At 54.8% G+C, this 64,174-nt stretch overlaps 3 protein-coding genes and 1 long non-coding RNA gene across 13 annotated transcripts; 1 reads left to right on the top strand and 3 right to left on the bottom strand.

The window, feature by feature from the left end:
* Positions 1-7,112: 7,112 nt before the first annotated feature.
* Positions 7,113-10,891, bottom strand: SMIM41 (small integral membrane protein 41). The gene is made up of 2 exons (XM_047741969.1): positions 10,347-10,891; positions 7,113-7,821 (listed from the first exon to the last, which is right to left on the bottom strand). Exon 1 carries the CDS (start codon positions 10,733-10,735, stop codon positions 10,460-10,462), a length of 276 nt encoding a protein of 91 aa, XP_047597925.1. The 5' UTR covers positions 10,736-10,891; the 3' UTR covers positions 7,113-7,821; positions 10,347-10,459.
* A 1,666-nt stretch (positions 10,892-12,557) lies between these two features.
* On the bottom strand, positions 12,558-19,160 carry ATG101 (autophagy related 101). 5 transcript variants are annotated; one of them, XM_047742663.1, is made up of 4 exons: positions 19,053-19,160; positions 18,425-18,530; positions 15,132-15,466; positions 12,558-13,266 (listed from the first exon to the last, which is right to left on the bottom strand). In XM_047742663.1, the coding sequence occupies exons 3-4, from the start codon at positions 15,381-15,383 to the stop codon at positions 12,862-12,864; spliced, it is 657 nt and encodes a 218-aa protein (XP_047598619.1). In that variant the 5' UTR covers positions 15,384-15,466; positions 18,425-18,530; positions 19,053-19,160; the 3' UTR covers positions 12,558-12,861. The 5 variants fall into 5 exon arrangements, with proteins under 5 accessions (XP_047598619.1, XP_047598618.1, XP_047598622.1 ...); XM_047742662.1 differs by lacking the exon at positions 19,053-19,160 and adding an exon at positions 18,801-18,959 and having other exon boundaries at positions 15,132-15,384; XM_047742666.1 differs by lacking the exon at positions 19,053-19,160 and adding an exon at positions 18,847-18,916 and having other exon boundaries at positions 15,132-15,384.
* A 64-nt stretch (positions 19,161-19,224) lies between these two features.
* LOC125107509 (uncharacterized) lies at positions 19,225-22,078 on the top strand. Its single transcript, XR_007129577.1, has 3 exons — positions 19,225-19,437; positions 20,857-21,255; positions 21,604-22,078. It is a non-coding gene; the product is annotated as an uncharacterized LOC125107509 (long non-coding RNA).
* Positions 22,079-28,140: 6,062 nt separating this feature from the next.
* On the bottom strand, positions 28,141-49,373 carry NR4A1 (nuclear receptor subfamily 4 group A member 1). Of its 6 annotated transcripts, none has more exons than XM_047742224.1 (9): positions 49,215-49,373; positions 45,002-45,123; positions 42,961-43,067; positions 32,184-33,061; positions 31,267-31,396; positions 30,807-30,958; positions 30,255-30,457; positions 29,982-30,160; positions 28,141-28,986 (listed from the first exon to the last, which is right to left on the bottom strand). In XM_047742224.1, the coding sequence occupies exons 4-9, from the start codon at positions 33,057-33,059 to the stop codon at positions 28,730-28,732; spliced, it is 1,797 nt and encodes a 598-aa protein (XP_047598180.1). In that variant the 5' UTR covers positions 33,060-33,061; positions 42,961-43,067; positions 45,002-45,123; positions 49,215-49,373; the 3' UTR covers positions 28,141-28,729. The 6 variants fall into 6 exon arrangements, with proteins under 6 accessions (XP_047598180.1, XP_047598179.1, XP_047598183.1 ...); XM_047742223.1 differs by lacking the exon at positions 49,215-49,373 and adding an exon at positions 45,742-46,781; XM_047742227.1 differs by lacking the exon at positions 42,961-43,067.
* Positions 49,374-64,174: the final 14,801 nt, after the last annotated feature.

Here is a 64,174-nt window from a genome sequence, read left to right on the forward strand (position 1 = left end):
CTCTCTCTCTCTCAAATAAATAAATAAAATCTTAAAAAAAGAAAGAAAGAAAGAAAGAAACACTGCCTTAACCATAGCAGGAGAGGGGCAGCATATCACCCCCGCATTCTGCCAAATGGTTTTGAAATATTCATCAATTAATTCATTTCGCCTACAATTCCTGTAACATTTGGTATCTGATAAAGAAATTTTAAACTAGAAGATACATTCAAAATTGGGAACCAACAGGCAGCAAACGGTCCCATTCGGCAGCCGCCTATGCGTCTGAAGCAACTGGTTCTGCTCCCACTGTTTCCGTAACTTCTGGAATGCCCCCCCTTGCCTGCCCCCCATACACACCCCCACCGCATACCAAAGCGTGCTGCTCCAATCTTCATCCAGTCACCCAGCTCTGCCCCTCTCCACCCTGTTTGCACGCTGGGGAAAAGGTGCTGATCTTTTTTGCAAACCCATGAAGAGTTTTGCAGCTGACAGTGTTGAAAGCATTTTGGAGTTAGATTTCCTCCCAAAACTTCATTGTTCGGGGCGCCTGGGTGGCTCAGTCCGTTAGGCATTTGCCTTCGACTTGGGTCCTGGGATGGAGACCCCTGTTGGGCCCCCAGCTCAGCAGGGAGTCTGCCTCTCTTTCTCCCTCTGGCCCTCCCCCCACTCATGGCATGTTCTCTCTCTTAAATGAATAAATAAAATCTTTTAAAAAGACTATTATTGTTCACTGGTTTACTATGGCTAAATCCAAAAGGTGAACATGATGATATCTGGAAATCTACCAACTGTCCCCCTTAAATTTTGCTGTCCTTTCTCCAAAACTTCCATTCATACCAGCAGCCTATCATCTGATCACTTCCGGGGCCCCTCACTTAGGTTCTAGCATATCTCTGGGACTTAACACGTTTTTTGCTTGAGAAAACTAAGGGGCTTTGCTGTATTTAAGGTTTCTCCCTCCTCCCCACCCTGTGATTAAAGAAGGAATTTAAGAGACGATGCCACTTATTCAAAAGTAAGTTTCCTAATGGCCCTCTACGTGTAGTGAGTAAGATAGCAAAAATCCCTCTCCTGACAGAGCTGACATTTGAGCAGATGGCTGGGGCAGAGAAGTTTCCGGCTAATATGGTGGCTCTTATCATGAAAAGCTGTCTGAGAAGGAGGCAAATCTTTGCCTTTAGCCAGGTTGTTGTTTTGCAAGGAAGGGGTTCGAAGTTGTGAAAATAGGAAGGTAGGAAGGTTCACAGAGGCTCTCCACGGCTGGTGAAGGGCTGCTCTCACCAGGGCAGAGGAGTCCAGGTTGCCCAGGAGGAGGAAGAGCCCAGCTGAGAAACGGAGCTAGGGTTGCAGGCTCCCCGGTGGAAACAGCAGAGGCCCAGGCTGAGGACACCCCTGGGGACACCCCACCCCCACACCCCCCCACACACCCCCCCACCGAGAGTGCAGTGAGTGAGGGAGTTACGTTGAGTCCCTGGCACAGTTTTGGAATCCCCACCTGATTCTTCACAAAAATCCATCTGGGGCCTTTAGACAAGTTCAGTGTGTTCTGGGTCAGGGGAGAGTGGCAGCCAACGACAGGGACAGGATTCAGGAGGAAGCTGTCCCACTCGCTGGCCATAGGGTGGCCGTTGGCTGAGGAGAGCGCAGGTTCCTGGGCCTGAGAGCTCGGGAGATGGCACGGGCTTCCCAGTCTCCCAGAGTGTGGCATGGCCGAGGGGCCAACAGTCCCGGCTTAATCTTTAGTTTGGGTACGGCACATTCTTCAGTGCTTCCTAAGAAAACATATAAGCGAGGTGCATTTTTCTGGCTCTCTGTGGAAGAGAGCCACACTGGCTCTCACTCCTTCTCCCTGTGCAGGGTAGGGAGGTGGGGGGCCTCCACAGTCTTCATGCACCCCAGCTCCCTGGGCCTCTGTGCCCTGTGTTAACCACACAGGTGTGCTCCTTTCCAGGGGGGTGGGGGGCAGCACTATCTCTACTGATTCTCTCCCTCAGGTCTTTGGTCAAAAGTCACCTTCTAGGTGATATGTCCCCTGATGACCACAACTTAAAATTTCAACCTTCCCCCTATGCTGTGCCTGTACTCCCCCTATTTTTTTTCTCTCCGTAGCACTCAGTACCAGCAGGTATGGGTTGAATTGGGTTCCCCTATCAAAAAAGATAGGTTGAGGCACCTGGGTGGCTCGACTGGTTGAGCGTCTGAGTCTTGACTTCAGCTCAGGTCATATCTCAAGGTCGTGGGATAGAACCTTGTACTGGGCTGCAAGTTCAGCATGGAGTCTCCTTCTCCCTTCCCCTCCCCCCTCCCCCTGCTCCTCCCCCTGCTAGCACTCTCTCTCCAAGAAATAAATAAAATCTTTAAAATATATACATAGACATTTGAAAAAATGTTGCAGTCCTAACCCCCCAGTGCCAGAATGTGAACTTATTAGGAAACAGGGTCATTGCAGATATAGTTAGTTAAATTAAAATGAGGTCATACTGGAATAGGGTGGGCCCCTGATCCAACATGACCAGTGTCTTTATAAGAAGAAGGATATTTGGAACGGGGGGACGCACAGGAGAACGCCACGCCCTATGGCAACAAAGCCAGCTGACATTTCAGAGTCATGGCAAAGAGGTGGCAATTTAAGCTCCAGAAGGTGGGGGGAGCACCCCAGGCAAGAGGGCAGGGTAAGAGGAAGGCCAAGGACAGAGTCCTGAGGAACCCAGCAGGCATGGCTGGGAGGGGAAAGAGAAGGGGCCGGCACAGGACTCTTGGAGAGTGGTGAGATAGAACAGGGGTAAAGCAGCACTCTCCCAGGGGCAGGCAGCTGGGAGCTGGGGGGCCTGGACTCAATCCAGGCCAGTGCTCCCACATGCTGGGCCACATAATCTCGGAGCTTCCCCAAGTGGGTATTAGCATTATCCAATTTTACTCATGAGACAGAGGATTTCCATTACCGAGTAAGTGGCGGACCCAGGGGGAGCTCACAGTTATAGCCTCCTGTCTCCAATGCTTCTCGCTGAAACTGGGATGGGAGGTGGGGGCAGGGGAGGGGGTGGCAGCCAGTGGGGAGGGGGTGGCAGCCTCAAGAGCGGCCAGGAGGGCATTGAGATAAGAACCCAGGGGTTGGTAATCTCCGGGGCCACCAGCTTGGACCGAGCCCAGGCTGGAGAAGAGTGGGGGGCGCACAGGAGGCCAGGACATGGGTGCAAGTGTGGGCAACCTCTTTGGAGAAGTTTGGCTACAAAGACGAAGTGACACGCGGGGTAGTAACTGAAGGAGCAGTGGTTGCGGAGGAGGGCTATTTTAAGCTGGAGGAAATCTGAGTGTGTCTCAGAGCCAGAGCCAGCACAGAAGGGGCCATGGAAGGGGCATTAAAGAAAGCAGCCGAGGAGTGCCTGGGTGGCTCAGTGGGTTAAAGCCTCTGCCTTCAGCTCGGGTCATGATCTCAGGGTCCTGGGATAGAGCCCCACATCGGGCTCTCTGCTCAGCGGGGAGCCTGCTTCCCTCTCTCTCTCTCTCTCTGCCTGCCTCTCTGCCTACTTGTGATCTCTCTCTCTGTCAAATAAATAAAATCTTAAAAAAAAAAAAAGAAAGAAAGCAGCCGAGGAGGACCATCGGCAGCACCTGGCGGCGGGGTGGGAGGGGCGCAGGGGCACCCTCAGCGTGGGCTCGGGCCCCAGAAAGCCCCTGGCAGGTGTGCTGCAGATCTGGGGACAGAAGCAGAGGCCGCGTCTGCTGGCACCTCTGTTCTGTGAGAAGCAGGAGGCAAGGACATCCGAGCAGAGTGTGGGGGAGGAGAGAGGGCAGGGGCTGAGAGAGGGGAAGTTTTGCCATAACTCAGGGGGAGACAGAGCTGGCTGGAGCGAGGGCCAGGTATGGCAGGGTCCACTGCATGGCCATTCTTGGCGCCATCAGTCTGCCCGGGGCTGTGGCGTTCCTTGGAGGCACTCTGCAGTCAGGTGTGAGCTCAGAGAACAGAGAGCGGCATCACTCCAGGGCTGCGGTTCTACCAGGAGGGCCCCGTGCGCAGAATGAAGTCAGGAAATGGGCAAGAGTGGGATTGAGATGATGCTCAAGGACTGGAAACTGGAGGGGCAGGCAGTGGGGGGCAGGTGGGACTGAAGAAGAAGGAGAAAGTCGAGAGGGCAAGGTCAGGGACCATCTTGAAGACATCTGAATGTGCAGGTTGAAGACACAAAGCACAAGAGCACCTGAAGTCCGGGTCTCAGAGACAGAGGTTCTGAACCACGTCCGGGCAGACAGAGGACTCACAGGTGCGGGGCGTGAGGCTGAAGCCTCAGCTCTCCTGGCAGGTGTGAGACTCACATTAGTGTGTCCACTGCACCTTGGAAGGGAAGCCCGGTGGCCATGGAGGCAGAGGACGTTCCTTTGCACATGTTTGTTTGGTATTTTTATTTTGCCTAGGCAGGACATCCGTGTGGCGCAAGCATTCGCATAGTACAAGGAAGGGTGCTATAAAAAAATAAAATAAACCAATCCCCTCCCGACAGTGGGTTCCCTGGCCCAGAGGGAACCATGTTCCCACTTTCTTCTGAATGGGGGCTCCTTTCTTCTGAGGCAGAGGGTAGTGGCGGGGTAGCTCAAGTTGGCTGTGTGGCCTAGGGAGAAGCCTTCCCCACTTGTTCCTGGCAAGGGCTCCTCCCAGCACATCATGACTGCTGGGGCACGGGCAATCCTGGCCACTCGGTTCCCAAATTTTTTCTTCTCTGGCTGCCAAGATAGCCCATTTCCCAGCTCCCCACCCACCCCCCTGGATTCTTGTCCTCTGTTTCCTCGCCAGCCCCTCTTCTGCCTTGCCTTTAAGTGGTGTCCTGCAGGTGGCAAGCTCAGGCTCCTCCCATCTTGCCCCGACCACCCCACCAAACCTAACCATTTCCCACAGCTCTGTGTTCTGGTTCTAGCAACATCAGGATCCAGAATGCTCTCTGCAGACCCCCAGCCTCATACACCAATTGTCCACCCGACAGTGCCCCTTCAAATTCCACACACCAGACCTGGACTCGCTGGCCATCCTCGCTGCCTGTGGCCCCTACCTGAAGCAGCCTTGAGCTGGTTTATGGCCACCCCGGTTCTGTTTGGCCCAGGACTGAACCAGGCCTAGATTTGGTGAAGAGACATCCCCTTTCTTTGGATCCTGTAGTTTGGGATGTCTTGACAATCCCCCCCTCAACACACACACTGTGAGTCAAGCATGTGACTGAGGCCTAGAACATTCTATCCTCGAGAGCATGGTACTCCAGGGTGAGTACAGAGTCAAAGAGGCCAAGTCTTTCAGCTGCTGCAGGGGTTTGGGCTAACTGACCTGAGGGATGACCCCTCTCTTTCCTGACAGATTTGAACCTGAGAGGCCATGAGGCCAGCATCCGGCCTCACACGGAGGCTGAGACTAATAATGAGCACACTTACTGCGCATTTGCTCTGTGCTGGGCCCCCTCATGTGTGAATCTCAGCCATTCTAACAAAACAAGGCAAAGCTAGGCCCTGCCTTCACCACTCTAAAGAGGAGGGACTCAAGCCACTGAGGGATGAAGCATGTTACAGAGCTCACACTGCTAGCGAATGTGGGGCCGGAGTACATATCCAGCCAAGTCCCTGCTCTGACCATTGGACCCCCGGCCAGAGGCTGACAGCAGTGAGCAGACCAAGCCCCAGAGGAAAGAGACACTAAGGCCGCTGCTCTTATCGTCTGAGACCAGAGTCACAGCAGGCCTGAGGCCAGAGCTACCCCTAGGCTTTCCAGTTACATGGGCCAATCAATTCCTTCTGCCCAAGTCAAATATCCTTTGGGTTTCCGGTAAATTCTGACCCAAAAAGTCCTAACTGATAACACATCCCCTCAGTAGGTGGCAGGCATCTCCACCCCCTCAGTAATCCAAAGCAGGAGCAGGAGCTAGATCCTCCCCTCCTCCTTCTCCCTCATCCCTCACATCCAACTCGTGACCAAAGTCTGAACCCTGTATATCACTCGGATCTGTCCCCTAACTTTCCACCCTCGTCCAGGCCACTGTGAGTTTGCTGGCTTGGGGGCTCCGGGGTTTTTTTGTTTTTTAGATTTCATTTCTTTATTGACAAAGAGTATAAGCAGGGGAAGCAGCAGAGGAAGAGGAAGAAGGAGACACCCCGTGAACAGGGAGCCTGACACAGGGCTTGCTCTCAGGACCCTAGGATCATGACCCAAGCTGAAGGCAGACCCTTAACCTACTGAGTCACTCAGGTGCCCTGACTTTGCCGGGTTTTGATCACAGCCTCCCTGCTGTCCAGCCTGCTCCCACCTACCAACTTCCCTCCCAGTCCCCTAAGATCTAGATCTTACCATGTCACTTTATAGCTTGAAACCTTCTAGATACCTCCCTACCCCAGGGTAAATGCCACTCCTCTCCAACTGCCACCCCTCTGGTCTCATCTCCCTCCATACCCTGCTTGTAGGCACCCCCAGCCTCACACCCCTCGCACCTTTGTCCAGAATGTCCTTCTTCCCACCCCCACCGCCAGCCCTGTGAGTGCCCTTTCAGTACACCACCTTCTCTACGACACTCTCTGCTCTTAGCTCTGCTGATGCTGGGCATGACTGATGGTCTATGTTAACCTCAGTTCTGTGAGCAGCGCTCTTTCCTGGACTGTGAGCTCCTCAAGGGCAAGAGCTCTGTGGCGTTCACCTCCTCCCCACCAGGCCCCAGCACCTGCCTGGCACAGAGCAGTTACTTGGTCAATACCCATGGAGAAGATGAATAAGTGAAGGGTTCCCAGGAACAGGGTGGGTGGTTCTAACCTCTCCTTGGGATGGTCGGGTTCAGGGGGAGAAAAATAGCATCACATGGCAATTACAGTGTAGAAAATCTTTTTATCTATGGACAAGCATATGACCTGTTTGATCCTCATAAGGACACTGCTGCCCCCATTTTATAGATGAAGAGACGGAGGCTCGGGATGGTTTACCATCTAGAATTCAGGGCACACACTCACAAAATCCGCTCTCATTTCAAAGCACCTCTGGTTAAGGCTAGGCTAGGATTAAACCCCAGAACACCAGTTGAAGGAAGTGGTGCTCTGGCTCACACTGGCCACTGGGGGGCAGCCAAGTGCCGACATGAGCGTTACTGTGGGCCTCCACTTCCCTACCCTCCCTAGGAAGGATTTGGCTCTGGGTGTCGAAGGGGAGTAGCCACCACTGAAGAGAGGCTAGGGCAGAGGGGCCATGGCTGGTGATGCTCTTTCAGGATCAGCTAGAAACAGTTCAAACTGGAGGGAGGGTGGGAGCAGGATACCACCAATGTCAAGAGTCTAGAGCTGAAACATAGACTGTAAATAGGACACTTGCATTACCAGTGTATTTAATAACAAGCCACGCAAAGTGATAGGGCATTGCTGGGGCACCAAGATCTCCAAGTGGACGATACTGACCCACGGCCCTCAGCAGGGACAGGTCACTGGCCTGTTGGACCACAGCAGCCCGGTATCAGTTATGGGAAAGGGGCGGCACACGTGTTGTCGGAGGCCGGCCAGTCAGGGGCGTAGCCAGCATCTGCTGCACTGAGCATCCAAGGGCATTTGTCCACTCCGGCGCCCCGGACACGCAGTGGCGGCTCAGGGCGCTCGCTCATCCCTAGAGTGCTGAACCCCCAGCCCCATGTGCGGGTGCGGGTGCGGCAGGAGGTGAACGGAGCAAAGGAGAGGCGGGGCTGAGCGCAAGGATCTTGGGTAGATGCCTCACCACAAGCCAGCTTTCTCCTGGTCTTGTCTGCACCGCTCAAGGATCAAAGGCAGCAGGTCCCCTGGTGCTGTAGGAGGGCGGCAGAGCTCTGGGAGATACACCACATGAGGCTCAAGAACCTGCAACAGAGATACCCCCCCATCTTTGCTGAGGAATGAACTGGATTAGCCCCCCCACAGCCCTTTCCAGCTCACGGTGAAACTTATGAGCCACAGGAAAGTTAAGGCAAAATCACCCATTTGTGGCCCCAGCCTCTCCCTCAGCGATAGTGCAAGATAATGGAGCCAGCCTGCTGGGGGTCCAGACGCCCTAGCCTTACTCCACGCCGCTCAGACCACACCCACTGCCCCACCTGTCGCTCCAAGCCACAGTCTGAGAGTCGGGAAGACAGCAGCACTCATTCCCCAACTTTCTAAATTTTCTTCCTCCCCACTCAATCTGACAGCCTTGGCCAGGGTCAGAGTTCCATAGTAAAGATCCCAGTATCTTCCCCCAAGAACATCGAGGTCCCCGGCACAGGCCAGAGCCTGGCTCTCCAAGCACTGAGCTGAAGGGACAGCAAAGGCAGGAAGTTGAATAAAGAAAGCCTTTGCCCACCCCCTCGGTCCCCCCACTCCAGCAGACACAGGACGCTAGGGGCGTTGCCCTTCCCTCTACCAGATCTCTCTACACCCCTCCACCAACCAGACTTGAATCCAAATGCCAGTCCGGAAGTCATCACCCTCACCTCTGCTCCATCTGCCCCCTCCCCTTGGAGTGTCTTCCGCAGAGGCACACTCCCGCTGACCCTCTGAGCTCACGCCCACCCTCAGGCTCAGGCCAGAAAGCTGAGCCCAGCTGGCTGGGGGACAGCTGCCAGCAGCTGGAAGGCTGTGCCCAGCAACAGAAGGCTATCTAACAAGGCCGCTGGGGAAGAAGGGTCAGGAGGGAGGCAGTAACCTGGGGGTTTGGAGTTCTGGTCCCAGATACCATAGGCCAAATAAGGGAGTGTGTGTGAAGGTTCATTCTTTCAGAGAGAGGTCATGTTTTGCATCAGCTTCTCCAAGAGTGGTGGGAAATCAGGGACAGAGCAAGAGGAATAACTGGAGGAGGAACCTCCTCGCACAGGGACGCCCCCACCCTGAGCTCAGAATCAGGAGCCTCAGGCTTCAGTTCCCGCTCTGTCATTCACTGGACCCTGTCACTTTCTTGTCTCTGAGTGTCCCCATTTGCAAAATGAAGTGTTCAGAGTGGATATGGAAATTCCTCTATCCCGGGCCGCAGAAGAGCACAGGGTGAGGAAGGGTCGAAAAACAGCAGAATGTTATCAGGCAAGGGGGCAAAGGGACCTGGATACAACAAAAAGAGAGCATTCTCACCCCTCATCTGGCATGCTGCAAAGGGAGGTGGCCCGGGTCCCCCAGCTCCAGCCCGCTGCCCTGATGCCAGGGCTAGTCACACGCACACAGCCCTCACTGCCCTGGCCAGCCCTCTCTCCCAGGGGTGGCAGCGGCGTCCCTGAAATGAGGAGTCCACAGCTCAGCAAGGCCAGTGTGGCACAACTACCCGGGATTAGAGCTAAATCCTGGGCTGCTCCATGCAGTGATCACACGTTGTCAGCTTCTTAAATGCTCAGCCGCGGCCCGCCCACGCCCCTCACCAGCCTCCCTTGACGTGCCCCAACTTCCTTCTCAGGCAGAAGCTAGGACTCTGCCTCTGCACTTGGCAAGCAACAGGTCAGAGGAACCGCCAAAGAAGAGCCCCACAGAAACCTCCCAGGAGCCCAGAGGTGCATCACCGAGCAGAGGAGAGAGACAGGGAAGGCTTCCCCGCCCATGGCTCCACCCAAGATGGCCTTGGCCTGGAGTTACCTTGTCTTGAGGCCACCCAGGCCCTTCCCTCCAGATGGTTCTTGTCCTTGGAGAGACAGAGACAGGAGAGCCAGAGCCCCCACAGCTGGGAATCCTCAGCCCCAGCTTCCTCCAGCAGTGCGCTCATGAGGCCCCCGGCTGTCAGGAACCTCACCACCTTCCCCACTCACGAGGCAAAGCTCTGGGCCACACCTGCCCCCCCACACACACACCAGAACAGGGTCTGGGGGAGGGGAGACCCCACCTCACCTCCCCATCCCCTAGAGTCATCCAGGCCCCTGGTTCTGCCATAAAACAGGACCCAAACTCCCATCTCTGCCTCCAAAGGGAGGCCACAGAGAAGAATCTTACTCAGATCCCCTTCTAGTGACAAGACTTCAGGAAGGAGAGGAGGCAGAAGCAGGAGCCAAAGGTCTGGATCGTCACTGTTTCTGGGGCAGTGTGTCTCCTTTAGCCCCCCAGTGGCGGGGGCTGGAGCTGGGCCTTAGCTCCAAGTAGTGCTGGGGCAAAGCGGAGGCTGGATACATGCAGGGAGGGGCTCCAAAGCACACTGCGGCCCCTCCAGAGCCCTTCTCCCATCCGCCCTGCCTCACCCTCACACCTGGTGACCCTCACACTTGGTGACCATCGTTCTAAAAAAAAGGACACGGATGGGGCACTGCTGCGGGAGAGACACAGAGGGTGGCAGCCTCTTCCCTCAGGTCCCAGCACACCCAGGGTAGCCGCAGGGCCCACCCAGTGGACATGCAGAGCCCAACCCGAGTCGCTGAAGAGCTGTCCCCCACCGCTCTCACCTGAGCAGGCGCCAGCCTCGAGGGAAGGACGTGGTGCCCCCCGCTCCGCAGCCGCCATAGGGTGCCCAGTCCTGGGCCGCCTGGAGGCCCGCGACCCTGGAGTGCACGGGCGCCTAGGAGTCGTCCTCGCCTCCGCTGGCACTGCTGGGCTCGGCCTCGCGGGACGCGCGCCGCTCGCGGACCAGCATCGCCATCAGGCCCTGGGCGCGGAGGAGGAGGCCACCGCCCAGGAACAGGACCCCGCAGAGCACGAGCAGCGACAGCACTCCCAGCACCGCCGCCTGCACGACACGCGGCCCCTCGGGGGGCTCCAGCGGCTCCCCGGACTGGTTGCAGCAAGAGCTCAGCCAGGTGGCGGGGGGCGAAGCGCCCGCTTGGGAGCCTTTCATGCTGTGGCGCCGCCAGCTGCCCAGAGGTGCGGGAGCCCGAGCGGGAGAACAGGCGGGCGGGCCTGGGCTGCATGGGGGAGGTGCCCGAGGGGCGGATCCCAAGCTCCGTTTGCTCCCACCCTGCGAGCAGAGCTCCTCCAGCCCCCTGGGGTATTTCTTCCTGTCTCACAGCCCATACACCCATCCAGTCAAATCCAGAGTCGGGTCCCCAAGGCTTTCCTTCTCCCATGGCAAAGGAACTCAAGAGATAGCACCTCCCTTCGAACTGAAAAAATCTTCCAGACCCCACCCCAGGTGCTGATGGTGGGGTGCTGCACCACTAAACAGGGTACAAGACTAGCAAGCGTTCCTGGGCTGTCCCTGAGCCAAAGCTCAATACTGCAGGTGGCCCAGGTGCCCATTAGAACAGGAGGCAAATGAACGCCTCCAAGACCTGAGGGGCACATATGCTTACTCCTCCATCATCCCTTCTGGGAACCTCTTGGAGTTGGACAAGCAGGCCAGTGCCTCTTTGGGCCCATAGCAAGGAGAGATGCAGGGTAGAACTTCAAGTCCTACCCTCATTCCTTTGCTCAGGCCCCAGAGGTCAAGTTACCTACCGATGAGCAAGCGAAGTTGAGTCACCAGGGCTCCTCTTCTGACCCCTGAGTACATCAGTCCCCTACCTCTGGGAAATCATAATGCCAGAAAAGAATGGAAAGGTTACTGTCCTATCCCCCCAAGGGGAGCTCAGTGCCAGCGGGGTGTCCCATGGCCAACCTGGGCTTGGGCATGGAGCAGAGACCAGCTGAGTAAAGGAGAAAGTCTCAAAAAGCTGGGATGGAGGGAAGACCCTACTGCTCAGATCTCCCGAAAGACAGCAACCTTGAGCTCTCTTTTTAAAAAAACTAAGTCACGGCCAGCAAACAACTCTGTCAGGCAACCAGCCACTCAGAAAGGATTAGCTGATGGCCGGCTAGGAAGAAAAGACCCCCAGACTCCAGCAGGCCAGGTAGGGATTAGACACCATTAAGGACCTGCTAGGAAATGGCCTTCCCCATCTCCCAAGCCTTGAGAACCTCCTGAGTTCTCCCAATGCCCCAAAGATCAAGGGCAACACTTCACTACCACAGGGCCAAGGTGCCTGGAATGGGAGAAACGTGCCAACACTTCCTGGCCACGCTGGCCACCTACCTGCTCCAGGACCTCGCACAAGACCCCACCACCCTGCACTCCATTTAGCCTGGTACAACTGCCCACATATAACCCAGAAGTATTACAAAAGAGGGAATAAATCCATAAGAAGTATACAAGGAGTTCACAGTTTGAGCATCCTGTTGTAGAAATGAGTGTGTTACCAAAGCAGTGTCCTAACAACCGGCAAGGCCCAGCCCAGTCTGGAAGAAGTGTCATCAGACACCTATCTCAAGTTGGCCAATCTCTCTCCAGAGAAGGAAACCCCCAACTAAATGAGCTTTCTGGTACACGTGGGGACCTGTATGTGCACTGTGAAGACACAGAGGATACTCTTTGAGAATCATCGTGAAGCCAGTCCAGATAACATAAAAGCCAGGATATCACAGCTTCCTCAGGGAGAAGAAACAGCAGTCATATCCGAAAGCAACAGCTCCTCCTCTGTGTCATCATTCACAGGACTGACCACAGTGACAACCGGGTGGTAAACACCTGCTTATGTGAACCCACAACAAAGTACCAACTGGTCAGTTTTAATCTATCCCCCGCCCCGTTCCCTTTGTATGGGAATAATGGCCTCAACGCACACCTGCATCTGCACAGGTCAGAGAGTGGTGACATTTCAAGGCAGGACACAGGCCCAGGGAGAGATGGCTCAACCCAAACACATTCTCAATTTTATTCACCATCCCAGAGATGGCTCTTCCATACATTTGAGGAAGGGGGACCCCCACAGGGGTGCAGAGAGACAGTGAAGGACAGACTTGACCATGAGCAAAGGTTAAAGGGGATGACCAAGGACTGGCAACCACAAAACAAGGAAGCCAGGGGTGGCCATTCCAAGTCTCACCAAGGAGCCTGAGCAGGCTCCAGAGCCCCAAAGGCCCCACTGTATGATCCCTGGAAGCCAAGGTCTGCAAGCCATCCAGGAGAGCCCATGGCTCCAGTAAGGCCTAGAGGGCAAGGGTGTCTTTGATGAGCCTACGCATGGTGGTGGTGACCGAGGTGCCCAGGGCATCGGTGATCTGGAAGGAGATCTTGTATAGGTAAGGCTGCACATCCCGCAAGCCCGTGTCAAACACGTTGTCCACCTCCGACTGCGTGGGCATCTTGGGCAGGTACTCATGCCGGTTCATGACCTCCACAATGTTGATGACCTTCTCGCAGAGCTTCTCGCCCACCTTCTCCCGGCAGATCTGCCGCTCCTGCTCTGTGGCCAGAGCGACCACGTGCACCTTCACTGTCCACACTTCCCAGGGGATGCACTCATCGGAGAAAGGCCAGCGTGACTTCTTCTTCTGGTAGAACTCCAGGGACATCTGCCCCAGCCCATCACCTCCAGAGTTGCGCAGCGCGTCCTGGGGAAGGAAGAGGGGTAACAGGTGAGAAGGCCGAGTCACCCTGTGAGTGCCTGCTTCCTACGCCCCGGGGAACTAGGCTCTCCTAGCTTTACTAGTCCTTCAGGGAAGGTAGGGAATGAGACGCACAGGGGGCAAAGGATTCGTGTGAAGTGACACAGCAAAGTGCCACCTAAACACAAGTGTTCCTAGCAAACCAACAAGATCTGTCTCTAAAGAAAAGCAGAAGAGGGGACTGAAGTCCAATGATCCTTAACTAGAAAAAAGGACATCAAGAGGGACACCTGGGTGGCTCAGTAGGGTAAGCATCTGCCTTTGAGATTGAGTTCAGGGGGAGGGGGTTTGCCAGGGGGTTGGGGGGGGTGGTCCCTGCTCAGTGGGGAGTCAGTGTCTCCCTCTGCCCCTCCCCCCGCTTCTCTAATAAATAAATAAAATCTTTAAAAAAAAGAAAAAGGAAACCAAGAAACAGAAGGGGGAAGGACAGACCAGAGCTGGCTTCTCCGCCTTTTCTGAGAAGCAAATGAGACCATCTCCTCCAAGAATTCTGCCTAGCCCCTACCTCCAGGGGGTGTGGTGGCCCCACACTGGTCCTCCTAGAGCAGCTGGGAGCCTGAAGCACCCTTCCCTCTGAGTTAACACCAACTCGGAGAGTAAGGGTGCTTCCCTCAAGTCCTGAACTGTCCTTCAAGGGATAATTCTCTCCTTTATGGACAGAGCAAGGTCACGGGTCATGATGGCTAACACCTCTACAAAGCTCACAGTAAAGCCAGGCTGGTTCAGGCACTTGACATATTTGACTCATTTAATCCTCATAGTGCATATGCCTCTGAGGCAAGTACGATTATCCTTCCAGTTTTACATACAGGGAAGCCGAAGGCCGGGGAAGTGGCATCACCTGCCCAAGGTCACACACCTGCTGGGTGGTACAGCCTGGCCCCTGAATCCATGCTCTTAACCATTATATGCTACGTGCTTCTCACAGGCGTCTATAGCCAGACTTAGGATGGACGGCTGACTACCACAGCCTCCCTTGAAGACGGACTGGGAAACTCTAAAGAACTTACCCTGTCTGCTCTCAGAGGGATAAGAGAGTGCAGTGAGGGGGAACACTGTGGCCTGGGGGAGGGTCCACGTCCTGCCATGAGCACCTGGCGCCCAGCACCATGTAGGGGCTCTCCAAATGTTTGTGGAATGGAAGTCAGAGAGATGGACGGCCCTCCTCCTCTCACCTCAGAGATGGCACCTTAAAAAAAATTCCCCCTTACTTGAAAATTCAAAATAGCCACACACTGAAACAGTGAAACACTACCGCCCTGAATGAATACAAATTCCCACTGCCCGAGGTGACCAATGTCAGCAGCCTGGTGTGTCCCTGCCACCTTCCTCCAGGCCCACACAGGCACGTACAAACCTCGGCCACACTGCCCAAAGGGATGCTCCGTGGGATGGTGAGCGCCCGAGCCCAGCGAGCCTCCCTCTCGGGGAATTCCCCAAGGGAAAGGAATTTCATGAAAGGGCAGGTGGAAGCCGAGAGGAGTCCATAGGAAGGGAGAGCTGAAGAGTCAGAGAAGAGGTCCAGCCTAGGGTAGGAGGGGTGGGCAATGGGCACCCGAGGGAACCCAATGTCCACAACGTAAGGGCTGTCTGCTCTCCCTCCCCGGGGGGTTCTCACCAGCCCCTTCCCCTGCCCTGTCCAGAGCCCTCCACCCCGCAAGGAGCACTGAACACACATCTGTGTCTCAGAACATGGAAGAACCCAACAGGAACACTTGTGAAGGGAAGGCCCGTCCAAGAGCAAGCCGGGGTGGGGCGGGGGGGGGGAGACATTCGTGGTGCGCCTGCCACCCGCCGTGCCACACCCCTACCTTGAATTCCCCAACAACCTTGCGCAGGGCACGGTCCAGCTCCTCTGAGGAGACCCGAACGTAAGTGAAGTCGATGAAATCACAGTCCACATCCTGGGTGCCCACAGTGCCGATGGAGTAGGTGCCCTCCTTCTTGTAGTGGAACTTGCCGGTGCTTCGATGCAGGAGCACCGTGTGCAGCACGGCCAGCATGGCCTCCTCCACCTGCCGCCCCTCCACCGACACCTCCAGCACCTCCGAGCGACAGTTCATCCTGCAGCCAGGAGCCCGCACCCGCGGGCAGGACAAGAACGAAAACAGGAGCCGGGGGGGCTTCACCCCAGCCAGGGGCCACCCTGCAAGAGCAGCCAGGTCAGAGCACGGACACGTGACCCGTCTGCTGCCTTCCTGGCCCCACCAGCCTCTGCCTCCGTGGCCCTTCTTGGCATTCTGACGGCACATACTGCCAAGGAAGGCTCTCAGGATCAGAAAGGGAGAGAGCTTCCAAGTTACCAGTCCAAATACCGGCCAGGACTTGACCTCAGGACCGCATCGCGCGCCATGTCCCGCAAAGGCTCACCGCCCCTGTCCACCACCAGCCACTGAAGGCGCGCACGGCCCCTGCCCCCGAGAGGCCACAGGACTGGAGGAGAGAGACGCAGGTGAAGGCTATCTGACTGGCCAGGATACGAGGTGGAAGTAAAAAGCAAAGGAAGGTAGGAGTCCGACTGCCTAGGACCTTGAATGGCCAGGTTAAGGCACTTGGACCCTGTGCTGAGGGCAGGGAAGAGCCAATGCATCATGGTGCCAAGATCAGATCTGTGCAGCAGAAAGTGAACCAGATGAAAGGTGAAGGATGGCTCTTAACTACCTTGTGGCCAAAAACTGCTCTGAGAAGTCATTAAAAACTATGAAGGCTGGAGGGTGCCTGAGGGGCTCAGTGGGTTAGACCTCCACCTTCGGCTCAGGTCATGATCTCAGAGTCCTGGGATCGAGTCCTACATCGGGCTCTCTGCTCAGGGGGGAGCCTGATTCTCCCTCTCCCTCTGTTCGTCCCCACCGCTTGTGCACTGCCGTTCTCTCAAATAAATAAATAAATCTTTTTTGAAAAAAATGAAGACTGAGCTCTGACACCTGACTAACAGACACACACACCTCATATCTCCCCTCATACCAGGGCCATCAACAAACTCTGGGGTAAAACCTTTCAGATTTAAAGCAAAAAGGCTGGACAAGAAGTCCAATTAGAGGCCACAACAACAGGGACAGTTACAGAGGCAGCACAATGGGATATGGAGGAGTAAAGTGCAAAGTGTGGGGATTTTCACATCCAACAGTCCTAGGTCGAACCCCAGCTCTCCTACATCTTGTTCTGTGATTGCAAGCAAATCACTTAACCTCTCTGAGTGTGTTTTATCTGTAAATTTGGATTCTTGTGAAGATCAAATAAGATGATCAAATAAAATAAATTTAAAAATCAAATAAAAAAATTTTAAAAATCAAATAAATCAAAAAAATTTTTAATTAAAAAATCAAATAAAACGATCAAATAAAATTTACAGTCACTGGTTTTATCCACTCTTCTACAGTAGAAGAGTGGATAAAACCAGTGACTCTAAAGCCAGACAGCCTGGTCTGCAACCCCAGCTCTACCACTTGCTCACTGGGTGACCCTGGGAAAGCTACTTAACTCCTATGTGCCTCAGTTTCCTGAATCTATATAAAGGGGATCTATAAAAGCTACCTTGAAAGGACTGTCCCAGGGGCGCCTGGGTGGCTCAGTGGGTTGAGCCGCTGCCTTTGGCTCGGGTCATGATCTCGGAGTCCTGGGATCGAGTCCCGCATCGGGCTCTCTGCTCAGCAGGGAGCCTGCTTCCTCCTGTCTCTCTGCCTGCCTCTCTGCCTGCTTGTGATCTCTCTCTGTCAAATAAATAAATAAAATCTTTAAAAAAAAAAGAAAGAAAGAAAGGACTGTCCCAGGGAGTGGATGAGTTAGCATCTGTAAAGCACTTAAAGCAGTATCTGGCGAGTAGTAAACAGTAAGGACCAGCCACTATCATTCACAAGGGTATCATTGTTGCTGAGAGGGGACACAGGCTATGATACAGCACTGGTGGACCGAGTGCGAAAGAAAGAACATACCTGAGGACCAAACCTTGTAAGTAACTGAATATGAGCCCCAAAGGAGAAGAACAGTCCCATTTCCTGCTGAGCATTCAGCTTATAAACCTGCCCTGACGGAGAACTTACCACATCTCACAGCAAACCATTCTGTCTTTGGACAGCTCTACTCAGATATTCCTTCTCCAGAAGGAATCCGCCCCTTAGCGCTTCAAACCCCTGGTCACAGTTTGGATATCAGAAGCCACACAGAATAAGTCTCCCTTTTCCACTTATGTGCCTTTCTGATATCTGGAGACAACTCTTCCATCACCCCTCACCCCTACCACAGGTTAAAGGTCCCCAGTCCCCATACACATCACATCTTCTGGACATCACATCTTCTCTGGCAGCTCTCCTCTAAGCGTATTTCAGTCTGTCTCATTCCCCATTAAAGAGCAGTGCTCAGCAGTGAACACAGGGCAGTCTGTGGACAGCTCAGAGATCAAGCTGGCTCTGCCTCTCACTTGGCTACCAGCGAGGGTCTACCTGACCTAGCAGTCATCCCTTCACAGGTATTATCCTGTCTTGGCTCTCCCCCAGACTGACAGTTCCTTGACGGCAGGGACTAGATCCTACTGGAAACTCCATGCCTGGAACCTAGTACAAAGTAACTGCTCAAAGCACCCTGATCAGAAGCCTCCAGGTCCTTCCACAGGTTGCTGGATCAGTTTCTCCTACATCAGGAGTCAAGCTCTGCCGCTCATTTCTGCTCTCTATAGTATAATTCCCTTCAACAGCTTCCCATCTAGAGGCTCCCAGCTCTGGCCCAGCTCCCCCTTCTTCCACCACTTCCCCCACAGGGGTCCCCCACAAACGTTCACCCAGGCCACTTCTTTCTTTGGCCCCACGCCCAGGCTCTTCCTAGGAAAAAGCTGTTCTTGGTAGCACTCCTTCAGGAAGTCGGTACTGACCAACGCCAGCCTCCTTCCCAGAGCAAGCCACATCTGGTCTGTGATGAACCTTTCTGTCCCCTTCCCCTCACCCCTGCCTCCTATGGGCGGGGAGTCTTCTCGAGCAGAGCCTGGGAAATCTCATGATTTCTCTGAAATCATGAAATCTCTGATTCCGCCCCCCCCCCCCAACGCCCCAAGGCCCAGGTCTGCAGAGCACAGCGCCAGCTTGGAGCCCAGGGCATCCCCATGCCCACTTACGCGTACAGGTTTGAGCGCAGGTCCTTCAGGTTCGGACCATGCCCTTGCTCCTCCTCGCGCGCAAATGCGCCTCGACGTCCGCGCCGGCGACTGAGCCCCAAAGAGACTAAAAGCCAAAACAGAAAGCTCAGCGTCAAGACACTCTGGCGGGCCCCAGGAAGAACCTTCCACCCGGATCCCGTGTCTCCCACCGCCACCACTCGCAACCCGCCGAAGTCCGGAGTCCAGGGAAGGATCTGCCTCCTGAGGTCCTGGGAGGTGCGCGGGGGGCGGGGGGGGGGGGGGGGGGCGGACCCTCCCCGCGCCCAGCCTGGCCGCACTCGGGAGTTCCAGGCGCGCCGTCCTTCCCGCCGGCCCGGGGAATGCCCGCGCTTACACAGGGGAAGGGGACAGACGGTTAGTCGAAACGGTCCCCCACAAACCCAAGCCTGCGTCCCACACCCGACGGACAAGGAAACCGCGCTCCCGGGGCCGCCTGACCACCGAAGCAGGAGGCGGTGCCGGCGGCGGAAGTCCGGGCCTCCGCCCCCCGCCAGCCGGGCAGGTTCCACCGGCTCCATGGGTCTCCGGCGGGGGTGCGAACACGCCCGGCCGGGCCCGACATCAGCGCAGCCGCCCCCCCCCCAACCTTACAGCCACGCCAGTGGACACAGAGGGCCACAGACTGCTCCGTGAAAACGTGCTTCTTTTTGTTTTGATCACCTCTCGGATATTTTTGATTCGATAGTAAAAAGTATCTCCCTCGTTTGGACGAGTCCATTCAGCCCACCACCGAGAGTGTTGTTGTGTTTCGGCTGGAATCACGCACTTCCGCCATAGAGATGGGATGGAAGGAGAGGCCAATGGGCTCTGTGCTGCCTCCTTAGACGGAGAGGAGTCATCGGCGATGACTCAGCCTCTGGAACGCAGGTCTGCTCCCCAACTCCGGGCGCAGACACCTGGATGGGACACCGATTCCCCCAAGATGAAGGGAACGCCATCCGGAGACGTGGCCTGGAGATGAACCCGGGCTGGTGCGCTGCGTGATGCTGCATGGATGGCTGAATTAGCTTGTCCAGCGTGCGTAGTAGAATCCCTGGCCCCACGATGCTGGAGAAAGGAGCTTAACCTTACCGTATTATCTTCATACAGGAGCGCTACTTGGTGCTTGACCATGACCGATCTGGTGACAGCTCTTGTAAAGCTCTTAATTCTGCCATTGCCCCCTGTGTGAGCCTCTTGACGTCACTCCTTCTTTCTGATTTTCTCCTCTATAAATGGGGTGCTGTTGTGAGGATCACAAGAGATAATTCATATGAAAGATCTTTGTGGAATGTAAAGTGTTATACGAATGAGTGCATTTTTAGTGCTCTGTAACTTCCAGGAGAATGTTTGGTTTTCCGTGTAGATCGTGAGTCTAGAATAGGCAGAGGTCTGTACGTTTTTTGTTCATGCCCACAGAGCCTGGGATGCACCAACTGAGACTCACTGGCCTGAGTTGTTTACTTGAGGATTAAGATGCTCATTTTCCTAACACACTCTCCCAAAATAATAATATTTATTGAGTGAAATGTAGAGAGCATGATTCTAAGTGCTTTATGTATGTTAATTTAAGCTTCATCATGATCAATACTAGAAGGCAGATAAAGACACTGTGGCTGGGAGAGGTTAAGTAACTTGCCCAAGGTTACCCAGTAAGTAGCAAGCCTGGGGTTCAAATGCAGGATTCCATACCTCTACAGAAGATCTCTTTCTGGTTTCTCCATGCACTACCATTCTCCAATACACCCCACTCAAAGCCTTCTCTCTAGTGGGAAGATGCTCTGATGAGTAGCGTCTGCTAGTTTTCTACAATGGCTGATTTGAAGCTATGGGACATCCCTGAATGCAGAGTCCAAAATGAATGAAGGATTACATTTTGATCATCAGTAGTACAATGGGCTCACCAGCACTGGTACCAGCAGGCTCCAGCACACCCTTTAGGACTGCCCTCTCCCACCAGCTTTTCTTTCTTTCTTGTTTGTTTTTAAGATTTTATTTGTTTAGTTATTTACTAATGAGTTATTTATTAATTTGTGATTGATTGATTGATTGATTAATAAACTAAATTCATTTATTTATTAAAAATTTTAGAGAAATGGGTGGGAGAGAGACTGTGAAGAGAGGGTGGGGGAGGGATAGGGGAGAAGAAGAGGGAATCTCAAGCCAACTTGGCACTGAGCATGGGGCTCAGTCACGTGATGCTGTGATCCCCACCTGAGCCGAAATCAAGAGTCTGGATGCTTTAACTAATTGAGCCACCCAGGCGCCGTCCCGCCAGTTTTTCTCAACCCCGACACAACTCCTTTTCTAGCTGACATTCCCCCTCCTCATCAGTTCCTTAGTCCCTCACCCTCCTCTCCATAGCTGGGCCCTGGTGCAGCCTTGGTCCCTCTGGTTTGTCTTTGTCCCAGGTGCAGCCACCTGTCCCCTGGCAGCATCAGAGTACCCCCAGGGCCTCAGGAAGGAGAAAACCACCTGCCTTATAGACCAACATCTTCTGGAGCCTGGACTTAACCAGGAGGAATCAGCATAAAATATTGAAAGAGTGTCTGAGGAGCCAGAAGAGGGAGACCGAAGGAAGTAGAACCAGCCCTGGATGGGTGGGGGGATCAGAACCTAACTCCCAGAGACTGCCAGTCAGGGAAGGGAGTGGCTGATCTCTCCTCTACCCCTGACACCCTTCATCTCAGGGACCTTCGAGGCCACAAGACTGACATCATCATCACTACTACCCATCACTGAACCTTATTAGGCACAATGCCAGCACTTCGAATGCACTATTGTGTTGATTTCTCCAACTACCTTTGAAGGTAAATGCAATCTCCCCCCCAGTTTACAGATAATGAAACTGAGGCTCAGTGATATGTAATAATTACTTTGATAGCTAATTTTATGTGTCAACTTGCCTGTGCCTCAGAGTACCCAGACATTTGATCAAACATTATTCTGGGTGTGTCTGGGAGAGTGTTTTTCTGAAGGAGATTAACATTTGAATTGGGTAGACTTGAGTAAAGGGGATTACTTCCTCCCCTAATGAGGGTGGGCCCTGTCCAATCAGTTGAAGACCCAAATAGAATAAAAGCTCTGACCCTGCCGTGAAAAAGGAGAACTCCTGACTGCTTTCAAGCTGGAACATTGGGTTCTTTTCCTGCTTTCAGACTTGAACTGAAACACCTACTCTTCCTGGGTCTCCCGCTCGCTGGCATTTGGAACTATACCCCAGCTTTTCTGAGTCTCCCACTTGCTGACTACAGATCTTGGGACTTATCAGACCTCCATAACCACATGAGCCAATTCCTCATAACAAATTTCTTTCTATAGATACACATCCTATTAGTTCCGTTTCCCTGGAGAACCCTGACTAATACACTTGCCAAGGCCACACGCTCCTCTGTCCTCATTCCACCCACTGTTGTCCCTCCTCCAAAACTCACCTTGTCCCTGGAGCCCTTCCCGCCTGAGGCTGAAGCTGAGCCCCCTCACCTTACTTATCTCTGGCCAGATGCTGGCCAATCCTTGCCTCCTCTTACCTCCCCAAATCCTTACAGGGCTGTTCCCACTGCACCTCAGACCTTGGGTCCTATGGCCACATGGGTGGTCCTGTCAGGGAGGGAGGGTTCAAAAAGCAAGACTGTGTGGGGGCGTGTGGGTGGCTCAGTGGGTTAAAGCCTCTGCCTTCGGCTCAGGTCATGATCTCAGGGCCCTGGGATGGAGCCCCACATCAGGCTCTCTGCTCAGCGGGGAGCCTGATTCCCCCCACCCCTGCCTGCCTCTCTGTCTACTTAGGATCTCTCTCTCTCTGTGTCAAATAAATAAATAAAATCTTTTTTTTTTAAAAAGTGAGACTGTGTGGAATGAATTACCCCACCCTATGACCCTCTCTTGATGATCAAGATATAATCTTTTTTGTTGTTTTTAGAGATTTTATTTATTTTTTTTTAAAGATTTTATTTATTTGTCAGAGAGAGAGGGAGAGAGAGCGAGTGCAGGCAGACAGAATGGCAGGCAGAGGCAGAGGGAGAAGCAGGCTCCCCGCCGAGCAAGGAGCCGGACGCAGGACTCGATCCCAGGACCTGGGACTATGACCCGAGCCAAAGGCAGCTGCTCAACCAACTGAGCCACCCAGGCATCCCAAGAGATTTTATTTTTAAGTGAGCTCTACACCCAACACGGGGCTTGGACTCATGACCCTGAGTTCAAGAGTCTCACACTCTACAAACTGAGCTAGCCAGGCACCCCTTCAATCATTTATTCATCTACTTATTCATTCATTCATGCCAGACATATGTAACTGTCCACATGCCACGCCCATGTCATATCAAGGGGGACAGTGTGGCCCTCTGGAAGCTCAAAAGTCTTGCAAAGGAAATGGACCAGGGGCTCCTCCTGAACTGGAGAACGTAAGAGCTGGTATGAAAGAAAAGGCAGCAGGCTTTCCAGGGCTGGGGATGGAGGCTACTGCTGTCAGTCTTGACTGGGGCCTGTGGGAGAGGAAGTGATACATTGAAGGTGGGCAGTGAGGGGACACTGGGAGAAAAGTGGGACAGCTGCAGAAAGCACAGGACAGCGAGGTGAGGGATGGGTCAGAAGAGGTGAGTGGTTCCAGAAAGAAGTGGAATTACCGGGAATTATTCGGGGAGGGGGGTTCCTGGAGAAGGGGAAAGAAAAAGGCTTGGGGGAGAGGTCTCCTCGAGAGCCGAGGGTGGAAACTGAGGCTTGTGGCGTGGGAGAGGCAAAGACGGAGAGAGCAGGCTTCTCAGTCAGAGCCCGACGCCACAGCCAGCCAGGCAGCCCGGCGGCTAGCTGAGGCCCTCTGAGCCAGGCCGGCAGCTGAGGCCCATGGAGGGACCTTGAAGGCCAACCCAAGACCTTGGGAGTAGGCAGCTGGCTTTGTATGGTGACTGTGGCCTTGGATGGCCCCACCCCATCCTAGTGTGTGCCCTGGGGAGAGCTGAGCCCTGAAGCTGGGCCTGCAGGCCACCCCCCCAGTCGCTCCAGAGCTGACCCCAGTGGCGTCACGGGGAGTGACTCAAGCCCCATCAACAACAATGAGTGGGACTGACGTCAGGCCAGGGGCTCCTGACGGTGTCTAGCCTGGCCGGGTGGCCAGCACCCTGTCTCCTGACCCTCTCACCCTGGTCAGGCTGCAAGGCCACCAAGGATCAGCTGTCCCCTTATAACATCTGCACCCCTGGGATCCGGGGCAGGGACTCCTCCATCGCCCACCCCCACACCCCCTCCTCCGAGGCAGAGGAAATGGCTGGGCTTCCGACAGTGTGGCAGAGAGCGTGAGAAAGAGGCACCTCCCAGCCCCAACCTCGTCAGGCGGACTCTAGACCTGGCCTGGGCTGGGAGGTAGCATGTCTGCTGCCTGTCCGGGGGGACGTGGGAATCTGTGCTTCGCTGTTGGGGAGCGGGGGTGGGTATCTTTCTCTGGGAAGGTCTATGTGTTTGTCTCTCTGGCCAAGTTGGGGTGGGGATGGGGCTTAATTACTGTGTCTATCCTCAGGGGTAAGGGCTCTGTCATCTCTCTGTCCTGCAAGGTGTACGCATCTGTTCCTTTGGGAGGCATGTGTGTCTCTGTCCTCTGGCCCAGAGGAGTCTGTGTGACTGTCTTTGCAAAAGGAGAGGGTATTTACCACCCTAACTCTGGTTTCTCTTGTGACTCTGGTGTCTTGTCAGGCCAGAGACATCTGTCTATCCTCACAGTACCCCAGTTATCCAGGTTGGGGTTCAGATCTCCAAGGGCTGGGGTGGGTTAGGGCCTCATCCCTCTGATGGGCCAGACTAGGAGGGCAGGAACAGTCGGCACCCTGCCTGGCTGGCTTGCACTGGGCACTGCTCCCTGCTAACACAGCACGTACCACACCCCCGCCTGGGCACTCCCCTCCCAGCCCAGCTGCCACCCCCAGCCCCCATGGCGGTGCCTGAGTAGGGGCCGGACAATGCCTGGTGCCTGGGTCAGATCTTGAGGAGACCTCAAGGGCCCCCTCCCAAGCCTGGCAGGGTCAGGGCCCAGCAGGAGGAGGAAGGAACCAGGGTGGTAGGGAGAAGAATAACCGGGCACGGGCCTAGGGGTGCGGGAAAAGGGGCAGAAGCCAAGGCCAAAGCCTCCAGGGCCTTATGGTCCTCAGGCCAGCTCAGAGTCTAGCTGGGGGCCCTGGAATGGGTCTCCTGCCCTCAGAATGTCCCTGGCTATGTAGGGAAGGAGATACTGGGGGAGTGGAGGGTGCTTTGGCTCAGCCTTGCACTAACTCCTTCCTGCCCTCACAGCTAGAGGCTGGAGGTTTCCAAATCCCACTAGCCAGCCTAAACCTTACCCCAGCAGCCCCCAACCTGGGGCCAAGGCAGGGCAGGGCAGCAGCCTGAGCCTGGAGCAGGGCTGAAGGCGGAGGTTTGGCGCTGGGCTCTGGCTGCTCCAAGAAGGACACAGCAGCTGGCAGCTGCAAGGCCAGGCCTGGTAGGGCTGGACAGTGGATGGCCAGAAGCTCACCCCCTCAACCTCATATTCTGAGGAGGCCAGGTGGTTCTCGGGTCTCCGATGCAGTCAGGGCCTTTGGTGGGGGCTGAGGCTAGTTCAGATTTAAGCTAAAACTCCCTGGGATTCCCTAGACCTGGCTGTCCCATAAAGGGGACCCAGCACTCCCCTCAGCCGAGACATGCCTGACACAGCTGCCTCAGGGCTTCGGAAGGACATCCCTAACCACCTGCTAACTGTCCAGCCACTACAAGCGGCCTCCCACCTCTGACAGCCTCTCACTGGCTTCCCTCTACAGCCCTACAGCAGGCTACACATAGCCCAGCACCCTGGACACCCAGAGCGGATCATGTGGCACAATACAGCTCAAGTACAGGGTGGCTGCCCGTGACCTTCAGAAGCTCCTCAGCCTCCTTGAGGCCAGCCTTTGCCACCTCCCTCCATAACCAAGTGCCAGTGGCCAGAGCCCAGGTAAGAGGCAGTTTCCTCCATTCCAGGCCCCTGAGGAGGGTTATCAAGCACAAACTCTGGGATATACAGAGCCACCCCAACCCCAGTCACAATGGCACCTCAGGGCTGGGGAGGGGGCCAGGGCCCCTGGGCACAGGGCCCAGCGTGGGTGGGGTAGGGGGGAGACAGGGAGGCAGGCTTCCTGGGTCTCCATGTGAGGACAAACAGCAGGCTTTGAGGCCTTGGAAAATCCCGCCTGGGATTCCAGGCCCTGCCGGCGTCACTGCCTTTTGACTATTGTCCCCGTCGGAAACGGGCCCTGCCCCCGGCTAGCCGGGACAGAGCAGCCATTGTGAGGCCCCACCAGGCTCAATGCCCCCTTGTTCGCCCTCCCAGCCCCTAGCAAGACTGGGAGGCCAGTTCTTCCAGTTGCTCAGTGGAAAAGAAAGAGCCTGCCTGCAGGCTCCAGCCCTTGGGCGGGTCAGGGCGGGGCGGGGCGGGGCTGGAGAACTCGGCCTCCCACCCAGTACCCCAATCACCAGAGTACTGGAAAGGGGCCACCGTCCAGGCCCCGATGGAGCTTCTTTCATTTACAAAGCCCCTGGGCAGGGAGACCTAGGGGTTAGGTATCTAGACACACCCTGCGCTGCCACTTAGAAGCCTAGTGACCTTGGGAAAGTCATTTCCTTTCTCTGCCTTTGTAAAAGCTATAGCTATGATTTATTGTTTGTTGCACACCAGGCACTGTTTGAAATACTTTGTATACATGCATTCATGTAATCATTGTAGTCACTTTATGAAATAGATACAATTATTTCCCTATTCACAGATGAAGACGCTAAGGCACGGAAGTATCTTAGTGGAAATTCTCCAGCTAGAAACAGCTGGAGCCAAGATTTAAAGCCAGGCAGCGGGTTTCCAGGGTCCTGGCTCTCTACTGCTCTGCTGGGCTCCCGGCCCGTGAGGTGGGGATAACCACACTTTCTTCGTTGGGTGGTAGTGAGGGTTGGAAAGGACAAATATCACGTGAAAAGAACTTGGTGGGTGATGGAACCTTGTACATGGTAGCTCTTATCATCGCTACGGGGCTTAGATATCTACACAGACCAAGAGTCTCCAGGGCTCCCCCCATACCCAACCCCTGCCTCTAACTCAAGCCCCTAAGTGGCCCTTTTGCCTTCCCCAAGGGACTGCCCTGTACTCCACATCTGTATCCATGCTAGAGTCGGGGGTATGGAAGAGAGTGACCCAAAGGGAGAGGCCTCAATCCAATCCCACAACTGGTGGGAGATTTCCCAGCAAGCTCTCTGTTCCTAAACAGAGTACCACTCCCGGACCCACCTCTTCACTGAGTGGATGGGGAAACTGAGGCTCAGGGAGGAGAAGGAGCTTCTCAGAGAGCAGCATGGAGTTGGGAGGCAGGGCTGAGAATAGAAGCAAATCTCCGAACTGCTCCCCACTCCCACCCCCCCCACCTCCGGTCTGCCCCACACCTTGCCGAGTGTGTGCTTTGACAAAGGCTCATTCAGGTGCTTGGGCGGGGGGGTACCAGGGACACATGCTGGAGGTTGTAGTCACCATGAGCGTGGCCCAGGGCTCCCCACCCCAACCACATGTGGACCCTGCAGAAGGCCTGGGGCTGGACTGTCTTCCTCAAACCCCAGCAAGGGCATGTGGTTGATAGCTCCTTGGGGAACCTGCAGGCTGTGGCTGGAGCACTGGGAAAGACCCTTGATTCCATCCTCGGGAGCAAAGCCCTATATAGTACGGCTTCCATCCAGTCAGGGGCCATGAAGGTGGAGCCTCAGAGTCCCGGGCCAAGGGTTGTGAGGAACAGGTGTAAGGGGCAGTGCTTTCGGGTCGCCTACAAGGTCCTTGGGAAGGACTCCACGCAGCCAGCCAGACACTGAGCTCAGTGAAGGGGGCTGGACCCTGCTAGGCTGGCAGCTATCTGGACCTCAGGCTAGGGTCCATCTAGGTTCCTGTTTCTCAAAAAAGTGGCCCTGAGACTCACACTGGCATCACAAGCACTTGGCAAAAGTGTTTGGTAAAAGCGTGGACTCCTGGGCCCTCCCCCTCAGCAAATCGGAGTTTCTGACATCAGATCCTAGGAATCTGCCTTTCAAGCCAGCTAAGCAACTGATGAGCTGGGGAGTTGGAGGACCTACGTAGGGGCATCTGAATACAGATAGGAACCCCAGAACAATCTTCTTCCCGAGAGGACAAGGGCCACCAGCAACCTGGATGTTATTGCTGGGGCGCTAGGCAGGTGGGGATTGTAGAAAATGCAGATGGAAAAAAACTTGTACTAAAGCTAATGCCATCCCAGGCTGCCCTGTACCCAGCCCCAGGCACCTCCACCGACGTTCCCGGACTCCCACAGGCAATGCGAGGTGGGCTCTGCCCCTCACCTGTCTTACAGATGTGGAAGTCCAATCAGAGACCATGGCCCCAAAGGAACAGTGACAGCTGGAGTGACCCTCTCACCCCTCAGCTCACTGGCCTCCACCACGGCCTCTGTCCATGAGGCGTGGGCTTATCAGAGCCTTTCCACGTATCCAAAACTAGTCTGAGTGCTTTGCGTAACCACCCAAGAAGCAGGGGTCATGATTATCTACACATTTTAGAAAAGTATAAACTGAGGCCTGTGAGCTCAGGTCAGTAACCTGAATGATTCAGCCAGAGTTGCTTCTGTCGCTTCAGTAATGATGGGGATGGGGGTGGGGGATGTGTGTGGGGAGGAGGAGGGCATAAGAGACAGTCAGGCTCCTGGTTTCAGCTACAGGCCTATTTTTTATTCAATATATTAAATATATTAATCAGAAAAGTCACATACTATAAATCCAGGAAAATACACAAATATAAATGTCAGAATCTGTCATTTGTCTTCCTCCTAGAGTAAGGTTATGTACATGTGGAAAGAGGGCGGGAAGAGAGAGCAGGTGCAAGGAGGGGGGAAGGCTTGCCCAGCTGGTGGGGGCTGTCCCTCCCTCCCAGCCCCCACTCCCATCTCGGCCTCTTCCTTCCTGTATTTACAGCAGCATTTGGCTTATTTACAGCACGGCGGTGTGTGTTAAAAACGGTTTATCTTACAAAAACATGAAGGCCAGGGCCGGGCATGGGGGCGGTTAAGACAAATAGTAGGGGTCCCCCTGTGAGTGCATCCCCCTCCCCCGGGGTGCGAGCTACCTGCCAAACCACCCAGCCCAAGTGGGGAGGCTGGCCAGTCTGCAGCTCGAGCCCAGGCCGGGCTTTGGGGGCGGGGGTGCTCCAAGGGGCCATGGGCCGTGGGTTAAAGGCACGTGGGGTGGCGTCTGAGCGTGCACACGCGTTGCACGCGTGTTCCTGGGCAGGGGTCAGAAGGGCAGCGTGTCCATAAAGATCTTGTCGACGATGGGCGGAGGGGGCACCAGGTCCTCCAGCTTGAGGTAGAAGATGCGCTGCAGGCCCTGGGTGCCCAGGGTCCGCAGCTCGGGCAGTTTGCCCAGCAGGCGCGACAGGCAGCTGGCCGGCTGGGGCTCTCCTGCTGCGGTCGAGACGTGCTCCTTCAGGCAGCTGGCGATGCGATTCTGTAGCTCCTCCACCCGCCGAGGCTCCTGCAGCCCATGCCGGTCTGGAGGGGTGCGAGGAACGTGTGAGGTCAGCCACCTGGCTGAGGAGCAGGCCTCCACCTCACCCCCAGTCCCCATTTCCTCGCCCACCTCACTCCCTGCTGGAGAACTGCCCCCCACTGGCCATCCTCCCCCAGTCCCCGGGCACTTGGCAAAAGTTCACACACAAACCCCCACTGAAGTCTAGTGGCCGTGGCAGTCACACTCATTGTCCTCATCTTCCAAATGAGAAACCGAGGCCCAGAGAGGTTAAAGGAGTTGCCCAAAGTCACAAAAAAACCCTATTCCTAACCAGATTTTCTGCCTAAGGCCCAAGGTTTTCTCCCAGGCACTTCCTGAGAAACCCTGGAGAGGAGCCATGGTTTTAGGGATTCCAAAACCCACCGTTTCCCTTGGCCCAAAATGCCTTGGATTTTGTCCTCTATGGCTGGGTCCCCTGTGAAATTTAAGTGAAAAGGGAAACAGGGGCAGATTCTGGTGCTTGAAACTTTTTAAATAAAAGAGATCTGAAAACCTCTGCATTTAACACAGAAAAATCCACCCTGAATAACTATACCTACGTAAAGGACACACCAGGTGTGTGTTAAAAAGCCTAGTGTTGAAGGTTGGGGCCACAGTTGCCCTTAGGGGAGCTGAGGGCTGTAAGAGGACAGGAGGCAGGGTTCTGTTTCCTGATCCAGGTGTGAAATTTTCTCATTTGTACACTTTCCTGCATGCCACGTAATTCAAGTAGGTTTTTAAAAACAACCCCAAATCCCAGGCCACACGCAAAAACCACATGGTGTGCCTCCTGGATAGTATGGGATAATTCCAACTGCCTCAGGCTTTGCGATCAGATATGCCTAGGCCCGGACCCAGACCCCAGCTCTGTTGTCTACTAGCTGTGTCACTCGGAGCACAGGCTGGCCCCTCTCTGCCTCAGTGCACCCCCGCTTCACCATGTGGGGGCCAAGGGCCAGGCCCTCAAGCCCTCCCCAACTCCCTGGCGGCCACTCACCCGTGATGAGGACAAGCGCAGAGAGGCAGGCGAAGGCAGGGACGTCGACGACCAAGCCATGCAGGGACCGAGAGAAGGCCAGGATGCTGTCAATCCAATCACCGAAGCCACGGGCGCACTGCAGCCGGTGCAGGACCAGGCCGGAGCAGAAGACGAGCTTCCCTTCGGCAGGCTTCGACCTGGCGCAGAGGGACGCAGAGGCCGGTCAGGGTGGGGAGCTTGAGAATAGGGCACAGGGGAGGAGCCCTGAGCAAGCGGACGGCAGCGACTCACCGGTACGCCAGGCGAAGGATGAAGAGCTCCAGGAAGGCCGACTCCAGCAGCAGGTCCTGGTCACTGGGGGACAGCTCCGCGAAGCCTGGGATCTTCTCGGCCCACTTGCGGATCACCTCTAGGGAACCCGAGAGCAGGTCGTAGAACTGCTGCACGTCCCCAGCATCCTCCTTCCCGAAGTGGGGCAGCACCAGCTCCTGGAACTGAGGGCAGGCAGGGGGTTGGAGGTCAGCAGCCCGCTAGGGGCCCCATACCGCGGCCATCACCTGAGGCCATGTGACACAGTCGGAGGACCCCCGGGTCCCAGGGGCGAGAGAGAGAGCCTGAGAGTCTGCCCATGCTCTTGCTTACCAATTCTCAAGCATTAACCCAGGGCCAAGGACGCTGGGAGGAGCACATTTTTCTAATTGGCCACCCACCCAGGGGGGTACACTGTCCACCTGGTCACCCCAAAGGGGGCTCCTCTTTTCTCCAGTGTGTTGTGCCCGCAAGGGCCGCATCTTTTCTCTAAGATGCCCAAAGGCACTGAGTGTGGGGCAGGCGGGGCCTCACCTTGGAGTAGTCCAGTTTGGCAGTGCTGGGCCCAGAGTCCAGGTGTGCCCTGACCAGGGAGGTGAGGAGGTTGGCAGGGGAGGCATCCGGGGGCTGCTTGGGCTTTGAAGGGAGCCGCCCCCGCCGGCCCTTCAGGCTGTCTGTCCGGACAACTGCAGAGAAACAGGCAGGGCTAAGGAAGGGAGGCAGGGGTCCAGGGAAGGGACTCTCAGCCCAAGCTGTGTGCATCAATGCTGGGAAGGACCTCGGAGTCTAAGGACCTAGAGCCCGAGACCCTACAGAGAGCACACCCCGCCCCCCGCCGGCCCATGCGCCAGACAGTTGGACCAGAGTGCAAGTGCCCATAAGGCCTGCTCGTGCCAGCCACTGTGGCCCACCAGGACAGAGGTCTGGGGGGCCTCTGTCTGCCCCACCCCACTCAGGCCTGCCTCTGTCCCGCCAGCCCATCCCGGCCGCCCACCTTCCTTCACCATGCCAACGGCCAGGCACTTCTGGAAGCGGCAGAACTGGCAGCGGTTTCGCCGCCTCTTGTCCACAGGGCAGTCCTTGTTAGCCAGACAGATGTACTTGGCGTTTTTCTGCACTGTACGCTGGATGGGGGGGGGGCACACGGAACAGGCTGTCAGAGTTGGGCGGGGGGGGGGGGACAGGGGAGGGGACCGTCCAGATCCTGCTGCCATCACAGACAAAAGCACTCTCTGTTCACAGCTATTTTTCTAACATTTGGATGGCAGGGGAGGGAGAGATGGTGAGGGGGTGGGGTGGGGGGAGGAAGAAGAAAGTCTTGGGGACATTGGGGGAGGTTTATGCCCAAGAAGGGAGACCCCCAGGACACAAGATTAGGGCCCAGGGGTTCGGGGCTCCATAGCAGCCCAGACACCTGGACTTCTCAATGTGCCTTCTCTGGGGCTGGCGAGGGAGGGCAGAGGAGGGCTGGGGGGTGGGGACGGGAAGCTGAGCAGGCACCCAGAGCTGGGACAAACATACAGCCTGTTCCCCAGTCCGCCCCCAGCCCTCGAGCACCAAGCCCTCTTCTCAGATCCTTTTATCTCATGCCAGGAACATGAGTGCCTGGGGCCCCCTTCCCACCAGGACCTTGAATTGGGGGAGGACAGGCAGAAGAAAACCAGAGGCTGGCCATTAGCATGTGCCCTCTGGGGGACATGCCTGCCGTCCCCACCCTTGCCTGTACCTCACTATCACTCTGTGGGCAGCCCCCTGCCATCTATGGGTCCCCAGAGGGGCGGCCCGCCTGCAGTTGTGACCCCTCCCAGAAGGGCAGGACAAGGTGGGAAGAGAATCCCAGGGAGGCTAGCTACCACAGAGACCAGACTTGCCCACTTCCCATAAAGAGCTGCACCCAGGGCAGCCCAGTACCTTGAAGAAGCCCTTACAGCCCTCGCAGGTGCGGACTCCATAATGCTGGCATGAGGCGTTGTCCCCACACACAGCACAGCGGCCCTCGCTTCCACCTGGAGTCCCACTCCGGGCCTTGGCTGACGGCACGGGTGTGTCCAGCATCCCTGGGCCGTCCAGGTGTGGAGAAGTGGGCGCCAGGCCTGGGAAAGCCGTTGATATGGAATAACTCTCTCTCTCCCCTAGCTGGCAGGTGGCCTGTGAAGGGAACAGCTTCAAGGGGCTTTGGGCAAGGCTGGGGCTGGGGCCAGTAGGGGGGCTGAAGGAAAAGAAGGCTGGCGGCTGGGTGTGCCCGGAAGCCTTGGGCAGTTGCTCTGTCCATGCCCGCAGGCCTTCGTACGTCTGGCTGGGTGAGAAGGGGCCGAATGAGCCATCCCAGGGAGAGAGCTGGGATGGCTGGAAGCTGGGCGTGGATGGTGATGGCGCTGAGCAGGGGCTGCCATAGTAGTCGGAGCCGCTGGAGGACAGGGTCTCATCCAGGGGGGCGCTCAGGGGGCCAGGGTAGCATCCGTACACCTGGAAGTCCTCAAACTTGAAGGAGGCAGAGGCGGGGGAGGTGGCCGAGGATGAGGATGTGGAGGAGGCCGAAGAGGAGGCCGAGGAGCACGGCTGGGCTGTTCCTGGCAGCTGGTAGAGGAAGGTGTCAAACTCCCCTGTGTAGCCATCCATGAAGGTGCTGAAGCTGGGCAGGGCGGTGGGGGCCGTGGGGGCTGCCTCAGGGCTGGCCAGGTCCATGGTGGGCTTGCTGAGCTCAGGGGTCAGGGGGTCGCTTGCCAGGTGGTCGCGGGGTCCTGGGCTCGGTGCTGGTGTCCCATATTGGGCTTGGATACAGGGCATCTCTGAAGGGGTAGGAGACCAAGATTGGGGGAGTGAGAGTCAAGGTGAGAGAAGCCTGAAGCCTGGCCTTGAAGTCTAGGACCCTGAGCAGCCAGGTGGCAAGAATCCCAGCCAGACACAGGCCACTGAGGCCTGAGCACCATGGCCCACCACAGAACCCAGAAAGCTCGGTCCCCAGCTGGAACACCATCTCCACGCCCATGTCACAAAGCCCCTGGGCAGTGGCCCAGCAAGAGTGGGCTCAGTTGGAAGGCCAGCCACACCCCAGTCAGCTTGGGAACCCTAGGGAAGGCATCTAGCCAGCATTTCTCTTCTGGAACAGGGGGAAGCTGTGTTCCCCCAACCCCCTGCCCTACCACACTGGGTGAGGCGTGGGTGGGGGCTGGAAGAAGGGTGGGTGGGAGATGCAACCAGGCAAAGTCCTACTCAGCCCACTCGCTGGGTGCAGATACGTTGTTTCTCCAACTTGGCCCTTCTGGGAATATTCCCAGGCATGGCCCAGCCTTTGCAAAACCCCCTCTCCTCCTCCTCCTCCCCAGTGCCTGGGACAATGCAAGAGGAGCCAGAGCGAAGGGCCCAGCTGCCTAAATCAGAAGCCTAAGCAGCCATGAGCCTGCCCCCCCTCCCTGCCCCCACCCTACACACTGAACAAAGGCTGCAGCTCCCACGCGCACCCCAGTCCTGCCATCTGGGGACCGGCACCCACTCGGCGCTGCCTGACTTGCTCCCAAAAGCAAAAAGGAAGGGAGCCCGGGCCTCTTCAGCAGTCCCCAGCTCCCCAGGGGATCAAGTAACTGGGCTCCAGACCTTTAAAGGCTGTATGCTAGAGGGAGGCTGAACAGGGGCCAGAAGAAGGAGAGAACAGCCCCCCCGATGTCCAGGAGAATGGACAGTCCCTAAGAAGAATTTCTCTGCTACCCCCAAAGCACTGCTCCTTGCTATTTGTACAAGAGAACTCTCAGAGCCCAGCAGACTTGAGGTGCCTACATGGGGAGGAGAAGGTGTCCTTGCCTGGGTTCCTCCACTAAGGGGTATCTATGTCCTGAAGAGCCCAGGAGCTCAGGCAAGGAGGGCTGGTTACACCCTCAATCACGAGAAGGAGCAAGACAGCACCATTCGAGGGGAATCCTTAAGTTTGCAGACTTGTCAAAAACTAACACAGAGGAGGCTCTGGGAAAGCAAGCTGGAACAGAGAGTGCCATAATCCAGGGAACAGAGAGAGGGGGCAAAGGCTGGCACCACCTCCTGGCCAAAAGCCCAGGGAGTCCTCTGGTTCTAGCCTTTCTCCCACCTCCATGGGCCCTGGACAGGGCAGCTCCACCCCTGGCCTGACACTCCCACAACCAACCCAGGCGATGGAGCCCCTTGAAGCGCTGGCACCGCCCACCCAGGAGTGCCTGTGCACAGGCAGAGAGCACACCTTCGAGAGATAAGACTGGCCACGTCTCCCTGCCCTAAGACAGCCTAGGCGGGGATGGGTTTGGGGTGGAGAAGAGATGGCAGCCACCTGGAATAAGGCTGGGTGTTCCAGCCTTATTCAAATCCTGTTTCTCCACTTGGACGTCCCACATCCGGATCAACCCCCACCAGCCTACCCCCCCCCCCTTTGCCCAGGTACTTAACTACACCAGATACGGACCTACATCTAGCGTTAAGAGGGGTGGGGGAGAAGCAATCCTACAGGGAGGAGGAAGAGGAGGCGGGGTTGAAGGAGGGAGCAGGGAGAATCCGGCTTCAGGCAGGTCCTGGCAACAATGTGGTTTGCACCTGTTATGCCCAACAAGCTTCAGGCTGCACCCTACCTGTATGAGCCAACAGGGACTGGGGGAGGGGGGCACAGATGCGATCAGCAGGTGGGGCTGGAACGGGGCGGGAGCGGGTGATGGGGGGGGCGGGTATCCTTCAGGTACCACACGGAGACTCCAACATTAGCAACTCCGACCTCGGTTCCCCAAGGACCAAGATTTCCACACCTCTCTCTTCCTCTCTCTCTCACACACACACACACACACACACACACACACACACACACAGGATCCAAGCAACAACTAAAACAACGTTCCCTGCGCTTCCAGAGACCCCGCCCCTAAGAAGACTCATTTGGCGGAACACAAGCAGGACCCCTCCACAGTCCAGCTATCAGTGCTGGCCATTTCCTTTAGCAACTCAGAAGTCTCCTGATAGAGTTCGGGCAGCAACTTCGGGGATCCCTGCAAACTAACCACAGGCTCTAAAGCGTTAAGAAAACAATTAAGGGAATGGGGGAGGAGGTAGACCTGCGGCGAGGAAGAAGACCCTTTTGGAAATCCAATCCGGGCAGGAGTCCGATGGATCCCAGCAGTTAAAGTTCTGTGTATCTTCCCCTCACTGTACTGAGCCCCCATCGGCACCTCAGTCCGGGACGCCCTGTGCCATTCGGGTACCCTCGGAAACAGAACTACAACCAGCCTCTAACTGAACAAGTCCCCACTCCTGGTGCCAACTCTAACCCCCTGAGGCTTCCACCTTGCACTGACACTCCCCCCACCCCACCACCGCGCCCGGTAGACTGAAGTCCGATCCGGGTCCACATCCCGCTCCAATCGCTCTCCTCCGACGCCAAGACTGCACCATACACCCGCTCTCGTGCACGCTGACCCTACAACATCCTTTCTGCCCGCGCGTACGCCCATCTCCTTCATGCAACACCCCTGAAAACCAGAGCAGAGCGCGCCGCTGAGATGCACGCTCCTCCTCCCCCCCTCCCCGGGGGCGCCTACCTGGCCGACTCCTGCTCCCCCTGCCCGGGACCGGCACCCCGAGTCGCAGTCTGGTCCCTCGTGCGCTCCCCCGGATACTGCACACTCCCCCAAGTTCCGCAGCCTCTGCCACTGGGGCTCCCCAGCCCAGCCCGACCCTCCTCTTAAGCGCTCCGTGACGCACGGGGAGGGGCGGGGGCGCCACTGACGCACGCGGCCCGGCGAGCTTTGGCCATACAAGGGCGCGGGGGGCGGCGCGGTTCCGGCGGGAGGCGGCCAGGGGGAGGCGCGGGACGGGGAGCCCGAGGGGGCGGGGCGAGAGGGGGCCTGGAATGTCTGCGCGCGTGACGCACGCGGGGTTCCATTGACGCAGGGAGCGCGGATTGTTTGATCTATAAATAGTCCCCTCGCGCCCGCCGCACCGGCTAAAAATAGCAGCTCGCGGACTCCCGAGGCTCCCCCCGCTGGACCCGGGACCCGGCCCGGGGCCCCCGGGTCCGAAATAACCGGCCTGGAGGGCCAGAGTCCACGAAGGGGGCGCTCTAGAGCCGCGGCCGCGGGGCTTCCCCGGACTTGGATCTCTCTTCAGCCTCCGGCTGCTTCGGGGAGCCACGACCGCGCCCGCTCCCTCCCGCTCCCTCGGGCTCCCTCGGCTCCCGGCTCCGCCTTTGCACCCTCCCTGTCCTTCCTGCAGCCCTGGGGGCTCGCCCTTTGCCGCCGCTGGGCTGCCAGGGCAGGCCTCGGGCCGGGCCGGGCCGGGGTGGGCAACTCAGGGACAGAGCCCGGACAACGTGCACCCCCACTTCAGCCTGGGGCGTAGCTAGTGCACTTGACCCGTCTTCTCCAGCGGGGTCACTGGCTGAGAAACTGGCCCAGGAACGTCAGAGTCGTGTCTCCTCGCCCACCCCCCCACCCTGGCATGTTTCCGTCCCCTACTCTCCCAATGCGAAGTACCTTCCCAGGACAGGGGTTTGCCAGGCCCAAGATGAGCCAATGGGCTCTGTTCCACACGCTGAACTTGATTTCTTCCCAGGCCCTTACAGGGTGGGTGCACTATAGTTGGGAAATTACCGAATTTCAGAACCGGGTGGAGTCTGAGAAATCTTGTCAAATTTGTGCCGACTCTTCCCCATTTTATAAATAAACAAGCTCAGAAATAATGGCACTTGCTCAAGGTCACACAGTGTGGTGGTGGCACACTGGGCTGGAACCCGGGACCTCTGGCTGCATCTGTAGGGGATCTTCTCACGCCCTCCCCTGCCCATGACTCCTACATCACCTCCAGCACCTGTGGAGAGAGCAGCTGCAGACCACCTAGAGCCTTCCCTGATCTGGCTGTCACCCCTCCACCCCCATTCTACCCCAAACCTGGGGAGCCCGCACTTGCTAAGTAAGAGAGAAGGGAAGTGAAGCTAATGTTTACAAGGAGAAGAAATCCCCCCCCACCCCCTGGGACCCTGGGATCCCACCCAGCCCCCTTTTCCCCAGTAACTCAGCTTGAAGTATTTCTGCTTCCACTGCCCCTGTGCTGGTGGCCCCACTCTCACCTCATTTGGTCACCCGACAGCACTTCCCCCTACCCAAGGCACTTCCTGTTCCTCACTTCCACTCTTAACCTCCCATCTCAGGTCTCCCACACCCCTGTCTCCAGCCCCCACTTCTGCCTACTCAAAGGTCCTGCCAGCAACTCAAACTTCACCCATTGCTGACAGAGCTTGTCATCGCTGTACTCTCTACCCACCACCCCATCTCTGCTCCTGATACCCCACCAGCAACTTCTCATTTTCCTCTTACAATTCTATTTTGGAACATCTCTTGGATTCCCTTCCTACAGCCAACCACAGCCCATGCCTCACTGGTGCATGAAGACAGCCGACCAGCTGAGTTGAGGCCGGTGACCTTCACTTCTCCTTGCCCACACCCAATTAGGCCACTGCCCCTTTACCAGCTTGTCTCCTCTTTCCGAATCCCCCTGCCCGCCAGTGGAGTAGTCTTCATGCAACACCAGTCTCATTCAGAACCCACCTCTGAACCTGGTCAGAACCCGCCATAGCTCCCCCACTTCGGCATACGATCTCAATGTGGACCAATCTTCAGACAGCTCCGTTTTTCCCCAAACCATCTTCCAAAGACCCTTCAAGGCCACCCAGGTGAAGGTGAAGAAATATGGGCAGAATAATGCAAGGCGACTCATCCAAGATCCCCACTCCACTTCCCACCAGTTTTGTTTTTCTTTGTGTTGGGCTTTTGCGTAGATTCTGCTTGGAAAAGAGATGCCACACACACACACACACACACACACACAAAACAACAAAAAGACTTTAAAATTGCTAATATGGGGCTCCTGGGTGGCTCAGTGGGTTAAGCATCTGACTCCTGATTTCAGCTCAGGTCATGATCTCAGGGTCATGAGATCAAGCCCTGTGGCAGGCTCCTCACTCAGTGGGGAGTCTGCTTCTCTTTCTCCCCATCTCCACTGCCCCTCCCCCTACTTGTGTTCCCTCTCTCCCTCTCTCTAAAATAAATAACTCTTTTTTAAAAAATAAGCATTTATTTACTGGGTGGCTCAGTGAGTTAAAGCCTCTGCCTTCGGCTCAGGTCATGATCTCAGGGTCCTGGGATCGAGCCCCGCATTGGGCTCTCTGCTCAGCAGGGAGACTGTTTCCTCCCCTCTCTCTGCCTTTCTCTGCCTACTTGTGATCTCTGTCTGTCAAATATATAAATAAAATCTTTAAAAAGATAAACATTTAAAGAAAAGTAAAATAATAAAGATAAACCTGCTAAGATCATTCACATCCTCCCATTTTGCAGATTAGGACCCAAGGGTTCCCAGAGCACCTGCACATTGCTCAGAAGTACACAGCAAGTTTGGGCTGGTGAAGCTAGACCTTCCTCCACCCCAGCAGGGCCTTCCTCCAAAAAATAATTAATTAATTAATCAATTAATTTAATGTCAGCAAAACATGTAGCTTGATCAATCTGTGCTCAAGCCCAGCTTTACCAGTTCTTTGCGAGCTGAGTCAGCCTTGGGCCCTGGTGCCCACCATTTTCCCTACCACTTTCCATTTGTAAAAAGCAACACAGACCTTCCCTACCTTCCCACAGGGCCAGCCTGCCCAGGAGCCCCAGGGAACTCTGTGTGGTGAGCAGCTGCCCAAGGCCCTAGTCTAAATCTCCAAATCTCAGCATTAGCCTCCAGATGTGAGCCTGCCGCCCAGCAACCCGCCCCCCACCCCAGCCTCCCCTTCATTGCCAGGATACTGCAGCTTTGGAGGCTACCTTCTCACTGCCCCAAAGGCAGAGGGAGGGGAAGAAAACCACAGCTGCCACTTGGCCATGTCTGTGGAGGCAGGGATGCTGCAGGGTTTGAAAAGAAGTAAATAAGGAGAAAAAGGCAGAGTCTGTCTGTGGGAGCACAACCAGGGCCACCCTTTCAGGCACCCACATGGGGCACCTACCTTAAGGCAGAAGGGAGAGAGACATGAGGGCTTTGGGATCCCTGGTCTCATCCCTGCTGGCCAGAGGCCCTCCAGGGTGTCCTGGGGCTCTGAGGCAAGTGGAATTTGGCTAAGGTGGAACTCTGGGGAAAGGCACCATTAATGCAGACCCTGGGAAGCCTGGAGCATAAACTGGTCCCAGGTTCCCAAGAGATCTCCAAGTCTAGCCCTCAAGAGCAAGGTCAGAGTGAACAGCCCCTTGTCGGGGGAGGTGTGGGGTGGCAGGGGATAGGTAATGATGAAGGAGGTAATAATGGGAGAGATATCCAAAACTAGAGGCGAGGACCAGAAGGTAAGGCAGGGCCATAACACAAGAAGCACAGGGAGAGAAGATGTCGTGCTGGAGATGAGACGACAGTCTTCACCAGGCTCCCACAGCACAGCCTGGCCCAGTGCATCAATCTGCCCTCATCACCTTGGAGCCAATGGCTGCTCCCATAAAAGGACCTTGGGCAAAACTTCCCACCACTCATTGGGCAGAGTGACCCATCTTCCTTCTGCTCTAATCCTGCCCATCCTCCAAGACTTGGGGCCATACCCTCCCTCAGCTTAACTCTTAGTAACAAGCCCCTTCTCACCCGTGAGGGGAGGTATGGGGAATAACCACCAAGGGTCAGACCTCAGTCCACAGTACTTCACATGCATTCTTCCACTAAACTCTCCCCTCAACCTTCCAGATTTAGAACTGACCCAAATTTTATAATGAGGAGATGGAGGCTCAGGGCTAGGTCCTCTAACTCCCAGGTTTGTGCTGGAGTCATGGCCCCCTCTGTGGGCTGCAGACTGTGGCTTCTGGCCCGCTGCGCCTGGCTTCTTCTAAGTGTACCTTAGAACCAGGTGTGCATAGGTGCACGCACGCACACGCGCACACACACACACACACACACACACACACACGCGCAGCCTGTAAACTGAAAACAGCAGTGCCCATGAGGGGCTCTCTGGTGGGACTGGAAGCATTCCAGTTTCCAACCTGGACAGCGATCAGCCAGGTGTGTTCACCCTGGAAAAGCCATCACACTATATGCTTAAGATTTAATACCTATGATTTGTACACTTTTCCTTATGGGTATTTTCTCAAAAACAAAAGTTTATTTTAAAAAATAGCCATGCCTCAACGGGAGAGACTTATTTATTCACAGGGACACAGATGCTGCTGGAAATCATTGAGCACAGATTCATTCAAGTGTGTGTTGCTGAAATCAGAGAATGGTGCCTGTTTCCCATTAGGGACTTGTTCTCCCAACACACACAGAGCACAGCTACAGCTAGAAGCTGATCTCCCATTAGACAGGGGTCTTCACACAGGATGTTCTCTGTCAACACTGGGTGTTTTCTGAAGCACTCACTAAGCCCTTGTCCCTCCGAGGCAGATCTCATGGGGCCCTCTCATGGGGCCTGGGGACTTAGTGCTGACTCATCCCTCCTCCAGCTGTGTGTGAACATGAGGGCAAGGCCCTGTCTCCCCGATCTCAGCAGGGGGGGCCTTCATGTATCTTCAATAGTAAGTGTGGATTTGGGTAAATGGGGGATGGAGGAAGTGGAAAGGCACAACCCCTTTCCCACACTGCACCCCCACTCGGGCTGCCACCCACCCCCCACATCCCCCAGCAGAGGGCAGGAACCTGCCCTACTTTCACCAAGACCATCCCCACCCACAGGCCTCCACACCCTTCCCTCGTGGTGGGCAGAAGAAGTGAGCTTTGCCTCCTCCGGCTGAGAAGTGGCCACGGGAGCTTCCCCTCCTCAGCCCCAGGACTTAGCACCAGCCCTGACCTGGCCACTTCCTCTTCCTGCCTCAGCAGTGGGTAGGGGGATTTGTGCTATGGGCAAGGAAGCAGTGCCTACAACCCCAGGGGCTTGCCATGGACAGGTCTGGCAATTAGGGATGTAGGGTCAGGCCCAGGTCTCTGGCGCTGATCTCCTGGCCCTTGCCCAGGCCCTGGCATGACCAGACAGGTTGTCACCTCCCTGACAAAAGACTGCCAAGGACGTGGGCAGGGAAGCCACTGACCCCCACCACTCACCCAAGGCCCAGCAGGGACAAAAGAGGGAGGGGCTCACAGAGCCATCACTAGCCAGAAGCCCACAAGCCTGATGTGTGACCGCGGGCCAGTCCCCTGCCCTCTCCAAGACCGTTCCCCATTTGCCCAATATAGACAACATCACATTCCTGGGGGCTGTGAGAATTCCATCAGTTCAGGGAAGGGGGTGGCTTACCAGTGAAACAGAGCTCTGCCTGGGAGGCTGAACTCTATGGACCTGCAGCAGGATCCCGGAGCAGGGAGGGCATGCATGGAAAGGAGATACCTGGGTCTTCAGCTAGACTAGGGAGCCAGCACTCCCTTCTTCAAGAATGGAGAATAGTAACCCCATCCACACCTCTTCCCCCTCCACGGCTGAGGAAGGAAATGAGAGTGTGCCCAGACCCAGCACTGGGAAAATTCCATACTCTGTATGCAGCAAGTGCTCAATTAATACTCTGGAGAAAGCTTGCAAGTTAAGGAGGCCAGGCCTCTCTCCACAGAGGCTGTCTTTAGTCCAGGGATTTCTTGACCCTCACTTCCCTCTCCGGCTAGGGGGAATTAACATACAGCACAAAAGAGTAAGATCAGACTTCAGGGAAGAAGAGCCAGACGGCGCTGGAAAGACGCAGACAAGATCATGGAGTGCCTCTGGGAAAGGTCAGCCTCTGCCTTGTTTGCACCCTCCTCAAACCTCCTTCCGTGCCCCCCAGTCTGCTCAGCTCCTGGCCAGCTCCTCTCCTCCACCCTTGGAGGGCCTCCCACCACCTTGCAGAACATCACCACCCACCAAATTCTCCTGCCCCTGCCCAAGGTCTCCACCCAGCCTCCTTGGGCAAAATTTCAAATTCCAAAATAAAAACCCTCTGATAACGAGCCCCAGCCGGAAAGACTGATGCATTTTCCTATTGTTAAAGTATTTTTAGTCACAGGCTCTGGATTCATTTAGAGACTCACGTTCAGAAAGGGGAAAAAAATTTTTTTTTGAGAACCAAGAAGGAGAGCACAAGAGCCTCCCACGTAAGGAGCTGCCACTTACTTCGTGCCGGGCTACAGCCCCTGGCCCAGGGCCCGGGGATCGTGTTTGTGGCAAGATGGTTGGTGGACTTGCCAGACCTCGCTCCAGCCTTGCTTTGCAGGCACCAAGACCAGCTGGGGAGCCAGGCAAGAAGAGCAGGGCAGGGGCTGAGGGCTTAGGAAAGCCAAGTCCCTGGTCCCCATCAGCTGGGAGGCTCAGGGACCCTATTCGGGGACCAGTGCAGGAGTCCCCGGTTGGCCACCCAGCTCACTCCAGTGTCCCTCCCCAGCCCAAGCAGACCAGTGCCTCATTGAGGCCAGGTCGACAGGAAAGGAGGACCGAGAGCATGATGGAAATCTCCGAGGAAGAAGAAAGATGGCAGCACCTGTCTCTTCCCACGTCGCCCAGCACTTGATCATGGCTTGTGACTCCCAAGTGTGACTCCCACACACCCAACTCAGGTCAAGCTTTACTCTCACTCCCCGAGAAGGTCAGCCACCCTTGTTTCCTCCTCTGCTCCCCCTCCTCTCAAGGCCAAAGAAACCACAACACAGATGGTCACAATGGAGAAAGATCCAAACAGCCCAGCTCCCATGCCTCAGTTTCCCCATCTCTAAGACTCACCAGCTATCTCCTCACGATCTGCTTAGACTCTCAGAAATCCTGGACAACTGCACCAGGCGAGAATCCTGGGGTTGGTCAGGGGCTCTTCCTGGCAGCCTCAGGGAGCCCTGCGGGAAGAGACGGGACTGCCTGGTCAGCCCGGCCTGTCCGGCCAAGGCTATGTACCAGCTGAGCGGACTTAGGACGTGGAGCTGTCTCCAAGCCAGCATGTTCTCCTCTGTTTATATAGCTGAAACCAGAGCCGGCCTCTGGGGACAGAGGGAGCTGCCTCGGGGCCCTCTTGGCTGAGGCCTGACTTTGGCCCAGGTCAGCAAGAACCCAAAATAGTCAGCTGACGGGAGCCCCGGCGTGAGCGTGACCCTGGGCCTGTGCCCAGGCCTGGCAGAAAGGTGCCCACGTCACAAGACCAATAGCTCTAGCACTCACGGGGCCCCGGCTGGCAGCCCCTTGGGGTGGCCCTGGTGGTGGCTATGGCATGAGACATCCACCCAGTACCACCATCACCCAGACAACAAGGTGAACACAAGGAATTCTGCCCATGGGGACTACTCTGTACCCAGAGGACAAGGCTGGGCTCTCAGGAGGCAGTCTGAGCTGACGGGAGAGGTGGGGGCCGGGTTGGTGGAAGCCATCTGGCCTGCTGCTGTCATCTGCACTCACGTGCCTCCTGAGTCCAGATCCCCAGCCGACAAGGGACACCTGCCTCTCCCACTTACAGTAATTCCTCTCCCTGCCCCTCAGCCCAAGGCTGGTGGCACAGAGCCTGCTGCCAGCAGGAGGCCAGGTGCACGCCCAGACCAGCCCCTGGAATGGGAGGGCCCTGCCTCCCAGGGCTTCCCCTCCTTCCACCTGGGCTCACACCAGCCACCCCGTCCTCCGCCATCGCAGCCACCTCCATGGGAATCCCTGTGCCCTGAACACCCACTCCACACGGGGCAACAGTGTCTGGGAGGCTGGGCAAGATACAGAGCCAGCTCCTCCTTCATCCAGGGATCTCTCTCAAGGCCTGAAGGGGGCTGTGGCTTGGGGACAGCCCTCTGTTCTGGGAAAGGAGGAAGGCAATCACAGGTCCCTGGCCAGGGTACCAGGCTGAACTCCAGCTCTCTCGGGTAAATATGGTAACCAGGACTGTGGTGCCCTTGGCCCCCTCCTAGTATCTGAGATCCTATGGGAAAGACCTGGTGGAAATTCCATTCCTACACTCCAACCCTCACCAACCATCTGCTGGTACCTTCTCCAGAAGCCTCCTCAGGCAAGGAAGGCCTCTGGGCAACTGGGCCTCTAGGAGACCTTGACTCTAAGCTTGGCTCTACACGTCCTCACTAGAGGATCTTGAAAAGTCACTTCTCCCCTCTGTAACTCAGTTTCTTCATCCATAAGAAAAGAAGGTGAACTGGATGGCCTAGGACCCCTCTGGCCACAGCCCCGAGTCTGAGATTTTCCCGTTCAGGGATGGTGGGTGAATTGTGGAGGGTCTATCTCTGCCCTTTGTCAGCAAATCTTCCCCCTACAGACCCACCATAGTAGGACGGGGGTGGTCTTTGCCCTTTCAGGGGGGAAATGATCCCAGCCTCCCCTCCATGCACTCCCTTGGTGCACGCCCTCAAAACAAGCCAACTTCCCACCCCCTATGCCTGCCCCACTCTATTCCCAGCCTGCCTTGAGCTATCCAGCCCCACCCCATCAGAACCAGACACTTGGTAATAGTAATACCAAGCGATGCCTTGGTAATAGCAGTCACTGACCCACACCCTTGCCCCTCTCCTCCCACACCAGCCCATGCCCACCAGGCCCACGGTCCCCCAGCCCATCCTGCTAAGAAAGCCAGGCTTCCCCCTTCCTCACCTCCACATTACCCCCACCACTGAAGAAACCAGATCTCCCCAAGCTGAGCAGCACCTCGCCTGCCACCTCTGCAGGGCTTCCCCCTCCATCCCCCAAACCACATCCACTTAGGGCAGCTCCACACCCACCTCTGCCCCCCAGTCCTACTAGCTAGAAGGCCCCAAAGGCATACAAAGGACAACAGTAGAGTACTTACCAGTCTGGATGAACCAAGAGACCTCGGACAACAGTCAACCATCCCTCCGGCCTCCAGGACCTGGCAGAAGGAGCTGGGACACCAGAGAGGGACCAGGGCTGGCTTCTGTCCATGGTGGAAGGCTACAGGAGGAGAATCAGTGTGAGTGCAGAGCAACCCTCTGGCAGGGACATTTCCTGGAGGAAGCACAGCCAGGAAACTCAGGAGTAGGACAGGGGCAGGACCCAGGCCATGAGAGGCGGCGATAAGCCAGCCCAAGGACTTCCGTAGGCTGGGCAGCTGAGCCTGGGGGCACACAGAACCCTAGGCAAACAGCTCTTGGGGATGTGGGACGTGACCGGGAACTGCTGAGAGTACCTGGCCATCTCAGGGCCAAGCAGACACATGCCAGCATCCAACCCCTCAGCCTCCTACCCCAAATATGGGTTTGGGGGTGGGTGGCAGCTTCAGTCCAGCACTTGGTCCTGATGCACACAAAAGGGCATTTTGTAGGCAGAGAAAAGGGAGCCACTGTGAGGACAGGGCAGAATACCCCTCTCTCCTTAGAGGGCTCCAGCTTGGCCCCTAAAGCCTCAGAGGACCCCACAGAGCAGGGGCCCAATTGCCCCATCCCCAGGCAGCCCAGCCTTCTAACCAGAGCAATGGGGACTCCCAGGGCCTGTGAAGGCACTCCAGTCCTCAAACACAAAGACCCAGCTTGAAGCGAAGTGGTTAAGGGCACAGACGCTGGACCCAGATACCTGCATTCAAATCCTGGCTCTGTCACTTGTCATCTTGGTCAAGTTACAGAACCTCTCTTGCCTCCTGTTCTTCAACTGTGAAAATGACAATCTGTAATTGACATCTCTGAAATTAACAACCACAGGGCTATGGTAGGGCTTAAAATAAGTTCGCACGTGTAAAGGACGCAAAACAGTACCACGTACACATATGATAGCACTAACATTATTAGGAGAAATTACATGAGGACACATCAGAGCCAGCCCCAGAACCTGGTGTTTATTCCAAGCCACTTCTGGGCACCTGCCCTCCACTTCCAGAGCCAACTGTGAGCACCACCCTTCCAGCCTTCTTAAGCTCTCGCCTGTCCTCTCACCAGTGCCTCTCTCCTTCAGCCACGGTACTCCAGACCCTATATCTCTCCTTCCCTTTTTCCACCCTAGTTCATCCCTCTCTGCTCTCAACTGAGCCTCAGAGTGACAGCAGGAACAGGTGCCCTTCAGGTTAAGAGGAGGCGTGGGAAAAGAGAAGTAGATGTTCCCATGCTGGAAGGTGGAGGGAATAAGGAGGAGGAGGGCCCCAGAGGGTGCGTGATGGGCATAGTTGCCCTCTTGACCTCTGCCCCAGGGTCCACAGGCTAAAGGGAGCTACTCTGGACCACAGTACCTGGATTCTCTTCTTACACAGTTACCAGCAATCCCATGCTCCCATAGTATACGTGTAATGGAGAGCAGAGGGTGAAGTTGGCAGAAAGGGAGAGGAGAGGTGTAGAACACCTGGAGGGCCCCCAGTCCCTAACAGAAGGCAAAATCAGGCTGCAAACCTGTCCCAACCCAGGGCTACACCTGCTTCCGAGAACGACACTGTCATCTTCCCATATCCCTGAAAGAGGTCTGCAGTAAGGCCCCAGGCTCCCCTCCACAGCCTTCCCTTTTCTCCCAATAGTCCGAAGCTGAGGAGGAAACGCAGGAAGGGCCAACACTTTCCACCACAGTCAGGCCTGCCCTGAGCTCCTAGGTCAGGGAAGGTCCTCCAAGCACCTTCCCCTGTCTCTGAAAACAGGCTCCAGAGTCGAGGACCCAGGTCATACCCACAAAGTGCTTTATAACATCTGATCCCTGGGGCGCCTGGGTGGCTCAGTGGGTTAAGCCGCTGCCTTCGGCTCAGGTCATGATCCCAGGTCCTGGGTTCGAGCCCCACATCGGGCTTTCTGCTCGGCGGGGAGCCTGCTTCCTCCTCTCTCTCTGCCTGCCTCTCTGCTTACTTGTGATTTCTCTCTGTCAAATAAAAAAAAAAATAAAATAAAATAACATCTGATCCCATCTCCTGTCTCAGGTCAAAATTCTCTCCATGAGCGCTGACTGAGGGCCTACTGTGAGCCAGGCAGTGAGCCATGAACAACAGGAGATCCAAGAAGGAGCAAACCCACATCACTGGGCCCCAGGAGGTTACAATGGGGGAATGAATCAAGGTCAGTCACAGTCAGCACTGTGCAGAGGGCAAACGTAGGGCCAAGGGGGCTTGGAGGAGAAGAGTGTGATGCCTCCTAAATGGCGTGGGAGCCTCAGGCCAGACCTCAGGACCCAGCTCTCGTTCCCCCAGCTCCAAGCACATGGGCTTTCTCTCTCCAGTCAGGCCTTTGCTTTGGCTGTTCCCTCTGCCAAGGAAGTCACGGCCCATATGTCTGTATGGTTAGCCTCTTCTCATCGGTCACGTCTCCACCCCCACCACATTAACCTATTTTTATTAGCTCCTTAGGACTAATGCTGTTCAGCTCTTCACCCATCTGTCTCCATCACGCAGACTTCGGTCTCCCAAAGGGAGCTCAGCACGAGTAGGTACTCGGTAAGTATTCGAGGAATGTGGGAGAAGAGGACTCATGCAAGCTTGCAATCAGAACTGGGCTGAGAAAACCAGCCAGCTGCTTGGAAGGAGGTGAGGAGAATGTGGGAGCTAAGGAACTGTCCCTTCCACTGGAGGGCAGATCCAAAGGCTGACGGTTCGTCCCTATGCCGAGCTACAACCCTGACTCCAAAAGCCAAAGGCCTGGATCCCAGCTCTGTCTGGGTCCACCTGAAATCTCCTTCCCCTCCTTCCTCTCAAGTATTTGTCTTCTCTTAACTACACTCCAGCTCATCACAGGACAAGGCTGGCAGACGGGCACCTTCTTGGATTGTAAGCTCTGCACTGTCCAAGTCCCCACCCATAAATGGACATATTACTGGTATCAACAATAATAACAGCAGATAATATTTACTGAACACCATGTGCTAGCTACATTATTAAGCGCTTTACATGCACTTTCTCATTTCAGCCTCATGACACCATGAGGAAGAGGTTACTATAATGAACATTTTACCAATGGGGAAACTAAGGCACAGAAATGCTAAGCACCGTGCTGAAGGTCACACAGCTAGGAAGTGGCAAAGCTGGGATTAGGACCAAGGGAGCCCAACCAGGGAGCCCCGAGCCAGGCAGCCATCTCTTCCCCCACTTGGACTCCTCTGGTGGGTAGAGGTCTCGGATAGCAATGGAGCAGTTTGACAGCTAACACAAGAAAGCAAGTGGGAAGCTCCGGGCCCAGGGCTGCTGTGCCTTAGACCCAGGCACAAGGCCTGAACTCCTGGGCTAATTTTCTTCACTCCAGCACAAGCCCCAACATTTATAATCAGTCACATTCATCTTGTTCATCTTGGTCCATCCTTCTGCCTGGCTGCCATCATTTGAAATCTTGATTTTATCCTATTGTACACCTGTCATTCCCCTTGGCTCTAGGCCTTTACAGAGTCAGCTGGCTTCCCTTTTATGTTTTCATTCAAGTCACTGATCTAAACATTCACTTGGGGTGGCTGTAGGACCATGGCTGTAGCTCTCACTGAGGCCCCTGTCCAGGCTGTCATCAGCCCCCTAATCCATCAGCAACCTTTGGGCACCACTGCTGTGAATACACCTATCTCTACCAGCCTTCCTCTTCCCGGCCTGCCCAAACACTAACTAGCCCCCAATCCAAATTAATGCTTCACTGTAAACCACTGTAAATGCCATATCTGCAGCATTTCTAATCTCAGGTCCTTTCCTGCCTCTACAAGACCCTCTCCGGGCTCGGTTTCTTCACTCAATCCCATGAAGGGGTGCACTCAGCAAGTCTGGTCCCTCCCCTCCCGAACTCCTGGAACCCATTCCCCGCAGCCGGCGGGGAAATGGAAGGAATTTCTCCGGCCTGGCCACCTCCTGCGCCCCTCGCGGGCCAAACCCCACCCTTGGCGGGCCTGGGAGAGAAAGCCTTGGCGCCCGCACTCGGGGACTGACTGTGAGCGAGCAGGTTCCTTTGGGAATCCAGACCTTCCCTCCCCACCCCCCAGCCCCACACAGCCCCGATCCCCAGCAGTACTCCCACGGTGGCTCCTGACCCGCGCTATTGCCTATGCGGAGACCTCATTCTTCCCGGACCTCTCCCAGGGACCCCCTCTCCTCCCCACCCGGCCCCCCTCACCTGGCCCGCTAGGCTCCGCTTGCCTCTGCACCCCGCCTTCCGGGGTCGCGCACCAGCCGGCTGGGAGCCGCTCCGAACCGCAAGGGCGCCCATGCCTGGAGGCCAGGGGTCGCGGGCGCCGCGCGGGGGGCCCCCCACCAGTTCCGCCGCCGCCGCCGCGCGCTCTTGCAGCCGCGCCGCCGCGGTTCCGAGCCCCCCACCCCGGGAAGCCCCCCGCCCTGCAGTTCCGGCCGCGGCCGCGCCCCCCGCCCCCGCAGTCCGCGGCCGCCAGCGCCACCGTCCCAGCCCCGGGCGCGCCTCCCCCGGTGGGCGGGCGGGGACCGTGACGCGAGCCCATTGACGTCTCCGGAATCCCGGCGGCGGCGGCCGACGCAGCCTCATCAATGGGGCTAAAAATAGCGGCGCCCGGAATAGCCGCGAGCGCCCCGCCCCGCGCCCCCCCGCAACACACACGCCGCACACCCAGTTACATAATCCTCCCCGCTGCGGTTGGGGTGCGGGAGCTGTTTTTCAGGTGAGGGTTCTGTGGCCTTGCTAGCACCTTCCGGGGCAGCAGACCTCGAGCTGGGTTCTAAATAAATTTACCCGGGGCTTCCCGAGAAGAAGAGACGGGAAAAGTGAGGCCCAGAGAGGCCCCGCGGTGGCCCAGGTTCACACAGCAATTAGGCTGGCTTAAGAGGACAGGGCCCCCGGCTCTCTGAGTCTTGGGCACCCCCACCCGCATCGATTGGTTGGCCTGCATGCCACCCCAAGGACTAGAAACCCAAGTAGCAGGGTGCCCAGCTTCCACACAAGACGACACCTTAGGGAGAGAGGACTTCTTGGGAGGGTAAAATTTCTCCTGAAGAGAAGCATTCCCAGAGGCGGGGAGTACAAAGCTGGGGCAAGGCTGGGGCAAGGCTGGTGGTGGATTCACGTATCTAGCTGTTCTCATACTGCTGTGTGACCAAGGGCAAGTCACTTCACCTCTCTGAGCCCAGATGATAATATTATCCACCTTCTCTGGTTATTAGGGGATTGAACAGCTGTAGAGGTGCCTGGTACACAGTAGGCACTCATAGTTACTGTCTTCTCCTTGCTCCCCTCTAGGAGTCAGACTTTCCCCAATCCAAGGGAGCACTTAGTGGAGGGAAAACACAGAGACTCCCCACAGTGGCCAGGAAGCCAGGGAGGGCCCCAGCCTCTTCTGGCCACAGCCTCCAAGCACAGGCCTCCTCAGTAAGAATCTTCCTTGGGGAGGGAGTCCTCAGAGGGTTTCTCTGTCACACATGACTGGAACATTCTTTGGAAATGGGAGAGAACTACCTTGTCTGAAGCAAATCCTTCTCTCCTGATAGCCTCTGACTTAGGAGTGGCTGGTTCAGAGCCAGGTCAAGGCTGGAGCAGTGGGACTGGGGGCTGACTGGGCAGCGGAGTTGGGTTACAGTGTCTGTTCCCCGAAGGCGGGGCAGGCAAGACTCCAGGGGAATAGCCATGAGGCAGGCCCCAGTCCTGAGCTCTGTTGCTTCAGCCACCAGGCCCCGCTCAGTTTTAGAACCACCTTAAATTACAAGCATGCTATCATATCCCCAGCACCCAGGCCAGGCCCCACGCAGCAAAGAATCTCTTTTGTATTCAAAACTGTCCAAAAGAGGCCCCACACCCCTACTCAGCCCTCATTCCAGGGGCCACATTCCTCTCCCCACTCCCCTGCCCACCCGCAGAAATCCTTTTCTAGACCTGTCCTAAACTGCTGCAACTCGGAAGCTCCTTTCTCTCATTTTTCATAATAATCCCAGGGTTTGTCTCAAAATCCAGGTTCTTCTCAGAACCTTTACATTCCTTTCCCAGATTCGAGTATGAGGCGGACATAGAAATAAAGAAACTGAGGCTTCAAAATGGGAAGGTGGGGGGTGGGGGGAGGGAGGGACTTGGGGCTAGCTCCCCTTTCTCCTTCCTACCCCAGCAGCTCCTTCCAAATGGGCATTTTTTAAAAAACCACTACCCCCACTCTCTCTTTTTCTTTTTCCAGAAATCTAACTTTTGAAATACATTTTAAAAATATTTGCCTGTGTAGGAGAAATACATTTATTTGGACAGGAAGGATAAAAAAAAAAAAAAAGAAAAGAAAAGGCTTGATTACCAGTTTTTCCATGAAGGCTTCCAGCCCACAGAGGTCTCTCCCTTCTATAAATACTTTAGCACAACTTGGCTTTATTATATATTCTCCTGTTTTATAATCAAGGAAAACATATACTGAAATACGTAATGCTGAAACACACACACCTGTGCAGCCTATGATGGCAGTGTGAGGAAGTAGAAGGAGCACAGATTCAAGAGGCTGTTCCCAACTGTTCCCAACTGTGTGACTTCTGGGAAGTTACTCACCTTGTCTGAGCTTCGGTTTCTTCATTTGAAACAAGAAGATGAACACATACCCATGTCACAGAGTTGTCATGAAGAGTGTATCTTCTGTAGTAGAAAGAATGTAGCAAGTGGTCTGGGCGGGAATAGCGGACATGGTATTTCCACACAGGAGGCCTTAAGAGGAAGGCCGGCCTGGGGAACTTGTCTCGAATTTGCAGATGCAGAAAACTCACCTAGCTTTACCCAGCTGGTGTGTTTTATTTGGGGCTTGTGGAGTTGCACAGGTGATAGAGACAATGTCACCTTTTCGTGTGATTACAGATGTCCAGTAGATCTCAGCCCCCTTCTTGCCTCCTTGACCCACGTCACTCAGCTAGTTGGTGTCCAAGCCAGGATCACAGCCCGGGTCTTCTGATTCCTAGACTAGTGCTCGATCTTCTACCCACTATCTTGTGCCTTCATACCCAGCCCCTCTTCTTGCTGCACAAATTCCAGGAACTGCCACACAAGCCCCTTTTGCAGATGGGAAAACTGCGGAGAGAGAAATCCAACCACTTGCATGACTCAGGAGCTTAGGACTGGATGGGAAAACAGGGCCCCCTGGCCAGTGCTGTCACACATTCCAGGAAATTCCTAAGGTAGTAGGGCAAGATAATGCTGCGAAAATTGCTTCCTAGTCTGATGGGGGTGTTGGGGGGCGGGGGAGACACAGAATAGTTATGAAAACATTGCCAGAAGGCCCAAAAGGTGGTCTCCAAGAGGCCTCCAGCTGGCATCGGGATGGGAATCTGGAGCGTTAATCTGAGAGGATTCCACTGAAAAAGAGAACATGGGGCATTCACTGTGAAGGGAGAGGACCAGGCAAGACAGAAGAAGGACATCGCAGGGAGGAAGGTTAACCTAGAAATTCTTAAGTATGGGGGGGCGGGGGTAGGATTGAAAGCCCCAGGACCCGGATAATCAGCCAGACCCCTGGCGGTCTTCCCTACACGCCCCTCCCTCTCGTGGTGGCAAAAACCCTTGCTCCAACTCCACCCAGTCCAACTCCACCCAGTCGGGGAGACGCCATTCCACCTCACCTCCACCGCAGCTCGCTGGGGCTGGGGTAAAAGTATGTCAAGGGGGTTCCCCAGCCCATTCGGCCCAGAAGGGGCTCCCCTGCCCCAGCCCTGGCCCTGAGAGAGGAGAGGGGCCTTGGAGGGGATTCCCTTCATGGTTCCCTTCCCCATCCTGAGACTCAAGAAAGATTTCGCTGGGGTCCCCTCACCCCTCCCCAGTTTTAGGAGCAATTAATGGGGGAAAATAGGGACACAAAGATAGGGCAGAGCCTTTCTTGGGCTCTCCAAGGGATCCGGTTGGGGATGGGGTTACGTGCTCTGAATTAGGTAAGGATGAGGAGGCCTGGCTGGGTGCTTTTCAGAAAGTGCCTCCACATTTGCTTTTCCCTGGTTGCCATGAGAGGCCGTCAGGGCCAGCAAGAAAAACCCCAGTCTAGAAGTGACAGAGTTGGAATTAATGGCAAGATTTCCCCTAAATCCAAGCCAGGCTCTCCATTAAAAACAAGCAAAAATTCTCCATAACTTTATTTTTTACATTACAAAATCAAACAGTCATTGTGAACAAATGCAGAACGTTACAGAACTACGTGATTTACTAAGCGAGAGTCTGGTAATCAACTCCCGAAGGAGGGGAGTTTGGTAATCCTCCGGCGTCTGCTTCCAGATTTCTCTCCACGTCGCCAGAGATCAGATCTGGCCCAGCAGGCCCTGCCCCTGGGGCCGGGACCGGAACGCTAGGCCGGAAAGAACAGGGCTGGGCCCCGCCGCAACACTGCAGCCTAGACCGTGACCCACGCCACTGTCCCGGGGGCGGCCGCGCTGCCCCGCTCCTGGCCCCGCTGGGCCGGGTGGGGCCCGGGGAAGCCGCTACGTCACGAAGCGGACGGGAGGGAGCCCGCGCGGGTCCTGCTAGGCTTCCATTACATCACCCGGCGGCGCGGAGCCGCCGCTGGGTAAACACCGCTGCAAACCATTGGCTACCTTGTGGCCCTTCCAACCAATAGCACGATTGTATGCAAATCAGCCACTGGGCGTTTGCTTCCTTCGGGTCTGGTGTATGCAAGTACACGCTTTTGCGAGGATGGGGGCGCCCCGGGATGAGGCAGAAGAGGGGTCCCAAAGTCTGAAGGGGGCTGGTTTGCGATTAGCCATCCCAAATCTGGTCCTGCCAGTCCTCTGGAGAAAGGAGTGGAATTAAGGGTAAGCTCCCTTAATTCTTGAGCTGTCTTTCCCGTGAGACCCGGTTTCTCCGAGATTCAGTGAACCTAAGAAATGGTGCAAACATTATTTAGGTCAACTTGGAGGTGAGGAAAAGGAAGAAATAAGAAATAAAGAGATACAGGGGTTCCTGAGTGGTTGAGTCGGTTAAGCCTCCGACTCTTGATTTTGGCTCGGGTCAGGATCTCAGGGCTGTGAGATGGAGCTTCGAGCAGGCTCCGCTGGGCCTGGAGCCTACTGGATTCTCTCTCTCTCTCTCTCCCTCTCCTTCTGCAACCCCTTAAAAAAAAAAAAGAAAGAAAGAAAGAATAAAGAGATACAGGGAGCTGGAACATACTTCTGATACTATGGAGAACACCTAGGCCAAGCCCTCTGGCTGGAAATGTGGTAAAGAAGGAAACAGACACAGCCCCTGTCCTCCCAGGCATATTCTTACTGCCCAGCAGGGGGAGACTAATGTTACACATCTTGCCATTAAGGAGTAAGTGCCTTAAAGAGAAAATGAGAGGGCTGCCCCTCCAGGGGCAGCCCATTGGGTAAGACCTACTGTGCAGTAAATCATTTGAGTCCTGGGGGAAAAGAGAGAGAGGGAGAAAGTGAGGGAAAAAAAAAAAATCTAAATGCAGGATGCCAACAAGATATTCAGTGGGGAACTGTAATTTAGAAGGGGTGATGGGTAAAGGAATGCTACTCCAAGAAAGTAATTTTTCAACTGAGAAGTATTTGTCAGGTGGAGTATGGGGGGAAGGGCCAAGTATTCCAGGGAGAAGGAGCAGTATGTGGGAAAGGCCGGAGCCCAGAGGGAGTTTGGTTCCTTGGAGCAGCAGAGGAAGGTGAATGGCCCCGGGCAGTGACTGGGGGAGAGGGCTGGGATGTGAGGCCAGAGAAGAGAGCCTAGGCCAATCCTGCAGAGCCATGTGCCAGGCATTGGGCCAAGTACCTTCCTTGCTTTGTCTCTTCCTTCTTTCAACAGCCCTCTCAGGGGTGTACTACTTAGTATTGAGGGACCTGAGGCTCCAAGAAGTTAAAGAATGGGCCGGTTGTCCCACAGCTGAGAAATAGCAGGGCATGGATTAGTATTCTCGCCAATGTGGCCTCCAAGTCTACGCCCTGAACCGCTAGTGTTTGCCTCCCAGATTGGAGTGTGTGGTTCAGGAAGGTGAACTGATTCGCCTCGAATTTCCTGGCTTACAGCAGAGCCTGGGATCTCCAGAGAGGTCTGCAGATTTTTCCCTTTGCTGTGAAGAGCGATAGGGCTCAAGAAGAGGGATAGAGACAGGGAGGAGAGGAAGGATGGGGAGAAAATGTGTCCTTCCTGCCCAGACCTTGGGGTTTGCTGGAAATTTGCCTAGAACGTGGGGTTCCCCAAAGTGAAAATAGGTAGAAGTTTTTAAGCATCTGTCTCTGGGGGTCTGCTGGGAGCCGGCAGGCAGCCGCCTGCCAGGGCAAAGCCAGATTAGCTGGATCCTACGTGCTGTCCTTGTTGCCAAGCGACACCTCCTCCCGCTGTCACCAGCAGAGCCAGCTTTGGTTACCAGCGACAACTCCCAGGGGAGTGCCTGAAGAGACATGGAAGCAGACAGAACCAGAGAGGCCAGGCCCTTCTCCCATGTGGGTTTACCCTGCAGTGGGGTAGGTGTCCCTTAACCCTCAGGTGCACCTTTGGGGCCTGTCTCTTCTGTGCCTTCTGCATGGGTCCAGAAGTCCAGGACCCCCAGGCACACAAGGAGGGCGGCAGGAGCATGGCCAGTGCATCAGCACGAGCAGGGCTTTCCAGAGAGTGCTGCCAGAGTGGTTTGGTGGGGAGTCCTGCCCTCCCCTTGCATTGAGGGGCTATAGGTGCAAGGACAGAGTGGGCTGTGACACAGGCGTGAGGTTGGGGAAGAGTGCAGCCCTGGGACAATGCAGCCTGCAGCTCCCATGTCACCCTCTCAATCTCCTCTCGCTTTGCCCCCGTCCCCTGTGAAGGACCCAGAGGAGCCGACCTTCCCGTTGTCCCTGGTCCTGGCTCCAGGGATCCCAAAGCACTTTCTCTGGGCCAGGCTCTGGCTCCCAGCATCCAGGAGAGGGCTACAGTGGCATAGCATAGCGTTAGCCACTCAGGCTTGTGAGCAGGACGATCCTGCAGACACTCACACCATAAATGTCCAGACACAGAGTCATTTTGGAACCGTCGTCTGCAAGCCAGGCAGGGCCTCCTCCCCGGGAGGGCTGGGTAATCTGAGCTGCCAGCAGGACCTCAGGTCACTTAGGGAGCGGTCAGCTGATGCTCCTGGGGACCATTCATCATGCCCCCGGCCCAACCCGGCACTGCCATGGCTATTTCCAGTCCCCGGGTATGGAGCAGCTTATATAACAGGTTGGAAGCCAGGAGCTAGGCTGGGGGCACTTGCAGTAAGGGATGGTGTTGCTCCCACCTCCCACTGTCAGGCCAGCCCCTCAGCACCCCTATTCTACCGGTGGAGGGGGGTGGGTGTGGGGCTCACAGGCTTGGGTGGCAGCACTGTGGACAGCCTGGTGTCTACCAGCACCCTTCACTTCCTCCCATCCTGGCCCAGAAGGTGACCCAGCCTCCTTCCTTCCACCAATATGAGGCCACCAAGCTGCCTCTGTGTCACCCACTCGGCCCTTCATAGCCTCTGTTCTCTCACCGTCCCCTGATCCTCAGAGGAACGAGCAGGCATGTTTGCTGCTGGCGGGTCATCGGAGAGAACTCAGTCCCCATCTCTGCAGCCCCTTTCCTGATACATGGGGACTGGGAGGTATCACTTGGTGTTTCAGCAGGGTTCAAATACGCTTGTTTACATCATGGCCTTAGGCACCCTTTGTAAGCTTGGTGAGCCTCCGTTTCCAACCCGGGAACTAGAACAATAATGTCTTCTTTACAGAGTGGTTGGGACCACAAGGGCTTGGGAACCTGATCTGGGAGGCAGATCGCTCAGGTGTGTTATCCCAGCCTATCTGTGTGGCCTTGGGCAAGTTGTTCAAGCTGCCTATTTCAGTTTCCTCCTGGGAAGACTGGAGACGATGATGGGACCCAGCTCTCTGAGCTGGGAGGACCAGACGGGTTGTATGCATAAAGAGGGCACTTGAATGGTGCCTGGCACAGGGCAACAACGTCTAAGTGTTGGCTATAATTAGACAAACGTTTGGATATCGTTTTCCTCAGCCTTGGCTCCTGATAAGCTCTTGGTGAAAGGTAGTTGTTATTTTTAACAACTTCTTTCTCCTGCAGTCTCAATCTTCTTCATAAGCCCACCTTAGTTTAGCCTGGCAATTCCCTTCGAGTGCCCTTGGATCTCCCCTCTTCTGTCGCTGAAGCTGCTGCCATTGCTGGTGAGGCGTGTGTAAATGACATTTGCTGGGTGTTTACTTTATAAGACATTTCACACACTCTTCTGTCTGGGCCTTGCAGCACACCAGGGACCAAGCAGTGCAGTTCACATCACTGCCCTCCTTTGGCACAGCCCAGGACAGGGCGTGAGCCCTCCCATAAGCATCCGTGGCTAGGATGTGTCCCCAGGCCCAGCAGTCAGGATATATTCTGACGTCGGGCACTGGAGCACCCCGGAGGAGGCGGCCAGGGCTCTCCAGCGCCATGCCTGCCTGTACAGATTAGTACAGGAGACCCTCTTTCTTCCAGTCTGAGCTCTACTGAGAGCCTGCGGGGTCTCCCATCCTAGCACGGGCCAGACCACCCCCAAAATGCTGTGCGGTGGTGCCCCCTGCTGGACAGAAGTGGCCTCTAGCACACGGTTGCCTCTGAAGGGAGAAAGGTGAGGGGTGGATTTATTCCTATTCACAAAACAATCTCTGCAGGGCAGTCTTCTAGGAGCCACACTCCAACAGTCTCTGACTTCCTTGGAGATATATTGGCGGGAAGAGGGGAGATACTGATAAACACATATGTAACATAACACCTCAGACCGAGAAGTGCTAGGAAGACAGGGCAGGTAAGTGGCTACAGAATGGTGGGGGCTGCTAACTCTACAAGAACAGTCAGAGGGGCTTCAGGGAGTAGGGACCCAGGGAAGTGAGGGAAAGAGCCCTTACCTGGGGAAAAGGCCAGCGAGGCAGAGAGCAATGGCAGGGCTCTAAGAAGGGGAAACTGAGTGTGCTGGAAGGATAATGAGACCCATGGGGCCAAGAGCAGCATTGGGGTGGGGACAAGCTCAGAGATGGAGATCGCACCCTTTCTTACTACTAGGACACGTGTAGAAGGAAGAACATCTTTCACACTCCAAGAACCATGGGGCTGGAGAAGAGTCTTGCTCAAAATACAGGCACGAGACAGCACCTGCTAGCAGGTTCTGAGCTGGATATGCCCAGGGCCTGTGAAGGGGATATTCCTGGCATTAATGCCATTATGTAGATGAAGAAACAGGTCAAGAAAGGTAGAGGTTATGTGGTTTGCCTAAGAACAGAAGGACTTGAAGCTAGTCTGTCTGACTTCAGAATCCAGGCTTTTAATCATAACTTGTGCACTTGGAGGGGGGAAGAAAGGCCAGATATAAAACAGCACATAGGGCATGGTCACATTTGTATTAAAATACATGTCTATATATATGCCTCTATCCATGGGGAAAAGACTAAAAGGCAATTCACCAAAATGTGATAACCCCTAGAGATGAATTGTGCCTCTAGTTCCACTGCGGACCAAAGACAGGGGGAAAGGTGGTCTCCCCTAGCCACACCCCAGAAAGTATGAAGGACTGCCCTTAGCATTAACTACATCCACACCTTGTACCCAGATGCTCCCTTGGGATTTACAAAGTGTCACTCACCGTCCTGCCTTGGGTCATCATGATTTCTTATCACCAGGAAGAAACCCGAGCCTAGCCTGTGGCATAGCTAGCACTAGGACCAAACCTACAAATTCGGAGTTCTCCAGGGGTCGGGTAAAGGAAAGAAGAGATATTTCAGAGAGGTCAAGGAAGGTCCGAAACCCGTTGGCCAAGGGGGCAAAGCAAAGGAAGGGACGACCAAGAGGTGAAGCAGTTCCCAAGTCTTTCCAGCAGAGGGCGGCAGCGCCCCAAAGCTCTGCGAACTTGCCCGGGCCACGCCCCCTGCCCGGACCGGCCCCTCCTGGGACCCCCGGAGCCGCGAGGGGCGCTGCTCGGCACGTTCCTGGGATTCTAAAGGGTCTGCGCGGCGAGAGGGTGGAGGGGCGGTGGGTGGGGTGGGGCAGGGGAAGAAGTGGGGACCTGCCGGAGAGGTTGCCCGGGGGCACGGTGTGGGTGTCTGCAATGGGGTCAAGTGTAGCTGGGGCGCCGCACGTCTGCGCCGGAAGAGCGAGCGCGAGAGCGAGCTGGAGGTGCGGAGCCCGGGTGGGCGTTTGCCAGGAGAAGGTCCCGGCGTGGGCGGGGGGAGGGGGTGCAGCATGTCTGTGGGACTTCCTGGGGCGGCAAGATTTGCTGCTCCGGGGAGGCGGTTACTCACTCAAGCTCTGCCACCTGCTTCCCTCCCAGCTTCCAGCCAAACACAACCCAGAGTCCCCATCTCCACCCCCACCCCAGCTAATGACGGCTGCATCCCCAGGCTGGAACCTGCCTCTGCAATTCAGCCCTCAGCCTCTCAGCTTTAGAGTGGGCGAGGACAGGGAGGGGGGCCCCCCGTTGATTCCACGTGGTGCACTGAAGTGGCACCCCCACTCCCACCCCACTTAAACCAAATCCAGAACTTGAAGGTCAATCCTGCAGCCCTGGCAGCAGCTCGTGGGGCTTCTCCCCCAACACTACCACAAGTCTGATTTCCCCGTGCTGACCCCCAACTCTTGGTCTAGACATGAACCCTTAAGGAGCAACCGCCTGCAGGGAAGCTCTAGCCTACCCGCCCCTGGGGTCCCAGCCTCCTCTCCCCTCCCCTCATCCCTGAGCACCGGCCACGCACAGCCCCCACACAGGTCCCCATACTTCTATAGTGTGCCCACACCAGCTCCAGCCTACGTGGGGACACGCATGTGTCCAGTGGGATCTCCCGCCCTCCAAGAGCTCCCACCCAGCCTGGGAGGTGGGAGCCACCACCACAGCATGGAGTGGAAGGGGCCAGTGAGTGGAACGCACAGGTCATCAGCTCCCTGTGGATGCTGTGATCTCCAGGCAGCCAGAGTGCTATTAGTACCTGGAGTGCCAAGGTTCTAGGTGGGAGGGAGCTCAGAGGTCCCTAGAACCGTCTTTAGTCAGCATCCATTCGGTAATTCCTTACTGAGCATCTGGGGTGTTTTTTAAAGTGTGGAAGCCTCAGCTTACCATGGAACTTTGGAATCAGAATCTTAAGGGAAAGGGTAGGGTCCTAGCTATCCTTGAATGTCCGCAGGCGATCTGTTGCCATAGTCAGTCATCACTACTCTTGCCCTCACTGAACCAGAGACCAGTATCTCAGAGAAAGTGGCGTGAGGGCCGGGCCTCGGTTACAGTGAGATCTGGAGAGAGTTGAACATGCTATGTGTGCTGGGACCTGGGAGACCTGCCATTCTGGCGTGTGTTGGGGGGTGGGGGCTGCTGCCTGGACCTGGACAGCTGGAGAGGGTGGCGGAGAGGGGGACTTTTGAGTGACTCTGCAGAGGAGCATGGGGAAAGAGCCCCAGAGGGCCACTATTAGCATACTTTCTACTTAAAAAGAGGTTTTGTTCAATTTATTTAAAAAAAAAACAATAACCGTCAGAACAGCCCATTTCTCCCACCCCCCACCTCCTACCTCTTGCAACCACCAATAACTTATCAGTATCTAACAGCTTGGGTTGTTTCTGTTTTAGATTCTATATATAAGAGGGATCACATTGTATTTTTCTGTCTCTGTCTGACTTACTTCACTCAGCATGATGCCTTTGAGGTCCATCCATGTTGTCGCGAATGGCAAGACTGCATTCTTTTTTATGGCTGAGTAATACATATATATATATATATATATATATATATATATATATATATATATACATACATACCCCAATTTCTTTATCCATTCAGCCCTTGATGGACACTTAGAATGTTTCTATATCTTGGCTATTTTAAATAATGCTTCAGTAAACATGGGGGAGGAGATAGCTTTTCAAATTAGGGTTTTCCTTGTCTTCGGATAGATATGCACAAGTGGAATTGTCAGAGCATATCATACTTCCGGTTTTAACTTTTAGAGGAACCTCCATACTGTTTTCCACAGTGGCGGCACCAGTTTGCACTCCCAACAACAGTACTAGGGGGTTCCTTTTTCTCCACCTCCTTGCCAGGATTTGTGATTTTTCTTTTCTTTTTTGATACTAACCATTTGGACAGGTGTGAGGCGATAGCTCATGGCAGTTTTGATTTGCATTTCTCTGATGATGAGTGACGTCGTGCATCTTCTCGTGAGTCTGTTAGCCACCTGAATGTCTTTTTTGGAAAAAAATGTCTATTCAGATACTCTGCCCATTTTTTTTATTTTATTTTTTTCCTTTTTTGAAGATTTTACTTATTTATTTGTCAGGCAGAGATCACAAGTAGGCAGAGAGGCAGAGGGGGAAGCAGGCTCCCTGCTGAGCAGAGAGCCCTATTCGGGGCTTGATCCCAGGACCCTGGGATTATGACCTAAGCCAAAGGCAGAGGCTTTAACCCACTCCCAGGACCCTGGGATTATGACCTAAGCCAAAGGCAGAGGCTTTAACCCACTGAGCCACCCAGGCGCCCCTCTTTTTTTTCTTTTAAAGCAGGCTCCATGCCTGGTGTGGAGCCCAGCTAGGGGCTTGAATTCAAGATCTGAGCTGAAGTCAAGAGTAGGTCGCTTAACCGACAGAGCCATGCAGATGCCCTGCCCATTTTTAAACTGGATTGTTTATTTTTTTGCTATTGACTTGTAGGAGTTATTTACATATTTGGATATTAGCCCCTTATTAGATACATGATTTGCAAATATTTTCTCCCATTGAGTAGGTTGTCTTCTCATTTTGTTAATGGTTTCCTTTGGGGTGCAGAAGATTTTCAGTTTGATGTGGTCCCACTTGTTTACTTTTGCTTTTGTCACTTTTGTTTTCGGTGTCAGATCATTGTCAAAATCTATGTCAGGTTGATTACCGCCTACGTTTTCTTCTAGGAGTTTTATGGTTTCAGGTCTTACATTCAAGTCTTTGAGCCATTCTGAGTGAATTTTTGTGTATGGTGTAAGATAGTGGTCCAGTTTCAGTTTTTTACGTGTGGCTGTCCAGTTTTCCCAACGTCATTTGGCAAAGAGACTGTCCTTTCTCTGTTGTATACTTTTGGCTCCCTCGTAGTAAATTAATTAAACACATAAGCATGGATTTATTCCTGGGCTCTCTATTCTGTTCTGTTGATCTGTGTGTCTGTTTCTATGCCAGTACCATACTGTTTTGATTATTATTGCTTTGTAATATAGTTGGAAATCAGGGAGTGTGATGCCTTGATGCCCTGATGATGTTCTTTCTCAAGATTGCTTTAGCTGTTTGGGGACTTTTGTGGTTCCATACAAACTTTAGGATTGTTCAATTTTTGTGAAAAGTACCATTGGAATTTTGATAACGATTGCTTTGACTCTGTAGATTGCTTTGGATAGTACAGACATTGGTTTACCAATGTAATTCTTCCACTCCATGAACGTGGACTATCTTTCCATTTATTTGTCTTTTTTTTTTGTTTCTTTTATTAATGTCTTACAGGTTTCAGTGTACAGATCTTTCACCTCCTTGGTTAAATTTATTCCTAGGTATTTTACTCTTTTTGATGAAATTGTAAGTGGGATTATTTTCTTAATTTCTTTCTGATAGCCCATTATTCGTGTATAGAAACACAACAGATTTTTGTGTATTGATTTTGTATCCTGCAACTTTACAGAATCTCTTCATTAGTTCCGATAGTCTGGGAATGGAGTCTTTAGGGTTCCTATATATAATATCATGTTACCTGCGAATACTGACAGTTTTACTCCTTCTTTCCCATTTGGATGCTTTTTTTTTTTTTTTTAAATCTTACCTAATTGCTCTGACCAGGACTTCCAATCCTGTGTTAAATAAAAGTGGCAAGAGTAGATATCCTTGCCTTGCTCCTGATCTTAGGGGGAAAGCTTTTAGCTTTTCACCGTCGGATGTGATATTAGCCATGGGTTTTTCATACGAAGCCTTTATCATGTTGGGGTACCCACTTTATTCAGAGTTTGTATCATAATGGGTGTTGAACTTCGTCAAATGCTCTTTCTGCATCTACTGGCTCTAGCTAACTGAATAACCATACGATTTTTGTCCTTCATTTTGTTTATGGAGTGTCTCACATGGACTCATCTGTGAATGTTGACCCATCTTTTCATCCCTGGACCACTTGATCATGCCGGATGATTCTTTTAATGTACTGTGGAATTCAGTTTGCTAATATTTTGTTGAGGACTTCTGCCTCCATATTCATCAGGGATATCGGCCTGTAATCGTGTCTGGTTTTAGTATCAGAGTAACGCTGGCCTTGTAAAATGTGGAGGGAAGAGTTCCCCTCTTTGGTTTTTTGGAAGAGTTTGAGAAGGATATTAATTACTTAAATGTTTGGTAGAATTCTCTGGTGAAGCCATCTGGTCTTAGACTTTTGTTTGCTGGGAGGTTTTGTGGGTTTTTGTTGGTGGTGGTGGTTGGTTAGTTTGACTTTTTAAAAAGATTTTATTTATTTATTTGACACAGATAGAGAGACAGAGAGCGCAAGCAGGGTGAGTGGCAGGGAGAGAGGAGGAAGCAGGCTCCCTGCTGATCAGGAAGCCCGCTGTGGGGCTCGATCCCAGGACCCTGGGATCCTGACCTGAGCCAAAGGCAGAGGCTTAACCAACTGAGCCACCCAGGTGCCCCTGCTGGGAGATTTCTGATGACTGATTCCATCTCCTTACTAGTAATCAGTCTGTTCGGATTTTCTATTTCTTCATGATCCAGTCTTGGTAAGTTGCATGTTCTTGGGAATGTATCTACTTCTTCTAGGTTCAGTGTGTTCCATGTAACTGTTCCTAGTGGTCCCTTTTGCTTTGTATTTCTGTGGTGTCAGTTGTAACATCCCCTTTTTCATTTCTGATTCTATTTATTTGAGTCCCCTCTCTTGTTTTTTTGGTGAGTCTAGCTAAAGGTTTGTCAATATGGTTTATCTTTTCAAAGAACCAGCTCTTGATCTTTTTCTATTGTCTTTTTTGTCTCTATTTCATTTATTTCTTCTCTAATCTTTGTTATTTCCTTTCTTCACTAAATTTGAGCTTCATTTGTCCTCTCTTTAGTTCCTTGAGGCATAAAGTTAGGTTGTTTATTTGAGGCTTTTCTTGTTTCTTGAGGTAGGCATTTATCACTATGAACTTCCCTCTTAGAATTGCTTTTGCTGCCCCCCCCCCCATAAA

This window comes from Lutra lutra, chromosome 8, assembly GCF_902655055.1.
Source record: "Lutra lutra chromosome 8, mLutLut1.2, whole genome shotgun sequence".
Lineage (NCBI taxonomy): Eukaryota > Metazoa > Chordata > Mammalia > Carnivora > Mustelidae > Lutra > Lutra lutra.

Excerpts from the sequence above, each read along its gene's own strand:
- SMIM41 (XM_047741969.1), bottom strand. The coding sequence starts at position 10,735 with ATGAAAGGCTCCCAAGCGGGCGCTTCGCCCCCCGCCACCTGGCTGAGC.
- ATG101 (XM_047742663.1), bottom strand. The coding sequence starts at position 15,383 with ATGAACTGTCGCTCGGAGGTGCTGGAGGTGTCGGTGGAGGGGCGGCAG. Across the intron at positions 13,267-15,131 it reads AGGTTGTTGGGGAATTCAAG|GACGCGCTGCGCAACTCTGG; the intron begins GTAGGGGTGTGG and ends TTCCTTCCCCAG.
- NR4A1 (XM_047742227.1), bottom strand. The coding sequence starts at position 33,059 with ATGCCCTGTATCCAAGCCCAATATGGGACACCAGCACCGAGCCCAGGA. Across the intron at positions 31,397-32,183 it reads GCTGTAAGGGCTTCTTCAAG|CGTACAGTGCAGAAAAACGC; the intron begins GTACTGGGCTGC and ends CCCCCCATCCAG. Across the intron at positions 30,458-30,806 it reads CCAAACTGGACTACTCCAAG|TTCCAGGAGCTGGTGCTGCC; the intron begins GTGAGGCCCCGC and ends GCCTGCCCTCAG.